Below are 72,089 nucleotides of genomic sequence, written 5' to 3'. Positions count from 1 at the left end.
TAACAGTTTCAAGAATCGTGGTTTCTATTAGTGTTAATTATATGTAACTAAAAATGTTCCAGAGGAATGATATGTTAAAAATAGATACTTTATTCTAAAAAAACATTTAACTCAATATCTATATTGAGGCCCAGCGGTTTTAGGGTTTTTAATAAGAAAATCTACTAGCTTTCATGTTTTTTTTAACTCTTTCACTATATCGCCCCCCCTCCAATTAATTTCTATGCAGAACATATAAATAATATTAGAATAGGACTTAGTACACATAGCGTCTCTCAGCATTTTGCAGATATGCACGGTAAAAATCTATTAGGACTGAAATTTTTTGGAATAGAAAAAGTTTAAATTAATTGGAGGGGGGGCGATATAGTGAAAGAGTTAAAAAAACATGAAAGCAAGTGGATTTTCTTATTAAAAACCCTAAAACCGCAGGGCCTCAATATAGATATTGAGTTAAATGTTTTTTTTAGAATAAAGTATCTATTTTTAACATATTCCTCTGGAACATTTTTAGTTGCATATAATTAACACTAATAGAAACCACGATTCTTGAAACTGTTAACCTAAAAAGACACAAAGTGTCGTTTTAATCAATAAAGTTTTATGAAAGAAAAAAAAGAGTAAAGGAAACCATGGAGGAGGAATAAAAGGGCCCCCCAGGGAAGTGAACGTCATCCTTGACAAAGTACGTATGGTATGAAACGCGTTGGTGACTGAGACAAAGTTTGCAGGCTGCTCGACTGATCTCTCCACCCCACCAGAAGCAAGATGCTGCTGACCACCGTGCAAGGAGGCACAGCACGCCAAAGCTGAAAGGGACGGAGGAGACATCGCGCACCGCACTGTTAAAGGAATACCGGAGGGACGGCAACCATAGGGTAAGCGTAGGGGCAGTGTGCTATTTCCACAAACATCTATGCTCCCGCATTCACCGGACCACCTTTAAGACATTCTACTCCATACCACTCTATCACAAAAAGAGCTATAAACAGCGAGTGTGTATAGGAGGTTTTATTTATGATTTTTAATTGAATTGTGGTTTATTTAATTTATCTATTTATTTTTGTATACACAGTACATGTTCAAGTGCTCGTTTTTAACAATAACTTATGGTACTAGAATTTAATTGAGCAGCTTATATCCTTATCTTATCTTATCTTATCTTATCTGTTAACATGATAATGAGGCTGGCTCACCCCGGCCTTGGCCCAAATTCCTACAAATAACCATTCCCATAGGGATAATGCGACAAGCAAAATTAAATGAACCAAACAAGGACTGAACCATGCGCAACTTAACGCTATCCACTCCCAAACAAAAAGCAAATTGATCAAGCAACTTAAGCACCTTCTCGCATGACAAATGACAGAAACCCACCACGGTGTCAATCTCAATGCCCAAATAAAACAGGCAAGATGAAAGGCATTCAGTCTTATCATTCACAACAGGAGCCCCCAAAACAAAGCTGAAGCAGAAAAGGGGAGGTCCGCACAAATGTCACTCCCTCCCAAACTTATAAAGAGAAAATCGTACAGATAATGCACAACATCGAATTGGCCAGTGCCCGCAGAGATACACCAGTGTAAAAATTAACTGAATTTCTCAAATTAGGCACAGGAGACCACACAACCCATAGGCAGACATTTATCCACAAAGAAACCGCCTCCTAACCAAAAACCCATATATTGCATTGCATCAGGGTGTACAGTTAACAAGCGAAAAGCAGCTTCAATATCCAGCTTAGCCAGCAAAACACCCAGACCAAAACTACTTACCAGACCCAAAGCGTTATCAAAGGACTGATAGATCACCCTGCAAGCTGACTCAGGTATAGCATCATTAACTCTACTACCATGGGGGTAGGATAAATGCTGAATGAGATTATATTTTCTCAGTGCATTTTTAAGGACCACCCCCCAAAGGAGAGACACAAAGATTCTGCAAGGGAGGAAAGGGGAACGGGCCCTCCAGCCTTCCCAGCAAAACATCAGAATCCACCTTAGCTCACAAAACATGAGGAGACTCCCAGGCAGAACATAAATTGGGGGGCACTCTAACATTAAGCAAACCATCAATAGGCAAACCAAAACCAAACTGTAAACCATTCAAAAGAACAGCAGCAGTCTCCTTGCCAGGGTAATGAGCCAGCCACTTAGAAAGATCTGGCAAAAAAATGGGTGACCTAGATTTAACTAGCACTTTTTGGACCATCGCCCCAGTCAGGCTCTGCAGATCCGGAGCTGCTACGGCAATCCCTGGCTGGGTGTTCCCCATTACAGATGCGGCAGGAGTGACGAAAATGACAGGAGGCACCACGTACACACCTTGAGTCATTGAAATCTAAACACTTCCCTTTCACCACCCCGACCCACTGATAAAGAAACCTTGTGGGGGGGCACCGCATCCAAAGGAGGCCAACACTGCTGCAAAACCTTGAGCCAAACCTCTACATCCTTAACGCTGAGAGGCATAGTACATCTACCCTCCTCTTTGCACCTGAACTGCAAATCATTCTCCTTCCATGCTGAACCCCTCGACCGGGTAAACATATCAAGCCTGATCACATTCTGAAGTTCCTCCGGCCAAGTAACTAGGTAGCAAGCCATGAAAATTAGCATACTCTTGAGCCAGGTTTTGTAACCACAGGAAATGTCCTCCCCAAATCCACCTGGCTTCCTAGCCTGAGCTAAATCGTTCTTCATGTCATCTGTGAGGGTGAAAAAAATCAACAAACTTTTCCTTGCAGATCTTTTCTTTAACACTTTTGCGCAAACCCCTAAGGACAGCTGTATTAGCGCAATACACAGAATCTGCTTCGGGTGCCTGCTCTGTAGGCCCAGATAGATCAACCTTCTTTCCCCTGCCATCAGCTTTTTTAGCTAAACAGTGCACAACCAAATTAGCAATCTTATGTGGGTGCCCAGGGGAACCAGACAAAATAAAGGTAGAAAAAGAATCAGATGAGGAAGAAGCAGACATGTCATACTCACTATCACGGTCCTGCGGACCAACCCTCCATTTGAGAATCGCTGCCCATGACTTATACAGGTTACCTCAGCACATGTGGTTAACTAAACCCGGTAACTGCTGCCAGCAAAGGGGAATTTTAGTTTTAAAACACAGGGTAAGCCTTTGCTCTTACAATTATGCACACTTCGTAAAAATAGGTAACATGAGCCTTGGGTCATAAAAACAAAGATCCAGAACTAGAATGAATGTTTAATTCAAGAATATCTTCAAAGCTTATTTACAACAAGTTACAAAGAATATAATAATGTTAAAAGGAATCACACAGTTTACTTACAATTTCCAAAACTAAAATAAAATAATAAATTGGTGAAACAAACCACTCGGTTGGATTGAATGGTTTTGGGATGAAACTGTCCCAATGGTGAAATCTGGAACATCTGTATCCTTCGATAGCCTCATGCAGAATGAACAAACTAGGGTTGGGTCACATCTTTATGCCTGCTTTCCTGGCACCCCCTCACCCCTCACCCCCCTCCCTGGGTTGATTTTAACACTTGTCAGCTCAGAGTGGATTGTCCAGCTGGCTGAAGTTTAAGGGTTTCCCGACCACCTGAGCAGGGGTTCTTTTATTATACCTTCAGCTCTCTGAAGTTTGGGAACCTAGGCTTAGGTCAATAAAAGTGCCCACTGATTAGGTGAGAAAATATACACATCTCTAGACTGACTGTCTCTCAGTATAAACAACCATTCTCTGATCCCTGATCCTAAACAGAATACAGGGCTCTTAATGGCCAGATGTCCTATAATTTACACAGACATACTTCATATATGCCATATACAATTGGACACAATTATGGCTGATGCAGGAAACAGACCTTCCTACAACCTCTGTTTCTCATCTTCAAAGGGGACTAGTCCAGAGGAGTTTTGTCACCTATCCACATACAAAGGATGCTACATACCAATTCACAAGGGAAAAATACATGTTCAAAACAATACAATATCATGTGCAGTTATGCCCATACTAATGCAAAAATCAGCTTTTCTGCTACACTCACCACACCCGGTTAAGGAACCAAACCACTGGAAGCTTGAAGAGGAGGGTCTGCTGGACTGACAACAAGGGTCACCTCGACGCTCTTAGGAACAGCAGCCGCACCAGCCACCAAGGAATCCTAAAGCATTGGAGCAGACTGCAAATCTAAGACTGGAAGAGAAATGTGAGGAGCCAAGACAGAGGCCCCCAAATAATTGGATGGGGGGTGGAAAGAGGGGGTGGGGGCAGATAGGGGAAGATGGAGCGGAAACCAAAAAAGGTGGGGGATGGAGGACAGAAGGTGCAGGAACAATGGGTGCAGGAGACACCAGAAAAGGTGTGGTAGGATGTTGAAGAAAAGATGCAGGAGGGGGGCTGAAAAAACAGCTGGAGGCTGAAAGCTGGCACTGGATCCCACTAAGGAGGTGGGACCCAAAATGGCTGCCACAGTATGGCTGCCGGGCCTGCCGCATAAGCAGAGCCATGGGACCACAGAGAGGAAAGAAGAAGGGACCCCCCAAGCTGGGAGACCCGGAGTGGGCACGAAATGTAAAAGGGGTTGGGCTAATGGATGTTGTGGTGGGAGCCAGAGATGAGACACCATCAGAACACATGGTGGCAGTTGTGCCCACTGGAGCAGCAGGAAGAGTGGCCTGGGGGGGAATGGCGGTGCAGCCATAGTTGGCTGTGCAAACTCAGCCAGGAGACTGTGGTGGGGGGGAGCGTACCTCCTAGGACATGGCATGGCAAAAGAGCATCAACAGGAGAGAAGGCAGAAACAATGAAAGGTACAGTAACAAGGACATTATAATTATCAATGGATCCCAGAAATGACAAAGAGGCTGATCACATGCACAACCACCTCTTTTATACATACCTTTCAATCACACCCACAATTCACTCATTGGTCAGTCAAACAATCAACCACCAGACCAATAAATCAGCTAATTTACCTAGTAACAAGGCTTTCAATCCAGCTAATCATCAAAAAACCCAGGACTTATCTATTCTCAAACCTATACAGTTTTTGACTAACAGTATAAAGTTACAGAGTATGTAGCAGCATTGTATACAGTTACAGAGTATGTAGCGGCATTTGTATAAAGTCACAGAGTATCTAGAGGCATTGTATAAAGTCACAGAGTATATACTGTACATTAGTGGCATTTGTATACAGTCACAAAGAATCTAGCAACATTGTATAAAGTCACAGAGTATGTAGCAGCATTGTATAAAGTCACAGAGTATGTAGCAGCATTGTATATAGTCACAGAGTATGTAGCAGCATTGTATAAAGTTACAGAGTATGTATCAGCATTGTATAAAGTCACAGAGTATGTAGCAGCATTTGTATAAAGTCGCAGAGTTTGTAGCAGCATTGTCTAAAGACACAGAATGTAGCAACAGCCTTTCTTCTAACAGATTTTACATATTTAACTTTACACAACATAAGTATAATAGTTAGCTAGATTATAACCGCCAGAGCTCCAGTAGGTAAAGAATTAGGGCTAATCCTAGGAATACTGGATAGAGACGTGCACAGGGCTGGATAAAGGCCACTTGGGCCATGGGCCTATTGTGATGAGAGGAGGAGCTGTGGTCAGTGCTCTGTGGGTGTGATCAGAGATGTGTGTAATGAATCTCCCCTGTATTTGTATAAGTCCATTAGAGTCATAATAGGGAGGGCTTCTGCCTATGTTCCCATAGAATATGACGCACTTACCAATACTTAGGATTCCACCAGGTCTTAACCTCCAGACAGTAGGGGCTTATACAAACCAGGAGTTTGCAAGGTAAAACTGGAGTGGTAGTCTAAATGTAATATAGACCACGGAGCAGCCTTCAGCTGTGGATACAAGCAAGATAGTATTTGTGATCTAAGGCTACCGGTCTAAGTAATAATATCTCAGGGTAATTACCACAGAGCAGCGTGCGCTGCAGACAACTGAATTTGATTGCATATAAACACAACTGCATAAAATAGTGGAAATCACAAAAGCCAGTAGCAGAAATAAATAAGTTGATTGTGCTGCTTTGAGAGCCGATTGTGTGGCTAAGATGTCTATGGTGCGGCTCCAAGATGGAATTAGGAGTTGGTGTATTTGAGATGTGCCTTTGTATATTGATGGTGCAGCTTGGGAACTGGCACACAAGTTGTTGTACTTGCGATGAGGCTTTATGAGCCAATGGTGTGGCTTGGGAGCTGGCACACAAGTTGATGTATTTGCGATGCAGCTTTGAGAGCCAATGGTGCAGCTTGAGAGCAGGTACACAAGTTGGTATGCTTGCGATGCGGCTTTGAGAGCTGATGGTGTGGGTTGGGAGCCAGTACACAGTTTGATGTACTTTTGATGCAGCTTTGAGAGCCAATGGTGTGACTTGAGAGCTGGTACACAAGTTGGTGTACTTTTGATGCGGCTTGAAGAGCTCATGGCAGCATGGAAGCTGCTCGTGTGGCAGAGAAGCTAATGGAGTGGCTTGGGAGATGGTGGCAGCATGGAAGCTGCTGGTGCAGCTGGAAAGCCAAAGCAGTGGCTGGTGAGCCAGTGGCAGCACAGAATCTATTTTTGTGGCTGATTAGCCAATGTAGTGGCTGGTGAGCCAGTGGCAGCATGAAAGCTGCTGGAGTGGCTTGGAAGTCAATGTAGTGGCTGGTGAGCTGGTTATAGCATGGAAGCTGCTGGTGCAGCTAGGGAGCAGACGGAGAGGCTTGGGAGCCAGTGGCAAGGCAATTCAGATGGAGAACCAGAATACAAGACCATGAGTAGGTACAGAATGCTGACCATGCAGCTGAGCCAAGAGAACCTACAGGAATGTTATAGTTTAAAGGGGGCAAAATTCCAGTGTGCACAAATAGGCAAAGGGACCAATCATGCCAAGTTGTGGGGAATACGTGACAACCTGTGGTGTCTGGATCGCCTAGCAACCGATGGTGCTGGAACAATAACATCAGTAGGAGGTATAACGCTAGCGGGAGATAAGTTGAAGAACCTCCAGAACCTGGTTTATCAGGAAAATCCCAGAAGAAAAGTTTCCTCAGTATAGGATCATGTAGAGCACCATCAGGAACCCAGGAGCGCTCCTCCGGACCATAGCCCTTCTAGTGGACCAAGAAATGCAAGCGACCCCTGGAAATCTTAGAGTCCAAGGACCTCATTCAGAGCCGGACGCTATTTGTGCTCGCTCGTTCGTTCAGAAAAAAGGGGTGGCTATTCAAATGAACCATTCGCTCTTTGCGGTCTGTTCACGCCTCTAGGTCTGAACGAGCGAGCGAAACATGCGGTCATTTTTTTTGAAAACTACGCCCCCTGGCCGCTCACATCCTATGTCATGTCCGCTATTTATTAGATTAATCGAGTACATCGACCAGCGTATGAACTGCTCACTATTCTTGTGGTTGGTTTTTCCTACCGCAATCTTGCGAGCAGTTCTGTCTATAAAATAAGCCAGTGACGTGGTCAATGACGCTGCTGTATTAATTATGCACACCCTTAAAACGCCCGTTTTGACCTTTAAGCATGGCTGCGTTCGGATCTCCACTCTCTGTTTTCAAGCACCTTCCCCTGTTACCACCCACATACGCCTCCTCCTGTCACTCAAAATAGCAGGCATTCGCTATTTAGCGAACAAACAATTTTCGGCCGCACTGACTGGTTCGCACATGCGTATTACGATCCGTACGCATGCGCAGTTGTGCAAACATTGCTCAGAACAAACGAGCGGCCGCTTACGAGCGGCTCTGAATCAGGCCCCAAGTTCTTTGCATTGATCATGGACCACAAAGGAAGCAGGCTTGTCTAGAAACTTGGGCTTAAACTTGACTGTACTGAAGACTGGTTTGAACAAATGAACAGTGGAAGGTATTGTTGATACGGAGAGACTTGGGTAATTGAAGCTTGAAAGCTACCGGATTCACCTGAGAAACTATGTGAAATGGGCCAATGAACCTCAGACCCAACTTCTCAGTAGGCTGGAAAAGCATAATGTTCTTTGTGGAGAGCCAAACCAAATGGTCCTTCTTAAACATACACCATCTCCGATGTCTGTCAGCTGATCTTTTGGAGCAGAGAGAGACTTTCCAAAGGCTTTGAACCTTGTTCTAAATATAACGGAGCCAAGAGACAGAAGGTGAAACTGATTAACTGGAGTCGAAAGAATTTGCTTTGGGATGTTGGCCCTTGACAAAGAAGAATGGAGACACTGAAGATGCTGAATGGTATGAGTTGTTAAAAGCAAACTCAGCAAGTGGCAGATGGGACACCCAGTCGTTAGGATACCTGGAGATGTAACAGCATAAATATTGCTCCAGACACTAGTTAACATGCTCAGTTTGCACATTAGATTGCAGATGGTACCCTGAAGAAAGGTTGAGGTCAATGCCCAAGGAAGCACAGAAGGCTCTCCAGAACTGTGCCAAAAATTGCATTCCTCGATCTGACACAATATCCATTGGTAAGCCGTGCAGGCAAAATATATATTGGAGGAAAAGGTTGGAGAGTTCTTTGGCAGAGGGTAGCTTAGGCAAAGGTATAAAGTCTGACATTTGCTAAAATGGTCCACCATAGTCCAGATCACAGAACATCGAGCAGATACTGGAAGATCAATGATAAAATCCATGGTGATGTGAGTCCAGGATCTCCTAGGTATGGAGAGAGGAAGTAACAGACCTGAGGTGTCTTATTTCAGGCACAGATCTCACATGCCAGGACAAACTCACGCACATCTTTGGTCAAGGAAGGCCACCAGACTGAGCAGGAGAGCAACTCTAAGGTCTTACTGATGCTCGATTAACCAAAAGCTCAACGAGTTTAAATATTCAGTAAGACTGATCTCCTGATTTTTTCTGGAACAAATAGAAGACCAGAAGGCATATCTGTAGGTGACTCTGACTAACAGGCCTGAATGAGTTGAGCCAAATTTTGGGTGATGACAGTGGAAGAAGGATTCCAGAATAATTAGTTCATCTGAACTGGAGATCTGCTGCACAGGTTCAAAGCTCCTGGAGAAAGCATCATCCTTGATGTATATCAAACCCGGACAGAAAGATGAGAAAGTTGAAATGGGTGAAAAACAATGCCCAGCGTGCTTGCCAAAAGTTCAACCTCTTTGCAGACTGAAGATAGATAAGTTATTGTGGTCGATAAGAACCGTGATCCGGTGTTTGGCCCCCTTCTAACCAGTGTCTCCAGTCCTCAAAAGCCCATTTAATCACAAGCAGATCATGATTTCCCACATCATAGTTGCGTTCTGCCAAGGTGAACTTGCGAGAGAAAAAGGCACAAAGGTGCAATTTATTATCAGCAAGATTCTTCTAAGACAGAATGGCTCCAGCTCCTACTTCAGAGGTGTCCACTTCTAGAATAAATGTAAGAACTAGATCAGGGTGCTGAAGCACTGGAGCCTGAGTAAATACGACCTTAAGGGCTATGAAGGCCTGGACCGCTTTGGATGACCAATTAGAGGTGTCCACTCCTTTTTTGGTCAATTCAAAAATGGGTGCAACAATGGTGGAGAAAGACCTAATAAACCTGCAGTAATAGTTAGAAGAACTGAGGAAGCGCTGGACTGCTTTGAGGGAAGACGGCTGGACCCATCTCATTATAGCTTCAACTTTACTCGGATCCATGGAGAATTCCTGGGAAGAGATGACATAGCCTAGGAAAAAATCTGGGTGACATCAAAATCACATTTCTCTAGCTTAGCGTAGAGGTGGTTCTCTCGCAGTTTCTGCACAACAAGGCGTACATGCTGATGATGTAGGTCCAGTGACTGGGAAAAGATGAGAATGTCATCCAGATACATGACAACAAATTTCCCCAGGACGTCACTGATGAGATCCTGGAAAACCGCCGAGCATTGGTTAGGCTGAACGGCATGACCAAGTACTCCTAATGTCCCCAGTGAGTACTGAAGACCATCTTTCACTCATCCCCACTTTTAGTTCAGATGAGGTTATATGCTCCTCATACTGTAGGTCAAACTTTGAAAAGATGTTGGCCTGGCACAGCTGGTCAAAGAGTACCGAGATGAGAGGCAGTGGATAGGAGTTCTTAATGGTGATGTTGTTCAGACCTTTATAATCAATACACAAAGGAGAAGCCAGTCTGCCCTGGAGACTTGAGGGATGGATAAATCCCTTCGCCAATGCGTCCTTGATGTAATCTCTCATCGCCTTGTCCTCTGGAATGGAAAGAGAATACAATTGGTCTTTCGGTAGTTTGGCTCCTGGCACTAAGTTAATAGCACATCGTATGACCAATGCGGAGGAGGAACATCCGCCAGTTGCTTGGAGAAGACATTGGTGAAATCTCGGTATTGGACTAGGATAGCTGGATGATATTCGGCAACCATTTTACATTTACGGTGTATGTTGTGTTTTTTTATTGTATTACTTTGGTTTCCCTGCATGCTGGTATTTGTGGTTCTCCAAATACCAGCATGCGGGGGAGGCTTGCTGGTATGTATAGTTCCACAACTCAAGACAATATTTAACCATTTATTTTACACTACACACTAACACTATCAATCCGGCACCCAATGCCCTAAGGTGCCGGGAATAGCCCTGGGCTATCAGCCTAGGCCAGGGGTGCCCTGGAGAGGGGAACCACTTTATATGAGGAGTCCCCAACTCCCCAGGGATCCCTGGCCTGGGGTGACTAGCGGTCAGGGCTGATGCTGTGGCTGGGGGGCACAGTGAAAGAGCACCCCTTTCTGTGGCATCAGTCCCCTGCTAGACAGGGTCTGGAGCTGGTTTTAAATATAGGGGTAATGTCACGCCAATTTTTATTATCTCTATATTTAAAACCAGCTTTGTCACTGCTGCCTGGTGCTGATTTTTAAATTACAGTGGAACACTACACATTTTTTTCCCAGTGATTTTAAGAACCAGGACACTGGCTGGCAGGTCCAGGGCTGGTTAGTCTTTTTTTTGGGGGGGGGCGGACATCACATAATTTTTTTTAACAATTTGAGGCAAAAAGTCAGAGGTTGGACTTTTCGCCATCATCGCTGTTGTTTCCTGGGATAAAGTATCGGGCACATGCCCGCTTATCCCCATATTCAATTTGGAACCGGCGAAAATGGGACCCGGCGGAAAAATAAGTATCATAAAAGTCCTGTCAATTTTTGGGAAATAATCTTAGCACACCCCTAAAGATGTCCTAAAATGGGGGATCAATATGGGTAGCCCTGAATAGCCCTGCTAAAGGTATTTGGGGTTTTTAAATGGTCTCAATAGGTGCTATTTTGCTTCATTGAGCAAGTGATGAAGAATACATTTTTGCTTTTTTGGGGAGGTAAATAAGTATTCCTATCAAATTTGGGGTACTTGAAAATGGGTACAAGCATAGTTCAAAGTTACTAAATATAAAGCTTTAAAGTGCACAAAAAAAATGCACCTTCAATAATAATAAATAAATAATAAATAATAAAAAAAAACATCCCCCATACTTCCAGAACCCCAGAGGCTATTTTGCTAGTTTTTGAATTTATTCCACCATTTTTTCAAAGTGATTTTTTTGGGGTGTCCTTTGTGTATTTTTTTGCGTGTTTTGATGCAGTTAGTATCAAGGGTGGTGTAAAAAGGGTTTAGGGTGGTCCCCGCAAGTTTGCACCATCTAACCACAGATAGGAACTTCATGCTTTAAAGGAATGGTGGGAACACCCAGTGAGTGGAAGAAAAGAAAATCCATAAAATTGCCAGCCACCCCGCTATACAGAAATGCTGAGGTGGTCAAAGTGGAGTTAGCAAGTTAGATGGCCACGGGGACTAATACCGAATTCTTGGAGGAAATTGGGGCCAGGAATAAATGCAATCCCCTCTGCAGAGGCCTTGCCTTTTACTGGCCTGAGTGAACAATTACTCAATGTATGTACCTTGTTTCCACAATACATACAAAGGTGATAACTGATACACACCAATTTGCATTGGCTCCTTCAGATCAGAGGATGGAGCCCAAGTGGGGAGAATGGGGCGACCTTGTGGGAAAATTTTGTTCCCATCTATGTTCTGGGAGACGTCGATCAATCCTGATGGTCTGCTTCATGGAGGTTGTCCAAGGACTCAGCAGGGGGATGTTGAACAAGGATGTCCTCGATGGCCTCAGAGAGTCCAAGCCAATATTGGCTGCATAGGGCTGGATCATTCTGACCAGAGAGTCAGTAGCCCATCTGCGGAATTCAGAGGAGTCAGTCTTCCGCTGCCTTCTGACTCTGCTTGAGGGAACACAATTTGGACTCAGCCAAGGCTGATCTATCAGGGTCATCATATAAAAGGCCATTGCCATAAAAAAGGCATTAACGGACTGCAGCGTGGCATGGGTCATGAGCAACCCAAAGGCCCAAGTTTGTGGATCCCCCTGAAGTAGGGAAATTACCAGTCCCACTCAATTCTGTCCCTGATAAGACGGGACGTAGCCTAAAGTATAACTTGCATCTTTCACGGAAGTAAAAGAACTGTCGGCGATCCCCAGACATTTGTTCCGGCAAGTTAATTTTTGGCTACCTGGGAGGAACCAAAACAGCAGGAGACCGGCCTTCTTCAACACGCAGGGAGAGTTCTTGTACCTTCTAAGTGAGGACTTGGATTTGTGCCAGAAGCACCTGGGCAGGTTTTTGCACCTGTTCAATGACTGCTCTCTAATCTTATTTTCGGCTGACTATAATGCTATGAATCCCAAAGCTCACTCCATGTGAACCCACTAGAACCCAGGCTAGTGAGGTATTCCACCACTGAGAGCAAACCGTTGTTCTCTTAGACCTATAAACGATCACTGGTACTTAGGTGGCCACCTGGTTTTAATACTTGTGGAAGTAGCAGTTTACACAGACGTACTATGGGATCCAATGGTGGGATAAAAAAAAGGAATAGGTACAGTCAGTGTTTTGGCTTGGGAGCCGATGATGTGGCTTATGAGCCAATGAAGTGACTTGGGAGTCAATGGTCTGGTTGAGAGCTTTGAGCAGAAGTTTGTGTACAAGTGGTGCAGTTTTGATAGCCAATGATACAGCTTTGGAATAGATGATGCGGCAGATGCTGGTAGCATAAATAAGTGAGTTGATTGTGTGGCTTTGAGAGCCAATACTGCGGCTAAGGTGCCGATCGTGTGGCTTTGAACTGGTAGTAGGAGTTGGTATGTTCGTGATGCAGCTTTGAGAGCCAATGGTGAGGCTTGGGAGCCAGTACACAGGTTGGTGTATTTGAGATGCAGCTTTGAAAGTGCAGCTTGAGAGCCTGTACACAAGTTGGTGTACTTGTGATGTGGCTTTGAGAGCCGATGGTGTGGCTTGGGAGCCAGTACACAGGTTGGTGTACTTGAGATGCGGCCTTGAGAGCCGGTACACAAGTTGTGTACTTGCAATGCGGCTTTGAGAGCCGATGGCAGCATGGGAGCTGCTGGTGCAGCTGGGAAGCTGATGGAGTGGCTTGGGAGACAGTGGCAGCATGGAATCTGCTGGTGCAGCTGGGAAGCTGATGCAGTGGCTGGTGAGCCAGTGGCAGCATGAAAGCTGTTGGTGCAAATGAATAGCCGATGCAGTGGCTGGTGATCTGGTGGCAGCACGGAAGCTGTTGGTGTGGCTGGAAAGCTGATGCAGTGGCTGGTGAGCTGGTCAAAGCAGGGAAGCTGCGAGTGCAGCTGGGAAGCCAATGTAGCGGCTGGTGAGCCAGTGGCAGCATGGAAGCTGCTGGTGTGGCTAGGGAGCCAACATAGAGGCTTGAGATTCAGTGGCAAGGCAATTCAGCTGGACAACCAGCATACGATACCACAAAGAGATACAGAATACTGACCATGCAGCTGAGCCGAGAGAACCTACAGGAATGCTATAGCCCATGAGGCAGCAAATGGCCAGTGTGCACAAATAGGTGGAGGGACCAATCATGCCATTTTGTGGGGAACACATGACATCCTGCAGCATCTGGATCACCTAGCAACCATTGGCGCTGGAACAACAGCATCAGTAGGAGGTAAAATGCCAGCGGGAGACAAGTCATGACCACGACTTGCAACAGTCTCCCACACCGACTTCTGAGGTATCTACCTCAACCACAAATAGTAATTCTGGATGGAGAGGAACTGGGGAAGAGAAACACTTGTTTTTAGGTTTCAAAGGCATGTATAGCTTGCATGGACCACTTGGCAGTATCAGCTCCCTTATTCACCAAAGCAGTGATTGGAGCAGTCAGTATAGAAAAAGAATAGATTTACCTCCTATAGTAATTTTCAAAGCCTAGAAACCTTTAAATGGCTTTCAGTATTTATGGCTGTACCCAGTTGTTAATGGATTGAAGTTTACTCGGATCCATAGAAAATCCCTTTGGAGTGACGACATAACCCAGGAAAGATACTTCTTTCAATTTAAATTCACATTTTTCAAGTTTGGCATACAGCTGGTGTTCATGACGTTTCAACAAGACTTGCTTGACATGACTTCTATGTTGCTCCAAATTCTGAGAGTAAATTAGAATATCATCCAGATAAGCTACCATAAATACTCCTAGAAATTCACATAGAACAACATTGATTAAGTTCTAAAAAACTGTAGGTGTTTTAGAAAGGCCAAAGGGCATGACCAAGTACTCCAAATGTCCTGATTGAGTATTAAATGTTGTTTTCCTCTCATCGCCTTCCTTAATGCGGATGAGATTGTAGGCACCTTAAAGAAGATGATTGGCTTCTCTGAGTTGGTTGAATAACACAGAGATCAGAGATACTGGATAAGTGTTCTTGACTGTGATATAGTTTAGGCCCTTAAAATCAATGCAAGGTCTTAGACTGCCATCCATTTTTATCTACAAAGAAAAACTCTGTGCCTACTTGGGAAATAGATGGTCTAGTGAACCCCTTGCTCAGATTCTCCTTTATGTACTCATCCATAGCTTTGGTCTCTGGAATGGACAGGACATACAGTCTTCTTTTTGGTAGATGAGTACCTGGCATCAATTCAATAGCACAATCTTAATTGCTGTGAGGAGGTAATATATCTTCTTTGTTGTTTGAGAACACATCTGCAAATTCTAGGTATTGAAGAGGCAGGCCTTCACACATTTGTTGTGCAACCCGAACTGGTATGGAAGGACATGTGGCAGAACACTTAGTACCCCATTGGATGATCTCTCCTGTCTCCCAGTTAATGACTGGATTGTGATCCCTCAGCCAAGGGTGTCCTAAAATGGGAGGGACCATAGGATAATGTACTAAGTAGAAGACAGGGCCTTATTCAGACCTGGACGCTAAGCTGTGATCGCTGTCTATGGGCGATTTTCACCTGTCTGTGTATGCATCGCAGTGCGTGTGCACGAACCAGTCACTGGGGTCGGGAATCATGTCCTCATAGCACAAAGAATGAGCACTACTTTGAGTGACAGTGCCGTTTGTGGGTGGTAACAGGGGAAGGTGCTTGTGAACGGGGGAGTGGTGCTGCGAATGCAGGCGAGTCTGGGTGTCAAAATGGAGTTTTATGGGTGTGCATAATTAGCATGGAAGAGTCATTGTACACATCACTAGGTTGTATTTCAGCCTGCAGCGATTACAATGCTTGTGGTGGGGTAGGGTTTACCTCAAGCGCTGTGTGAAGCTCCGATGGTTCTGATTATTCATACACCCTGGACATGACGAGTGCTAAGAAAGAAAAGTGGGCGTCTTTATACCAGCGTGCGCTCACTCTGCCGTCGGTCTCTAAGACATAGAGGGCATCCTTACACCAGACAGTGCGATCGTGGAATTTGAATACCCATCCCCTTTTGGATGCGAGCGATCATGGCTTAGCGTCCGGGTCTGAATTGCCCCCTGAGTTCTCAGTGTGCAGACAGCCAATGGCTACATGAAGTGGAGGAGTCTCAAACTTGATCTTTCCATTCAGGAGAGGATTACCATCGAGACCACACTTGGTAATTGCAGGACTAAATTCCAGACATGGTATTGTAGGGACTGCGCAAGCTCAATGTCTGAAAATTTCCTGTCGCTCCACTAGCCTCAAAAGTGGAGATATAGACAGCATGTTGCTTAAATCCTAACTGTATTTATAGAAAAATTATGGTGCTGAGTTTATAATACAGTATCAATTACTTAAATAAATCACCTATGTATACAGCTGCAACAAATCCCCTTTGAGTTTGTGTTGGCTCAAAAAAGAAAACTGACAGAAGATAAAAAATAAACTGATTCTATGCTAGTTATCAATTAACAAATAAATTATGAGATGGCAGAAATCAACCAGTCAGGACACAACTATGTAAATCAGGAGTTATTTTAATTCAATAAAATTACATACAGTACTATAACCGGCGACCAATTCATCAAAAGCAGCACTGTTTTCTTCATAGCTGCCCGCTTGACTTTGTGAATGAGAGGCACAACTCACATGCCCGGTAATCTGGAGACTATCCAGAAACATTGTATCTAATAGCTACTGATCTATTTTATACAGGGGCACATATAGAGTATCTGGGGATACATCTCTATCTTCCGTAAAACTGATGATTTTTAGCACTACTATATAAAGTGGAAACTGGACACATTTTTCAGATGCATAGCAATATTTTATTCTTTAGTGTTCTAAAATTAATTTTATTATGAAGCATAATGTTATAGTATGTCATTTTATTGAATTAAAATAACTATTTTGATAATGTACATAGTTGTGTCCTGACTTTTTTTGATTTCTTCCATCTCATAATTTATTTTTTAATTGATAACTAGCACAGAATCTGTTTATTTTTTTTTTAGAATTTTTAGAATAGACTAGACATACGCCTCCACTTCATTTAGCATCTGTTGTTTCCCAACTTGTTAGGACAGTCACGAGCATGTGGCCCTTGCCACCACAATAGAGACATAAGCCTAATGTCTGTCTCCTTTGTTTTTCTCCTGCTGGAAGTCTTTATGCTTCAAGCTACATACACTCTGCTGGTTTCTCCATTGTTACTGGAACGGCAGTCTATGGAAAAAAACTAAGGCCATTAATTTTCCATCCTATGTTCCTTGATCCATCGATCAATTTCAATGGCAAGTTCCATGAACTTGTCCAATGTCTCAGGAACTGGATATTGCACCAAACAGTCTTTAATGTCTCTGCAGTGTTGTGATCCTGACTAAATTCAAAAGCCCAGGTCTGTGGATCTCCTTGTAGCAAGGAAATAATCACTCCTACTCATTGAGTCTCAGACCCAGAGGAGTGAGGCCTCAAGCAAAAATACAGTTTGTTACTTTCTTTAAAGTTTTTAAAAAGTTTATGTCCACCAGAAAACAATCAGGAAAATGCATCTTAGGTTCATTTACCTGGAGTGGTGAAGCTGACCTAAAAATATCCTCCTAAGTTTTAACAGGTACAGTACAAACAGATCCTGCTCTACCTGAGACAAAACTTGGATCTGATTATATAACACCTGAGCTGGATTTTGTGAGGCAGGATCAATAATAAACCTACTCCAGTGGATAAGCCGGAGATAATGTAATGAATCTCCCTTGTATTAGCATAAGTCCCAGAGAGTCACTCTAGGGAGGGCTTTTGCCTACTGCCCATTGTTCCCATAGAGTACAATGCACTCACTGGTATTTAGGATGCCACCAGGTCTTAACCTAAGGACAGAAGGGGCTTACATAAACATCAGGAGTTCACAAGGTAAAACTGGAGTGGTAGTACAAAGGTAATATTAACCACCCAGTAGCATGCAGCAAGATGGACACAAGCAAGATAGAAAACATACTTATAAACAGGTAGTGTGAATATAAGTAATACTAAGTAATAATATCACAAGGTAATTACCATAGAGCCACATGCACTGTGGACAATAACAGAAAACGATTGACTATAAACACAACTACATAAAATACAATCACAAACAACAGAAATATTACAGTGAAAAGTGAAGACAAAAGAGTGAGATCTGTAGGTGCACTCTGGGAACTACTGAATATTAGGCTCTGTTACCATCTGTTTCTATTTTAATTGATGTTAAAACTTAACTTTTAATCTTCTCTATTCATGAAGGGATATATTATCCATATGGTATTTAATAACAAAATAAAATAATTATTGTTAAAATATAAGAGAATAAAAGAAATAAAGTGATAAAAATCTATAACCGCTGTGTCTTTGTCTCATTGTCTTTATTATTTTCTTATGGGAAGTAAGTACTGACCTATGTATATTTTTTGCTTAATTCACTTCACCTATTTGATTCTCAGCATTCATCATATACTTTTATTTCCCTAGAAACAATAATTATCCCACTAGGGCAGGGATGGGGAACCTCAGGCCTGGGGGCCGTATAAGGCCCTCGGTATCATTTGGTCTGGCCTCTGAGCTTATCTCTGCTAGCCTCATCTGGCATTCAGGGTACCTAGAATGGCACAATGCCGCCAGAATCTATGCAGCAGAGCTGCCTGGAGCGTCCTTAGGATGCATCAGACGGTCACACGGCTGCCCTTACAGCTCCCCGGAGCGTCCTTAGGATGCATCAGACTGTCACACGGCTGCCCTTACAGCTCCCCGGAGCGTCCTTAGGATGCATCAGACGGTCACACGGCTGCCCTTACAGCTCCCCGGAGCGTCCTTAGGATGCATCAGACGGTCACACGGCTGCCCTTACAGCTCCCCGGAACGTCCTTAGGATGCATCAGACGGTCACACGGCTGCCCTTACAGCTCCCCGGAGCATCCTTAGGATTGCTATAATCACTGGCAATTGTGGCCCTGCCCCCATGTGAGGTCACGCAGAGGGGGCGTGGTCTGCACTGGGCCCGCAAATAAAGTTATATATTTCAAAATGGCCCTCGGCAGAAAAAAAGGTTCCCCACCCCTGCAATAGGGGATCAATTATTTACTCAATATCTCGGTTACACAATGGTAATTGTATTTGGAAATGTAAACAAGGTTATCTTTAAAAGGTGTTTTCTAGACGTACTGCATTTATCTGGTAAAGCCAGGAAACACTCTATATCTCTCAGATTCCTGACATTCATCCAGTGTATGTTATAAAATATCGTTGTTGCTTTAATTCCTATATTTATCTTCATTACCATTCATTCATATACATATAATTCATATTAGTATACACATGTCATATTAGTAGACATACAAGTCATATTAGTAGACATACATGTCATATTAGTATACACATGTCATATTAGTAGACATACAAGTCATATTAGTAGACATACATATCATATTAGTATACACATGTCATTAGTAGACATACAAGTCATATTAGTATACACATGTCATATTATTAGACATACAAGTCATATTAGTATACACATGTCATATTAGTATACACATGTCATATTATTAGACATACAAGTCATATTAGTAGACATACATGTCATATTAGTAGACATACATGTCATATTAGTAGACATACATGTCATATTAGTAGACATACAAGTCATATTAGTATACACATGTCATATTAGTAGACATACAAGTCATATTAGTAGACATACATATCATATTAGTATACACAGGTCATTAGTAGACATACATGTCATATTAGTAGACATACATGTCATATTAGTAGACATACATGTCATATTAGTAGACATACAAGTCATATTAGTATACACATGTCATATTAGTAGACATACAAGTCATATTAGTAGACATACATATCATATTAGTATACACAGGTCATTAGTAGACATACAAGTCATATTAGTATACACATGTCATTAGTAGACATACAAGTCATATTAGTAGACATACATGTCATATTAGTAGACATACAAGTCATATTAGTAGACATACAAGTCATATTAGTATACACATGTCATATTATTAGACATACAAGTCATATTAGTAGACATTCAAGTCATATTAGTAGACATACTTGTCATATTAGTATACACATGTCATATTAGTAGACATACAAGTTATATTAGTATACACATATCATATTAGTAGACATACAAGTCATATTAGTATACACATGTCATATTAGTAGACATACAAGTCATATTAGTATACACATGTCATATTAGTAGACATACAAGTTATATTAGTATACACATATCATATTAGTAGACATAGAAGTCATATTAGTATACACATGTCATATTAGTAGACATACAAGTCATATTAGTATACACATGTCATATTAGTAGACATACAAGTTATATTAGTATACACATATCATATTAGTAGACATACAAGTCATATTAGTATACACATGTCATATTAGTAGACATACAAGTCATATTAGTAGACATTTAAGACAGTTTAGTATTCACAAGGGAATGATTGTTATTTTTTTTTTTTTAGGGGATGTAGTTCTAATGCTGACCATTGGCATGCTGGGTGACAAAATCCTGGCGCCGGAATCCCGAACAAGACACTGGTGCCAGAATCGCGGCAAGAGGGGAGATCCCGACAGCCGACATGCTGATGGTAATTACAGTTGGATCCCTTAGGTCTGACCCGTGGGTGGTTTAGGGATAGGCTACAGGAGTGGGAGGTTAGGGTCAGGCACCATCGGGGGGGTGTGTTAGGGGGATTAAGGTTTAGGCACTAAGAGCGGGATGTACTAAATGGAAAATGCAGTAAAAGCCAGGTTTCGTATATACAGTAGCACAGGCTAGCCGCAATGTTTCCGATGAGGAGGGTAAAGCTAGCTTTTGCTGGCATTACCCTATAGAAGCCTATGGGCTTCTACCGCATCGCGCTGGTATGAGGGATCTGATTGGATCCCTCCCAGCATGCCCTGCGGCCGTTGCATCTCTCATGTGCAGATGGACTCCCAGGTCGTAAACCCGGAAGTCCATGGCGCAGAGCAGATAGCAAAGGAGAGTTCTCATCAGAAGAGCTGTCCTTTGTGCTACTGATCGCATACATTAGTATATGTGCGATCAGTAGGGATGCGAAGCATGGTGGGATGTACTCCAGAAGGTTAGTACATCCCACAATAAGGGGGGAGGATAAGATTTAGGCACTAAGGGTTGGGGTGCGGGGTAGGGAGGGTTAGGGATAGGGGGTAAAGGAGGGAAGGTTAGGGTACTTATCTCTCCCCTGTCAGGAGTCTCAACTTCAGTTACACTGTCGGTCTTTTGACAGCTGGCATCCAGAGTGTGGGGATTTCATACCAAACCCTTGTGTAGCCATCACTGTCCATGGTGTGGGTTGAGTATCTCACTGTGTATATATGAATAATCTGGGTTCTCTCCACATCACCAGTAACAGTCCATACATATAAATATAACCCGTGATTTCTTTTCTTTTCACTCTACTATATATGTTGTGGGATTGGAAGCACCATTTCTCTTAATTTACAGACACAAAGGTTACATTTTACCCACTGATGAAAATCCCTCAAAGAATAGTATAGAAAAACAAGGGAACTCTTAGTAAAGAAAGATAGTTTTCTTCAGAGCTGTAACTAGACTTTTTGGTGCCCTGTGCCAGAGAGAGCATTGGCGCCCCCTCTCTCCCCCATTTTTTAAATAGGGACATAATAAAGTGCACCTGAGAGAGGGCCATGGCCTCATGGGGAAGGGCCAGGGAAGAGATAGGGGAGGGAGGCCAGGAGATGCTGGGGATAAATAGGGACATAATATAGTGCACCTGAGAGAGTGCCATGGCCTCATGGGGAAGAGCCAGGGAAGAGATAGGGGAGGCCAGGAGATGCTGGGGACAAATAGGGACATAATATAGTGCACCTGAGAGAGGGCCATGGCCTCATGGGGAAGGGCCAGGGAAGAGATAGGGGAGGCCAGGAGATGATGGGATTAAAAGAAGAGGAAGCTACAAGTGAGAATGATAATAAACAGGAAAAATTGACAGGTCCAAACATCGTGCCCCGCCCTGCGGTGCCCTGGTCGCACCACCCTAGTTATGGCATATATATATATATATATATATATACACAAACACATACACCTACACACACACAGTCAGGTGCATAAATATTGGGACATTGACAGAATTTTCATATTTTGGCCTCTATTCACCACCACAATGGCTTTGAAATTAAACAAACAAGATGTGCTTTAACTGCAGACTTTCAGATTTAATTTGAGGGTAATTTCATCCAAATCAGGTGAACGGTGTAGGAATTACAATGGTTTCTATATGTGCCTCCCACTTTTTAAGGGGCCAAAAGTAGTGGGACAAACTGAACAATCCTAAATCTAACTTTCACTTTTTAATACTTTGTTGCAAATCCTTTGCAGGCAATTACAGCCTGAAGTCTGGAACGCATAGACATCACCAGACGCTGGGTTTCATCCCTGGTGATGCTCTGCCAGGCCTCTACTGCAAATGTCTTCAGTTCCTGCTTGTTCTTGGGGCATTTTCCCTTCAGTTTTGTCTTCATCAAGTGAAATGCATGCTCAATCGGATTCAGGTCAGGGGATTGACTTGGCCATTGCATAACATTCCACTTTTTAGCCTTAAAAACTCTTTGGTTGCTTTTGCAGTATGCTTCGGGTCATTGTCCATCTGCACTGTGAAGCGCCGTCCAATGAGTTCTGAAGCATTTGACTGAATATGAGCATATAATATTGCCCGAAACACTTCAGAATTCATTATGCTGCTTTTGTCAGCAGTCACATCATCAATAAATACAAGGGAACCAGTTCCATTGGCAGCCATACATGCCCACGCCATGACACTACCACCACCATGCTTCACTGATGAGGTGGTATGTTTTGGATCATGAGCTGTTCCTTTCCTTCTCCATACTCTTCTCTTCCCATCACTCTGGTACAAGTTGATATTTGTCTCATCTGACCATAGGATGTTGTTCCAGAACTGTAATGGCTTTTTTAGATGTTGTTTGGCAAACTCTAATCTGGTCTTCCGGTTTTTGATGCTCACCAATGGTTAACATCTTGTGGTGAACTCTTTATATTCACTCTTGTGAAGTCTTCTCTTGATTGTTGACTTTGATACATATACACCTACCTCCGGTAGAGTGTTCTTGATTTGGCCAACTGTTGTGAAGGGGTTTTTCTTCACCAGGGAAATAATTCTTCTGTCATCCACCACAGTTATTTTCCGTGGTCTTCCTGGTCTTTTGGTGTTGCTGAGCTCTCTGGTGCGTTCTTTCCATTTAAGAATGTTCCAAACAGTTGATTTGGCCACACCTAATGTTTTTGCTATTTCTCTGATGGGTTTGTTTTGATATTTTCAGTCTAATGATGGCTTGCTTCACCGATAGTGACAGCTCTTTGGATCTCATATTGAGAGTCGACAGCAACTGATTCCAAATGCAAATGTCACACCTAGAATCAACTCCAGACCTTTTACCTGCTTAATTGATAATGAAATAACGAGGGAATAGCCCACACCTGTCCATGAAATAGCTTTTGAGTTGATAGTCCCATTACTTTTGGCCCCTTAAAAAGTTGGAGGCACATATAGAAACCGTTGTAATTCCTACACCGTTCACCTGATTTGGATGTGATTACCTTCAAATTAAATCTGAAAGTCTGCAGTTAAAGCACATCTTGTTTGTGTCATTTCAAAGCCATTGTGGTGGTGAATAGAGGCCAAAATATGAAAATTCTGTCAATGTCCCAATATTTAAGCATCTGACTGTATATACACACACACATACATACACTATCTGCATTTATTCTATGTGGAACCACCATTTCTTAAACAACAGATATATTGCAATATATATTGCAGATACAAATGCAGCTGCCAGAATGGAATTGCAGCATAACATAATGCAGAATGGAATAGCAATATACAGTATATTAACCAGCATGTGTTTTGCAGAGTATAATTGCAGCAAGAGATATGTACATATATTGCAGGATGGAATAGCAACACCAATGGCTTGCAGAGTGGATTTGCAGCACAATGAATGTTCAAGGTTTACTTGCAACAGTTACAGTACAGGTAATGCAGATCCAGGACAGGAATCAGGAATACCAAACAGCAGATACAGGACCAGGGACCGGATGGCACAACTTCCACCAGAAACTATCTCCAGCAAGGCAGAAATGGGCTGGCTGCTCTATAACAGTAGTCAGAGCCAATCCCATGTGAGCAAATGAGACCAGCCTCTGATAATTACCTCTATGAGCAGCTGAGTGCTGCATGTTCACAGAGGCTTCCCAGCTGGGAGCAATCAGCCTGGACCAAACTTCACTGTGGCTGCCTTTGCCTGTTAACCCTCACAGCTCATGTCGGAATGTGCAGCAGATATGAGCTGTCACAACGGCTCATAACACTGTGTGGGTGTGGTCCGTGCCAGGTGGGCATGTACACCCCCTGCACTATCAGCCCCTAATGTAAATGTACGCATCATTTTGCATAGAAAATAGAAGTACAAATTTACAAGAAATGATTTATTCCTGACTGCGTGACCATCTGGGCGGCTTGTCAGTATCATGCTGTCATGATGAAGGACCTATCTTTATGTGGAGGTCCGGAGTGTAGTCCCATCTGCCGTATTGTTAATCTGGCTCTGTATATGCAAATCTCTCTATTTACCTGTTCTCACATAACTTGCCCATTCAGGTGTCTAATGTTTTATTTGTTTTATTCTGTTTTATGTGTTTTGTGTCTGCCCAGCACTGTAGAACTTTGTGGTGCCTGATAAATAAATGTTAATGATGATGATGGGCCAGCCTTGTGTAACAACGTGGAGATCTCACCCAGGGGTGTCAGACAGACATACATACTGTACAACTGAGTAAGGCGATACTAGCACTTTATGGTAAGAGGCTGGCTGCAATTTACTACTGGACTTCCGGGTAATTCTGAGGAAAGAAGCATTATGGTAAAGAGGTCACGTGCCTCCATTCTGTAGCTAAGCCTAACGCCTGTCTGTGAGAGCAGCTCAGTTACAGATAATCTCAGGCTGCTCAGGGGACTCCTCGCAGCTTCTAGCTAAGCCTAATGCCTGTCTGTGAGAGCAGCTCAATTACAGATAATCTCAGGCTGCTCAGGGGACTCCACTCAGTTTCTAGCTAAGCCTAATGCCTGTCTGTGAGAGCAGCTCAGTTACAGATAATCTCAGGCTGCTCAGGGGACTCCTCTCAGTTTCTAGCTAAGCCTAACGCCTGTCTGTGAGAGCAGCTCAGTTACAGATAATCTCAGGCTGCTCAGGGGACTCCACTCAGCTTCTAGCTAAGCCTAATACCAGTCTGAGAGAGCAGCTCAGTTACAGATAATCTCAGGCTACTCAGGGGACTCCTCTCAGCTTCTAGCTAAGCCTAACGCCTGTCTGTGAGAGCAGCTCAGTTACAGATAATCTCAGGCTGCTCAGGGGACTCCACTCAGCTTCTAGCTAAGCCTAACACCTGTCTGTGAGAGCAGCTCAATTACAGATAATCACAGGCTGCTCAGGAGACTCCACTCATCTTCTAGCTAAGCCTAACGTCTGTCTGTGAGAGCAGCTCAGTTACAGATAATCTCAGGCTGCTCAGGGGACTCCACTCAGCTTCTAGCTAAGCCTAATACCTGTCTGAGAGAGCAGCTCAGTTACAGATAATCTCAGGCTACTCAGGGGACTCCTCTCAGCTTCTAGCTAAACATAACACCTGTCTGTGAGAGCAGCTCAGTTACAGATAATCTCAGGCTACTCAGGGGACTCCTCTCAGCTTCTAGCTAAACCTAATACCTGTCTGTGAGATCAGTTCAGTTACAGATAATCTCAGGCTGCTCAGGGGACTCCTCTCAGCTTCTAGCTAAGCCTAAAGCCTGTCTGTGAGTTCAGCTCAGTTACAGATAATCTCAGGCTGCTCAGGGGACTCCACTCAGTTTCTAGCTAAGCCTAATACCTGTCTGAGAGTGCAGCTCAATTACAGATAATCTCAGGCTGCTCAGGGGACTCCTCTCAGCTTCTACTTTCACCACATTATTATTAAGTGATTTTATTATAATGTCCTATATCATAAAATCACAGCAGATGCCTATTTACAGACATTTCCCTGGGCGCACTAACAATTATTTTATATCTAAGATTACTCTATACTTTTGGAGAAAAATCCATGTAAACCAGAAAGATGCTTAATATGAATGGTGTAATATTAAGTAATACATATTATATATTATAAATGTTCATTTTCCACGACATTTCCAGGGCAGCAGATAGATATACAGACGTGCAGACCGTTCACGCTTTCTTTATGTAGATATATAAATGGGGTTATTTGAACAAACTTACATTATGGGTCAATAGTATTTTTTTTAATGATGTAATATAACATTATCATTTCATTGTTGACATTTTCCTTATTCCAAAGTTAAATAAACACCGCACTCCGTCACATTTACCCATATCCATGATATGAAAGAGTGACGTGAAGACAGGACAATGATGTGGGGCATCAGGAATTCTTACTACAGACAGAAATACTTCATTACTAAGACCATACTCTGTCATTTGCCCTATTATTAAATATATAATAATGTATGTATCAACTAATAAATCAAGTGGTGTGAAACTAATTCCATAATAAGATTAATATTGTTGGAATTCCATCACATTAATTAATTCATGAAGTATTAGAGATATGTACAGTACTCCAAAGGGCAACTCCATTATCCGCAAGGATCTGCCAGCACCTCTAGTGCTACTAAGGGACATATTTATCAAAATATATTAGTTGGATGTCCCCCCAAAACTCCAGTTTTCTGGGATAGCCGCAAAAATAAAGTATCCCTCCAATGTAAGAAGGAGCCACAGCAGATTTCTCCATGTCGCCCATGGTCCCTCCATTCTGACAGCAGCCCCAGCCCCAGGTATCTTTGGGCGCTGTGCTGCCAGATTTACGAAGCTCCGGAATGTGAGGATGGCACTAGCTGTAGTAATCTTCAGGTTACACTTAGCAAAATGTATTTACAGAGGGTTCCTCCAGAACCCTCCCCAGCAACCAGGTCTGGCGACACCCTTGCTGGGTCCAGAGGTCCTGAGGGGTTCAGAAGTAAAGAGAGTTCAGGGGCACCAACAGCATCTGCTGTGGATCCGCGGCTAATAGTAAACAGACAATAAATTTATTGTCCCTTCTCATTTTACATAAAGCTCCAGCTCAATATGTCAATAAGTGGAGGTTATTTATATATATATATATACAAAAGAAAACACTCCCCTCCCATTAATGAGCTGGAGGCTAGAGCTATATGTAATTTTATATATATCTCTATCTATCTGTAGATACATATAGATGCAGGAGGGATGTGTGGGTAATGTGGAGAAGGGGTCAAGGGGGGGGCCCAGAGATATAACTGTAATGGGCTCCAAGATTTCTGTTGCCGGCCCCAACAGCAGCAGCCGCCACACATGCAGGGTAACAGACCATGCGTATACAGTAGCCCGCCGGGGGTCCCGATATGGAATCGGTATGAAATACTGGTGGCCGCATGGCTGACAAAAGCAGAGTTACTGGCAGCGGAAGCCCGGCAGTGCTGGAAATCCCGATCGTCACTAAGGTAAGTATAAACTAACCTAACCTAACCCCCTAACCCTAACCCTCCTTAGAGGTGCCTAACCCTAACCTCCCTCCCAAGTGCCTAACCCTAATCCCCCCTCTAAGTGCCTAACCCTAACCCCCCCCTTCCCCACTGCCTAAACCTAAGTCCCCCGGGGGGGTGCCTAACCCTAACCCCCCCCGGGGGTGCCTAACCCTCCCTCCCCCTAGCCTAACCCTAACCCTCCTGGGGGGTTGCCTAACCCTATGTCCCCCCCAGGTGCCCTATACCTAGCCCTCCCCCCTGCGGCGGTCTACTCGCAGCGCCCAGCATCCCTTCGATCGGGATGCCGGGCGACGGTCTCCCGGCGTCGGGGAAATGTCAGGCGTCTACATCTAGACGCCCAGCATTTCACTCTCGCTGGGATATGACAGTCGGGAAGCTGGCTGACAGTATTAAGGCAGCCGGTTTCCCGATTGTATACCCCCAATATAGTAGTGTAGTAACTGCTAATGCGATCCTGGACTACTAGCATAACACAGGGATTGGCTCCTGTCAGAGCCTCTGCGTGTGTTAAAGTATACACCTGAACGGTTTATAAATAATGACATGGAGACAGATGTGGTGTTTAAACTGATTGGCCTTTATTAATTATCAAACAATCAATAACTTCACTATGGTGGCGGCCGAAACAAACAGCAGCCATCAGAGGTCAGTGACTACCAAATCACATGACTAGAAAGACTTGCAGGACCAATTGCAAATCCATAGGTCACATGAGAACGCCTCCGTTTGGGCTGCCACCCCCCTGGCCCGCCTTCCAAACGGGGCGAGCTGTCAATCAACATCGACAGCTCGACCCCTTTGTATCGAGACCCGCTACGACCGGCGCTGTCGGTCGTAGCGGGTCTCACGCATGTGCACGATGGCGCCGTCGCCATCGTGCGCATGCTCTGTGGGGGGCCATCGGCGCTAATGACCGGGTCTGAATGACCCCCTGAGTCTCTGCATCTTTTGATATGTTGGCTCTCAGTCATCCAGATCAAGGCTCCAGCTCTTTGACTGTGGCTGTGAGAAACCTGAGCATCACAATGTGCTGACAAGAAGCAGCAGGAAGGGGACAAGGCAACAGGAAGGGGACAAGGCAGCAGGAAGGGGACACACGACAGCAGGAAGGGAACAAGGCAGCAGGAAGGGAACAAGGCAGCAGGAAGGGAACAAGAAGCTGCAGGTAGGGAACAAGACAGCAGGAAGGGGACAAGACAGCAGGAAGGGGACAAGACAGCAGGAAGGGGACAAGAAGCAGCAGGTAGGGGACAAGGCAGCAGGAAGGGGATGAAACAGCAGGAAGGGGATGAAACAGCAGGAAGAGAACACGACAGCAGGAAGGGGACAAGACAGCAGGAAGGGGACAAGGCAGCAGGAAGGGGACAAGAAGCAGCAGGAAGGGGACAAGAAGCAGCAGGAAGGGGACAAGAAGCAGCAGGTAGGGGACAAGAAGCAGCAGGTAGGGGACAAGACAGCAGGAAGGGAACACAGCAGCAGGAAGGGGACAAGGCAGCAGGAAGGGGACAAGGCAGCAGGAAAGGGACAAGAAGCAGCAGATAGGGGACAAGACAGCAGGAAGGGGACAAGGCAGCAGGAAGGTGACAAGACAGCAGGAAGGGGACAAGGCAGCAGGAAGGGGACCAGAAGCAGCAGGTAGGGGACAAGACAGCAGGTAGGGAACATGGCAGCAGGAAGGGGACAAGGCAGCAGGAAGGGGACAAGGCAGCAGGAAAGGGACAAGAAGAAGCAGATGGGGGACAAGACATCAGGAAGGGGACAAGGCAGCAGGAAGGGGACAAGACAGTAGGAAGGGGACAAGAAGCAGCAGGTAGGGGACAAGACAGCAGGAAGGGGACAAGAAGCAGCAGGAAGGGGACAAGAAGCAGCAGGTAGGGGACAAGACAGCAGGAAGGGGACTAGACAGCTGGAAGGGGACAAGACAGCAGGAAGGGGACAAGGCAGCAGGAAGGGGACAAGAAGCAGCAGGAAGGGGACAAGAAGCAGCAGGAATGGGACAAGACAGCAGGAAGGGGACAAGAAACAGCAGGAAGGGGACAAGACAGCAGGAAGGGAACACGTCAGCAGGAAGGGGACAAGAAGCAGCAGGAAGGGGACAAGGCAGCAGGAAGGGGACAAGGCAGCAGGAAGAGGACAAGACAGCAGGAAGGGGACAAGAAGCAGCATGAAGGGGACAAGGTAGCAGGAAGGGAACACGGCAGCAGGAAGGGGACAAGGCAGCAGGAAGGGGACAAGAAGCAGCAGGAAGGGGACAAGACAGCAGGAAGGGGACAAGACAGCAGGAAGGGGACAAGGCATCAGGAAGGGGACAAGACAGCAGGAAGGGGACAAGAAGCAGCAGGAAGGGGACAAGGCAACAGGAAGGGGACAAGACAGCAGGAAGGGGGCAAGGCAGCAGGAAGGGGACAAGGCAGCAGGAAGGGAACAAGAAGCAGCAGGAAGGGGACAAGGCAGCAGGAAGGGGACAAGGCAGCAGGAAGGGGACAAGACAGCAGGAAGGGGACAAGGCAGCAGAAAGGGGACAAGACAGCAGGAAGGGGACAAAACAGCAGGAAGGGGACTAGACAGCTGGAAGGGGACAAGACAGCAGGAAGGGGACAAGGCAGCAGGAAGGGGACAAGAAGCAGCAGGAAGGGGACAAGAAGCAGCAGGTAGGGGACAAGACAGCAGGAAGGGGACAAGAAACAGCAGGAAGGGGACAAGACAGCAGGAAGGGAACACGGCAGCAGGAAGGGGACAAGAAGCAGCAGGAAGGGGACAAGGCAGCAGGAAGGGAACAAGGCAGCAGGAAGGGGACAAGACAGCAGGAAGGGGACAAGAAGCAGCATGAAGGGGACAAGGCAGTAGGAAGGGAACACGGCAGCAGGAAGGGGACAAGGCAGCAGGAAGGGAACACAGCAGCAGGAAGGGGACAAGGCAGCAGGAAGGGGACAAGGCAGCAGGAAGGGGACAAGAAGCAGCAGGTAGGGGACAAGAAGCAGCAGGAAGGGGACAAGACAGCAGGAAGGTGGCAAGACAGCAGGAAGGGCACAAGACAGCAGGAATGGGACAAGGCAGCAGGAAGGGGATAAGAAGCAGCAGGAAGGGGACAAGGCAGCAGGAAGGGGACAAGGCAGCAGGAAGGGGACAAGAAGCAGCAGGAAGGGGACAAAACAGCAGGAAGGGGACAAGACAGCAGGAAGGGGACTAGACAGCTGGAAGGGGACAAGACAGCAGGAAGGGGACAAGAAGCAGCAGGAAGGGGACAAGAGGCAGCAGGAAGGGGACAAGAAGCAGCAGGTAGGGGACAAGACAGCAGGAAGGGGACAAGAAACAGCAGGAAGGGGACAAGACAGCAGGAAGGGAACATGGCAGCAGGAAGGGGACAAGAAGCAGCAGGAAGGGGACAAGGCAGCCGGAAGGGAACAAGGCAGCAGGAAGGGGACAAGACAGCAGGAAGGGGACAAGAAGCAGCATGAAGGGGACAAGGCAGCAGGAAGGGAACACGGCAGCAGGAAGGGGACAAGGCAGCAGGAAGGGAACACGGCAGCAGGAAGGGGACAAGGCAGCAGGAAGGGGACAAGAAGCAGCAGGTAGGGGACACGAAGCAGCAGGAAGGGGACAAGACAGCAGGAAGGTGGCAAGACAGCAGGAAGGGGGCAAGGCAGCAGGAAAGGGACAAGGCAGCAGGAAGGGGACAAGAAGCAGCAGGAAGGGGACAAGGCAGCAGGAAGGGGACAAGAAGCAGCAGGAAGGGGACAAAACAGCAGGAAGGGGACAAGACAGCAGGAAGGGGATAAGGCAGCAGGAAGGGGACAAGGCAGCAGGAAGTGGACAAGACAGCAGGAAGGTGACAAGGCAGCATACTTCTCCTAACCATCAATCTCCCTGTGTGTTTAAGGTGGGGGGAGGGTGTATGGGAGCAGAAACAATAAGTAATAGGCAGGGGCACTGAGAGGGGGGAGTACCCAGGCACAGGATTTCTGGAGGGGTCTGGTGGGAACCCACCCTAGTTCTGTCAGCCCCAGGAGCACCAATCACACACTTCTAGTGGCTTGGCTGCAGGGAGTACAGGGAGGCTGCAGCCATTGAGCACAGCAGCAGTCTCCTCTGCCTGCACATGATAGGAGGGGGGAGAGCAATTGCCATTGACAGAGGGACACAATGATGCCCCCCTGTGGGAAGCACGGCGTTGCTTCGCGATGCTGCAAATACTGTTTTTTTTTGTAATGAGGCATAGCCACTCCTTCTTACATTAGGCCACACCCCTTGCCAGCACCCCATCTGGCCCGGTAAGGTTCTCGGCAACACTGGTAATAGGTACCAGTAAGAGTAGCAGCCAGCGAGAGGGTTGGGGTAAGTAGGCCTATATCTTATATGTGCTGCTATTGAGCTAATGTGGAGGTAAGCATTATAAGCTTGGATAATAGTCCTATAATGAAGAATACTACATACCTCCCAACTTTTGGTCCTCACGAAGAGGGACACTTCGTGCGCCAGAGGGCGTGCACCCAAAAAGGGTGTGTGGCTTCACTCGAAGGGGCATGGCATTTTGGAAAAGCAGGAGGGGGCTTCTCAAACCCCAGATTATGTCACAATAGGGGGCGTGCCGAGCACTCTCCAAGATGCTGGGCAGCCCCCAGGCTCTCCCTACACAGGTTTACAGATGTCGTGCGCATGCACACAGCATCTGTTCACCTTCTGCACACTCATTGCTCTTCATAGCAGGGCAGCGGTAAATGCTCTCCCCAACTTCCCCCCACCGCAGGACACTGCAGACCACGGGTGGGACAGTCCCAGAAAAATGGGACTGTCCCGCTGAATGTGGGACAGTTCGGAGGTATGATACTGTCTGTGATTGCCAACTGGTTTCTCTAATGACAGTATACTCCTTACTTTAGACCATAGCTTTACTCTAGTACTGCAACTGGTCTCTCTTTCTCTGCTCCTTTATGAGAATACCACAAAATGCCAGGAACATCAAGGGATTACTGTGGTAACTGACCCCTCATATTATTATGCCAAGGACCTGATCAGAGGTGCACGCAGAGCCCATGTTTGCAGATCTGAGCGATTATTGTATACGGTGCATATGTATAACTCGCACTGCGCATGTCACACTGCGCACCAAGTTACATTACAGACGGCAGGTGCAGTGAGGACTTGGACACAGTGTGATTGTCAGGGAGCGTGTGCAGGAGGTTACGCCGGTGGTGAGATTAATGGAGACGTGTCCAGACCAGAGCCAGATTAAGACATCGGGGGGCCCGGGGCACTTACCACAGGGAGCCTAATATATATAGTGCACAGTCAAAAACACAATAGATCCAGAAAAAACGGCACTCAGAGATTCACAGTCATGTCAACAGGGAACTGTGTATTGGTCCAATTGTAAATCTCTGAGTGCCACTTTTTTCTGGACACACAAATATACTGTATATATACAGTATACACAAACACACAAATACATACTCTATATATATATATATATATATATATATAAATATATATATATTAGGGGTGTGCACCGGCCACTTTTCGTGTTTTGTGTTTTGTGTTTTGGTTTTGGATCTGGATCTTTCTTCGTGTTTTGGATCTGGATTTTTTTTGCCAAAACCACCCATCTGTGTTTTGGGTTCTGGGTTTTGTGTTTTTGGATCTGGATTTTTTTTTAAAAAAGCATAAAAACAACTAAAATCACAGAATTTGTGGGTTTTTCTGCTCCTATGCTATTATTGACCTCAATAACATAAATTTCCACTCATTTCCAATCTATTCTGAACACCTCATGCCTCACAATAGTGTTTTTATGTCCAAAAGGTTGCACCAAGGTAGTTGGATGACTATGCTAAGCGATACGAGTGGGCAGCACAAACACGTGGCCCATCTAGGAGAGACACTGCAGTGGCAGACAGGATGGCAGTTTGAAAAACTAGGCCCCAAACAGTACATAATGCAAAGAAAAAAAAGAGGTGCAAGATGGAATTGTCCTTGGACCCTCCCACCCACCCGTATGTTGTATAAACAGGACATGCACACTTTAACAAACCAATCATTTCAGCGCCAGGGTCTGCCGCACGACTGTGGTTGAAATGATTGGTCCGTTTAAACCCCACAAAACAAGCTGGCAATTAAATCTGTCCCTGCACAAACTGGCTCTACGGAGGCAAGATGTTGTCCTCATCCTCCACATCCACCGATTCCTCACCCTCTTCAGTGTTGTGTACCTCTTCATCCTCACAGAGTATTAATTTGTCCCTGCTGGAATCCACCACCACAAGTCCCTCTGTACGTTCTGGAGGCTGGTCTCCCTGGAAGAGTTGATAATTAATTTTTATGAACATCATCTTCTCCACATTTTGTGGAAGCAACCTCCTACACCTTTCGCTGACAAGGTTCCGGCTGCACTAAACACTCTTTCGGAGTACACACTGGAGGGGAGGAAACTCAGGTAAAATAGAGCCAGTTTGTACAGGGGCCTCCAAATTGCCTCTTTTTCCTGCAAATACAGGTACGGACTGTGTGACATGCCTACTTGGATTCTGTCACCGATAGAATGGTGGAGGATTACGTCAATGATGACAGTATCATATGCAGTGACAGTAGACATGTCAGGAATTGTTGCCAGGTCCTTCAGTCCTGACCAGATGTCCAAACTTGATCCTGCCTGCCCTGCATCACCGCCAGCGGGTTGCTTAGGATACCTAAGTTTTTTCCTGGCAGCCACAGTTGCTGGAGAAAATGAAGAAGGAGCTGTTGACATGTCACGTTCCGCTTCAGCTGACAGTGTTTTCACCAGCAGGTCTTTGCACCTCTGCAGGCTTGTGTCAGCCGGAAAGAGAGACACCACATAGGCTTTAAATCTAGGATCGAGCATGGTGGCCAAAATGTAGTGGTCTGAGTTCAACAGATTGACCACCCTGGAATCCTGGCAAAGCGAATGAAGGGCTTCATTCACAAGTCCTACATGCCGAGTGGAATCGCTCCGTCTTAGCTCCTCCTTCACTTTCTCCAGCTGCTTCTGCAAAAGCCTGTTGAGGGGAATGACCTGACTCAAGCTGGCAGTGTCTGAACTGACTTCACGTGTGGCAAGTTCGAAGGGCTGGAGAATCTTGCACAACATGGAAATCATTCTCCACTGCGCTTGAATCAGGTGCATACCCCCTCCTTTGCCTATGTCATAGGTGGATGTATAGGCTTGAATGGTCTTTTACTGCTCCTCCATCCTCTGAAGCATATAGAGGGTTGAGTTCCACCGCATCACAACCTCTTGCTTCAGGTGATGCTGGGGCAGGTTCAAGGTTCAAGAGTGTTTGCTGGTGCTACAGTCTTCGGCACGCAGTTGCTGAATGGCGAAAGTAGCCAGAAATTTTTCGGGCCACCCAAAGCGTCTCCTGCACGCCCCTGTTGCTTTTCAGAAAATTCTGCACAACCAAGTTTATTGTGTGAGCAAAACATGGGACGTGCTGGAATTTGCCCAGATGTAATGCCCGCACAATATTGGTGGCGTTGTCAGATATCACAAATCCCAGGAGAGTCTAAGTGGGGTAAGCCACTGGGCGTTGATTTCCCTCAGTTTCTCTAAGAGGTTGTCGGCGGTGTGCCTCTTACTGAGACCGGTGATACACAGCGTAGCCTGCCTTGGAAGAAGCTGGCGTTTCTGAGATGCTGCTACTGGTGACGCTGCTGTTGTTGCTGTGTAATGTGATACATCTACCCAGTGGGCTGTCACAGTCATATAGTCCTTAGTCTGCCCTGTTCCACTTGTCCACATGTCCGTGGTTAAGTGGACATTGGGTACAACCGCCTTTTTCAGGACACTGAGGACACTTTTTCCTGACGTTTCTGTACAGTCTCGGTATCGCCTGCCTAGTGAAGTGGAATCTAGACGGGAATTGGAACCAGGGACACACTACCTCCGCAAATTGTTTAAATTCCACTGCACTAATGGCGGATACCGGATGCACGTCTAACACCAACATAGCAGTCAAGGCCTCAGTTATATGTTTTGCTTCAGAATGACTGCTGTTGTACTTCATCCTCTTCACTAAGGACTGTTGGAGGGTCAATTGTTTAGTAAAAGTAGCGGTGTTCCTACTTCCTCTCTGGGATGATGAACGACTCCCAGCAGCAACAGCAGCAGAGGCAGCAGTAGGCGTAGCAATGCAGTATCCTCCGGAGGAATCCCGAATAGGAGAGTCAGTCATGCCAGTGACATGGCCTGCACGACTACTTCCGATCCTGACTAAGGAGGAAATTGACGAGGAGGGAGTTGACGGTGTGGTTTGCAGGTGCTTGGATACAACAGGACAAAGGGATTTAGGTGTCCCTGGACTGCTTACGGTTTAGCCAAAGTTTCTGACCTTGACAGTAACTTTTTATGAATGCACTGCAGGTGACGTATAAGGGAGGATGTTCCTAGGTGGTTAATGTTCCTACCCCTACTTATTTCACCTTTACATATGGTATATATGGCAAGACAGTTGTTGTCCGGATTTGGATAGAAATATTGCCAGACCAAAGAGGTGGAATGTTTGGTCTTCTGCCCAGGCATGACCGTGATGGGCTTTTTCATCCCACAGACAACAACTGTCTCCCCAGGAGCCTGATTTAAACAAACCACATCACCATCAGAATCCTCCTCGTCAACTTCCTCTCAGTGCCAGCTACACCAGTATCCTAATCCTGTTGTACTTCAACAGTGACATCTTCAATTTGCATATCAGCAAGTGGACTGTGGGTGCTCCTTTCAGCACTTGCAGAGGGCGTGCAAATGGTGGAAAGAGCCACCTCTTCCCATCCAGTGCTGGGAAGGTCAGGCATCGCAACCGCCACCACACTTGGACTCTCCTTGGGGATTTGTGATATCTTCTTAGAATGCACAGTTCTTCGCTGTGCTTTTGCCAGCTTAACTCATTTGATTTTTTTAGCGGGAGGAGGGCTTCCATCGTCATGTGAAGCTGAACCACTAGTCATGAACATAGGGATAGACCTTAGCCATTCCTTGCCACTCTGTGTCGTAAATGGCATATTGGCAAGTTTACGTTTCTCCTCAGATGATTTAAATGTTTTTTTTAAGGTCATTTTCCTGAACTTTGTCATGTGGGATTGTATGTGCCCTCTACTATGACATTGGGCATCAGCCTTGGCAGACGACGTTGATGGCATGTTATCGTCTATGTCATGACTAGTGGCAGCAGCATCAGCACTAGGAGGAAGTGGTTCTTGATCTTTCCCTATTTTATTTTTATCAGAGAAAGTTTGCTCCTCCATTTATGTTATATTGATATATACGTGCAGCAAAGGCACACATAAACACAGAAAATTATTTTTTATTATTGTTGGAGACTAGTGCACTTTGTGGGTTAAATCACCCTTTAAGAAATGAGCCAGCCGGCTCTTTACTTATGAGACACAAACGCACGCTTGGCGCTGCTCCTTTGTTGATGCACATGCAGCTACAGTGCACACAATTCACAAAGACAGAAAAAAAAAGAAGAATTTTTTATTTTTTGTGGCGCGCACTTTGAGGGTTATGCCATCCTTTAACAGACAGATGCACGCTTGGCGCTGCTGCTTTGAGGATGCACGTACAGTGCAGACAATTCACAAACACAGAAGAATATATTTTATTTTTGTTGGAGTGCACTTTGGGGGTTACACCACCCTTTAACAGACAGACGCACGCTTGGTGCTACTTTGTTGATGCACGTGCGGCCACATTGCACACAATTCACAAACACAGAAAATAATTTTTTATTTTGTTTGGAGTGCACTTTGGGGGTTACCGCACCCTTTAACGGACGAGCCAGCCTGCCCTTTACGTATGACACAGGTGCATGCTTAGCGCTACTTTGTTGATAACCGTGCGGCCACAGTGCACACAATTCACAAACACAGAAAATAATTTTTTATTTTGTTTGGAGTGCACTTTGGGGGTTATAGCACCCTTTAAAGGTGAAGCCAGCTGGCTCTTTACTTATGACACAGGCGCACGCTTGGCGCTACATTGTTGATGTACGTGCGGCTACTGCGCACACAATTCACAAACAAAGAAAACATTTTTTTTTCTTGCACCTGGGGGGAGCAACCCTGATGGACAGCACACCCCCTGGACAACACTACAGCACCCCTTTGGGACTGGGACACTGCACAGGGCTTTGGAGTGGACACAGCCCCTATGGACAGCTGACTGCACAACACAGTCCAGCCAGCCCCTATGGACTTTGGAGGAGTGGACACAGCCCCTATGGACAACAACAGCACAGCACAACACAGCCAGCCCCTATGGACTTTGGAGGAGTGGACACAGCCCCTATGGACAACTGCAGCACAGCACAACACAGCCAACCCCTATGGACTTTGGAGGAGTAAACACAGCCCCTATGGACAACAGCAGCACATCACAACAGTACACTGCACTACACTACACAGCCCAGCCAGCCCTAACTCCCACCCTCCCTCTTCACTGTCCACAGCCGAGTGAGAAAATTACGCCGACGCGGGTACCTTATATAGAATCCAAAACCCGCAAGACCCAGAAGGCGGGATGATGACATTTTGCCTCGATTTCAGATCCGAGTCAGGCAGGAAAAGTCGAGCCTGACTCAGATCGGCCTCGGATAGGAGGGGTTCAGATTTCAGAAATCCGAACCCGCTCACCCCTAATATATATATATATATATATCTGTATATATCTGTATTGTCTAAACTGGATTATTGAGACAAGATCAGTTTAAAATTGAAGCATGCACGATGCCATCTTGCAAATGGCAGCTAGACTCCATTTTAGAAACAAGAATCTGCAAGACGTCATTTTGTGACCAGTGTCACTTTAAATTACAACTCAGGAACTAAGAACAGATGGCAATGTTTTTGTTAATCTCCCAAGGGCAACTGAAAGAACAAGCTTCCTGAGTAAAAGTAAATAGAATAGACAATGGGTATTTTTACATACAAATTGGGAATCCCTGGATGCAGACAAAGTATAGTTGTGGCAATTGTAATATAATCCAGGCATTGATCTACACAATTTGATTTGTCTGAATCCTAAACAGGTCTTAGCCCCACACACAGACAGGATGGCCCCAACTTCACAGCTTGATTTGGTAACACAGTTCACACAAGAGTCTGGGAGAACAAAAGAGCTTTTTCCTTTGAACACAGGAAAGGTGAGGGCCTGCTGACAGAGGGCATGTGGAACTACCATGCTCAGCAATCCACACTGCTGGATGTTCACTTCATGTATGAGAAATTATGCACTTAAATCTCACTCATTAATAACTAGCGTCCTTATATCAAACCCCAAATACTCACACATTATATATTCACACATAAGGTTTAATAAGCTTTAAAGTGTATGATTTAATTTGGTTCAGTTCTTTTAAAGCTGAGAAATAAAGATATTTGATAACTACGGTATTATACATGATAAACAAGTCGTGTTTGGCCTTGTACTGATGCGTACTCTTTTTACAGAATTCCGGTACTATCGGTGTGGAGATCGCATCATGCATTCTCCAGTTATGGATCGCAGAGCCTACAAGCAACAAAATGTATATTTTAGGAACAACTGTTAGGATGCAGCATGGGGAGGCAGGAGGGAAAAGAGCCTCAGTTGTTAGAGGCTGGGCGAGTCTATTTGAACCAGCCTGTTAAATGCACTGTAACATATGCTTCTCCCCTGGGAACCAATGGCATAAGCAAGAAACTTCTCTATTGTCCTGTCTATTCTGGGGGGGTATAAACATGTGTGCTCAAAAACCGGGTCTTTAGTCTTCTTGCTGAATGCTGAATGACGACGGGTCTCTTGCTGATGCCTATCACTGGGTCCGGAAACGCGGCGTATGTATACTGTACTTGGGGGTCTGTATAATTCCTTTGCATCTAATTGTGTCTGGATCAATAGCGTGTAACTGACTGTACTTTTTACTTGAATAATACTTTGTGCTTTAGAACCACATGTTCTAAGTCTGGAGTCTCTATTTACTGTATGACTGCGTACGCAAATTAAGCGTCATCCTTAGAGGTTTATAGGTAGGATTTTAGAAGGTACAGGCAGGGGTATATAGAGGTTCATTTTAATATCACCAGATGGGGGCTCGTCGAGTGAAGTCACTTACCTACTCACACGGCACATACGTCTAGCGATATCTCAGTAAAGGGTGGAGTGGCCACATACACGGTTTTCCTGTAACCGCTTTGTGCTGAAAGATCGCTATCTATTTTTGTGTGAGCCAAGGAAGCCGACTAGAATCTAGGGACAAGAAAGGAAAAGTTTGTTTTCCTTTGTTGATAGAACCTAACGCTTAGAGGGGTGCCGCAGTATTGAGTATGCGGCTGAGACGCAATTTTGCTTACGCAGTTAAAAAGTCATTATACGGTTGTGCGGTAGTCGCATTATTGTGTATGCGGCTGGTCGCACAATAGCGTATACGCACTTCCGGTTCTGCTGCCACGTGTTTTAACAAAGCCGTTGAGGTTTACCTTTTTCAATTATTACCAATATCTGGGTTAACGTTTATTTTTCTGCGCAGGAAAAAGTGTGTAACAGTGAGTGTATTGTTGGTAGGGGTAATTTGTTTCCTACAGTTAAAGGTACCGTATGACCTTTAAGAGCTTAGTGCTAGCCGCTCGGTAAGCAGCTTACCGTTCAGTACACAGAGCAGGTGTATGATTTGTTATTTTTGTTAGGGACCGGCTCTCAGTGTGACTGCAGTGTTCAATAATAAGGTTGGGTTATATGAGCATTGTAGTTGAGCCGCACTAGGTGTGATTGTGAGCTGAGAGATAATAGGTGAGCGGGGGCATCTAGAATTTCTTCCGTAGGTAAGTGAGAGTATCTAGATTGTCTTTCGCCAGTTTAAATCTGTATTGAAAAGCGTAGGATTTTGTCTCAGAATGGGAGCCATGCAAACAGTAAAGATGTTAGACAATGATGTGCTGCTAATGGAGGCGCCGATCGGATCGGCCCGTCGTATTATGCATACTGAGTACGGTACTTATGCAATAAGGTATTGTGATGTATGGTTTAAAATGACGATGAAGAGTGTTAGACCATTTCCCAGAATTGGTAGTTTTGATAAGGATGTATTAGATAATGTCCAGGATCACATCAGTCTGATGCGCTCCCGAGAGAAAAAGGGCAAATATTTTGAATGTTTAAAATTGTGGCAGCATGAAGGGGATTCGTGGCTTAAAAATGTGCAAGCGACGCAAACTAGCGTTGCGAGCGCATTGCCAGAAAATACATCCGCGACGCTAAATTGCAATGCAGGCGAGCCGCAAAAGGCATGCATGTGTGGCAAGGTAGCGTTGTGGATAGTATTGCCAGCAGTTCACGCTCACCACCCCCACCTTATGTGGATGGAGGTGCAAGTACAGTTACCAAAAATACCCTTAAAAATGTAACAAGCTGTACCCTCTCTTAAGCAACCATAAAGAAAATGTTTATGATATGGATGATGAGACTATTGTAATGTCTTCCATTTCCCATGCTGTGCAAATGATAGATGCTGCATCACCACAATCACGGGTGGTGCTGCCATCTTCATCGGTAACAGCAAGGGAAGTGTTAACACACTCTGCACCCGTAGAGGAAGTTGTTAATACCATACGTAGCAGCAGCAGATTAAACCCCCAGCCAGGTAACCAGGTCAGAGGTAGCAACGCTTCCGGTCTGCATCCCATTCGGACGATAACTGTTCCGAATGGAAATGCAGACACAAACGGTGTAGTGCCCACGAGGGAAGTAGTAATGCATTGTCCATGGACAAGAGCAGAATTAAATTCCATCATAAATGATTTCCCCGATCCCAAAAAGGAACTAGCCAAATGTCAAAGATTTTTGAGAAATTCTGGTAGTTCACATGAGCCCACTAATAAAGATTGGCGTGTGGTGTTAAGGGCCTGTCTGCCACGCAATACCGACGTGACAAAATTTATCACGGATTGTGTATTGGATGGTGACGTTCCCTTAACAGACCAAGTAAACCAAGGTAACATTTACCGCATTGTAACTCAATTGGGTATATATTTTCCGGTAGTAGTTAACTGGAACAAAATTTTCACAATTTAGCAAAAGGAGAGTGAAACTGCAGAAGACTATTGCGACCAGGCTCTGTAGGCTATCACCCAGTACACTGGGATAGAAGATATTAAAGATAGCACTCACCACAGGGGAATGATAGTCACGGTACTCATGGACGGTCTGAAAGACGATTTGAAGATTCGGGTTCAGACCTCACAACCTGGCTGGAGGGGGACTCACAATAGATAACCTCATAGAGTCTGCCATTGAACATGATAAAAATATCACAAAGAAGAGAGAGACCCAGAGCGAAAAACTAATGGCTGTCAGTATCCAAGCTCTGGAAGGAATGACAATAACATCACAGCCAACCGACACACTTGCACCCACACACACACCTGCACCTGAACAATTACACGTCCTCACCAATCCCACACCACAGCAAACACATCCTTACCCCACATATCATACACAACCACAGGCCTCATACCAGGGGCTGGCTGGCAACTTTTAGCCTGGGGGGCAAATGCATGCAGGCGGCCCTGGCAGAGGAGTAGCGTGTAGCCAGGGTGCCCGAAGAATGTGCGTGCTACGGCGCCCCCCCCTCAAATGTTTCAGGGAGGAGGCGGGTCCATATGGGATTAATGTAAGGTAAAAATAAAGATTAACGGCAGCCCCCTGTCGTAGTGCCCATATGCAGTGCCCCCATGTGCCACAGGAGAGAACACCCCTATGCAGGCCTCCAGTAGTGCCCCCAGTAGTGATCCCCCCTATGCAGTGCCCCTTGTGCCCCCAGTAGTATGCCCCTTATATAGTGCCCCCAGTAGTGGTCCCCCCTGTGCAGGGCCCCTTGTGCCCCCAGTAGTAAGCCCCTTATATAGTGCCCCCAATAATGGTACCCCCTATGCAGTGCCCCTTATATAGTGCCCCCAGTAGCAGTCCACCCCCCATGCAGTTCCCCCAATAGTGGTAACCCTTATGCAATGCCCCTTAAATAGTGGCCCCAGTTGTAGTCTCCCCCCTGTGCAGTACCCCCAGTATTGCCCTTTATATAGAGCCCCCAGCAGTGGTCCCTCGATGCAGTGCCCCCAGTGGTAGTCCCCTCCCCCTATGTAGTGCCCCTAGTAGTAGTCCCCTCCCCCTATGCAGTGCCCCTAGTAGTAGTCCCCTCCCCTTGTAGTGCCCTTAGTAGTAGTCCCCCCTTGTAGTGCCCCCAGTAGTAGTAGTACCCCCTTGTAGTGCCCCCAGTAGTAGCCCCCCCTTGTAGTGCCCCCAGTAGTAGTAGTCCCCCCTTGTAGTGCCCCCAGTAGTAGTAGTCCCCCCCTTGTAGTGCCCCCAGTAGTAGTAGTCCCCCCCTTGTAGTGCCCCCAGTAGTAGTAGTCCCCCCCTTTGTAGTGCCCCCAGTAGTAGTAGTCCCCCCTTTGTAGTGCCCCAGTAGTAGTAGTGCCACCCTTTGTAGTGCCCCCAGTAGTAGTAGTCTCCCCCTTTGTACATGCCCCCAGTAGTAGCCCCCCCTTGTAGTGCCCCCAGTAGTAATAGTCCCCACTTGTAGTTCCCCCAGTAGTAGTAGTCCCCCCCTTGTAGTGCCCCCAGTAGTAATCCACCCCCCTCGTAGTGCCCCCAGTAGTAATCCCCCCTGGTAGTGCCCCCATAGTAATCCCCCCCTGGTAGTGCCCCCAGTAGTCCCCCCCAGTAGAGAGAGACTTAATAAAAAAAAAAAGTCACTTACCTGAAACTCCCGCTCCTGGTCCCGCCTCTAACAGCTCCTCCGGCCACTTTGCATGGGAGAGACGTCATTACTCATGACGTCTCTCCCATTACCCACGCGGGAGCAGGAAGATGGCTCCCACAGTGGGAGCAGCAGCAGCCTATGAGAGTCTGACAGACTCTCCGTGGCTGCTGATTACAGCAAACACACAGCTGCCGGCTCCGGCGGCTGTGTGTTTGTGCTGTGTAGCGCTGACCGGACTCCGTCCGGTCAGCGCTACACACGCGGTGCAGTCTGTGTCACAGTGACACAGACTGCCTGCGGCTCGTGGCCCATATGACGCTGCGGCCTGGGGGCACATGGCACTCTGCCCCCCGGCCCAGCCCGCCACTGCCTCATACTACCCACAAACTTCATACCTCCCTCAATACCCTTATCCTTCAAATCCTTACCTTCCCTATCCTTACCCATACCCACCATCTTTCCCTCTTGCTCAAATCCCACAACAATCTTTTCATCCACCCCGTTCAAAATTATGTTTTAACTGTCACCAAGTGGGACACATAAGTAAGTACTGCAAAGTGAAGAACACCACACAGGAACACGAGTTTCCCATGGGTTCATAGGTAACCCCAGTATCTTCTCCCAGGCCTTATATGACTGTTTACAATCTTTTCAACCTGCCAATGTCTCTGTTCTAATGTAAAATGTGGATGATTTATTGATGTATTTTAGGTCATGTTTAAATGATATTAAACTGTTGTGCTTTTTCTCCCACTCATAGGACACAAGGTTGCTAAGGATAAACGGCAGCCATGCCAGGCTGAGGTCGACTACTCGGAATACTATCCAACCCAGTGGCCCAGACATTATTTAGAGCAGTAGCTATTAATAACAAGATTTAATTGCAGGAATCTGTATGAAGATACTATGGGGGTCATTCAGACCCGGTCGTTAGCGCCGATGCGCTCGGACCGGGTCGATGGCCCCCCACAGAGCATGCGCACGACGGCACCGGAGTGCGCATGCGTGAGACCCGCTGCGACCGACAGCGCCAGTCGTAGCGGGTTTCAATCCAAAGGGGGCGAGCTGTCGAAGTTGATTGACAGCTCGCCCCGCTTGGAAGGCGGGCCGGGGGGGTGGCAGCCCAATTGGAGGCGTTCCCATGGGAACGCCTACCGTTTGGGGAAGGGCCCACTGACATCACTAGTGAGTTCAGTGGAGAGCTTCCGGCTCTGACAGAGCCAGAAGCTCTCCGGGGCTTACGACATGGGAGACCCTACCCTAGGGTCTCGTCGTAAGCCCCGATGGTCGCGATGGTCTCTGACCATCGCGACCATCACCGGAGTGGTCGTTAGAGCTGTGGGTGTTAACCCACAGCCTAACGACCGCAACAGAGGTGGGTGGTCATGATGCAAGCGGCCGCACAGTTTCTGAGCGACCGCTTGCATCCTCCGACTGCCTCTGAATGAGGCCCTATATCCCTAGAATTACTAAAAATGATAGGGGGACTTATTTTACAGGTGACGTTTCCAAGAACATGTGTAAGGTGATGGGTAATAACACTAAGATTATCCCAGACTGTCTTTTCCTTTATTTGCCCCCCCCAGGAGATACTGTTAAAACAGGCAGCCTCATGTGAAAATATGATAATGAGGTTACTGTGCAGGGTCTCACGACGATGAATGAGAATAACCGAAATTGAAAGTGTTATTAACTAACATGTCTAATGCAACCTGTCATGATGTCAAATCTGGAAGAATTTGTTATGATCCAAATTTTTTTTTAGCTCAGGTTGTTTGACTAATCGGTGGAAAGGTCCATATCTGATGATACAGCATCCTCAAAGGGTGGCCGAGGAAGATACGTGGGTCCATTCCACTCACTATAGGGAGGTTAACCAACCGGTGGAGATACAAGGCGGAGACAAGGCCGATAACGTGGACCTGTCGATTGCGAGCTTGTGCCGGAAGGATTAAAAAGGTTACAGTGAGATATCTGAGCTAAAGAAATGTGTAGATCAGTGCTTCCAGCAATGGAGTGGTCTGCTGTGGTCATCCTAGTTCTTTTTTCCAGAGTTTCTGTCATGATGATTTGTTTGGGGATACTCAGTGTCTGTGATGGAGGACCGATAAAGGGAATGTGAGCTGACGGCAGAGCTGATGGAGTGGATTCAGGAGGAGGAGTGCAATGCCAATCAGGGGAGTGTCTGACCAATTTTAGTATTGTAATTGTTATGTTATTTGGGAAGAATACTTCCAGAAGTTATGACCCTCACACATGATTGAAATGCTTGGTATATATAAAAACACACCATCGCCATATCTTCACACGCAATATGAACACAGAGGCAAGAGAAATATGATATCTGGGGATGTGCATAAAGCCGCTCAGTTAATTAATGAGACAACTGGCTTTCAAGTTTTAGACGGACTGGATCTCACCAGAATTGCTCGGGGTACATTAAATTTTAGATATATTCTGGAAATTGCTAAATTGATAGATAATATCGCCGAGATGTACAATGACACATTTAGGTATACAGGGAGAGAATTGCAAGCGTACAAGAAAGAACTGGTGCAACACAGGCTAGTGTTGAATTATTTAACTGCTGTTACTGGAGGATATTGCGTAATGTTAGCCACCCAATTTGGAGTAAAATGTTGCACCTATGTCACCAATGATACCAGCGACCCCAAGGAGGTGATAGACCGGAAGATGGATGAAATTCTGCAGCTAAAATGGGAATTTCGTAAGAACCACGACGCTTCAGTGTCTGAAGTAGGGGAAAGGATAGAAGGATGGGTGTCATGGCTGAACCCAGTGAAATGGTTCTCAGGTCTAGGGGAATGGGTCCAGGAAGTGATCACCAGCATAGGCAAATTCTTGATCCTTATACTAAGTGTCATCATAATAATTGGCATATGCGTCCGGTGTGTTCCTATTGTGTTGAAGTGTGGAAAATGTAAAAATAGAGTAAAACGAAAGAATGAAATTATGATAGTGGCCAGTATGAATACCGAGGTAAATACAGAACTGCTTTATAACCCTGAGCTAGGAAATACCATTTAATGTATTATATTTAGACATGCATAGAATGTATTATTGAAATGTTATTTTTAAAACACCTCAGATAATGTAAAGTCAAAATTCCCCTTTAAGACTGCTTTTATAAGACTGGTGCATCCCCACACCTTTCACATGATCTTCCAAGATCCGCGGTGTGTGTATAATAGTAGTTTTATGTCCCCACTCAGAGACACATTATTGATGGATTAAGAACCACCTTGTGCCATCCCATGATAACACTAAATAATATGTAAATGTAAGCCTAAATTAAATTCTAATAGCAGATTGTGATAGCATGTTGTTCGCTATCAAAGGGTGGACTGTCAAAACTGGATTATTGGCTGAGAAAAGATCAGTTTAAAATTGAAGCGTGCGCGACGCCATCTTGCAAATGGCAGCTAGACTCCATTTTAGAAACAAGAATCTGCAAGACGCCATTTTGTGACCAGCATCACTTTAAGTTACAACTCAGGAGCTAAGAACAGATGGCAATGTTTTTGTTAATCTACCAAGGGCAACTGGAAGAACAAGCTTCCTGAGTAAAAGTAAATAGAATAGACAATGGGTATTTTTACATAAAAATTGGGAATCCCTGGATGCAGACAAAGTATAGTTATGGCAATTGTAATATAATCCAAGCATTGATCTACACAATTGGATGTGTCTGAATCCTAAACAGGTCTTAGCCCCACAGACAGACAGGATGGCCCCAACTTCACAGCTTGAGATGATAACACAGTTTCCTTTGAACACAGGAAAGATGGGGGCCTGCTGACAGAGGGCATGTGGAACTATCTGGCTTAGCATGTCTGGGAGAACAAAAGAGCTTTTTCCTTTGAATACAGGAAAGGTGGGGGCCTGCTGACAGAGGGCATGTGGAACTATCATGATCAGCAATCCACACTGCTGGATGTTCACTTCGTGTATGAGAAATTATGCACTTAAATCTCACTCATTAATAACTAGCATCCTTATATCAAACCCCAAATACTCACACATTATATATTCACACATAAGGTTTAATAAGCTTTAAAGTGTATGATTTAAGTTGGTTCAGTTCATTTAAATGCTGAGAAATAAATATATTTGAAAACTAAGGTATTATACATGCTAAACAAGTCGTGTTTGGTCTTGTACTGATGCATACTATTTTTACAGAATTCCGGTACTATCGGTGTGGAGATCGCATCATGCATTCTCGAGTTATGGATCGCAGAGCCTACAAGCAACAAAATGTATATTTTAGGAACAACTGTTAGGATGCAGCATGGGGAGGCAGGAGGGAAAAGACCCCCAGTTGTTAGAGGCTGGGCGAGTCTATTTGAACTAGCCTGTTAAATGCACTGTAACATATGCTTCTCCCCTGGGAACCAATGGCATAAGATAGAATCTTCTCTATTGTCCTGTCTATTCTGGGGGGGGTATAAACATGTGTGCTCAAACACTGGGTCTTTAGTCTTCTTGCTGAATGCTGAATGACGATGGGGTCTCTTGCTGATGCCTATCATCAGGTCCGGAAGCGCGGCGAATGTATACTGTACTTGGGGGTCTGTATAATTCCTTTGCGTCTAATTGTGTCTGGATCAATAGCATGTAACTAACTGTACTTTTTACTTGAATAATACTTTGTGCTTTAGAACCACATGTTCTAAGTCTGGAGTCTCTATTTACTGTATGACTGCGTACGCAAATTAAGCGTCATCCTTAGAGGTTTATAGGTAGGATTTTAGAAGATACAGGCAGGGAATATAGAGGTTCATTTTAATATCAACAGTATATATCTGTATATATCCAAAGTGAGGCCGCACTCACATCGTTAATAGATTAAGCAATCACTGGGGTGTCTCCCAAATCCAATTGCGTAGATAAAGCCATAGAAACAAAAAAATGGGGCACTCACCAGGTTTCTTCATGCATATAAAAGTTGCTATTCATTACTCACATATTGTTAAAGGTGCTATAATGCTCAAACATTTTTGGACTCTGCAGAGCCCTTCATCAGGAAGCACAACCAACACAACACAGCATGTACAGACACCCAAATCACCTACAACAAGGGAAGTCTAACCCCTCTAATCATATACCCACATCACACCTGAGACATAATCAACTAGCCACACTGCCCAATCAGTGCCGACAGATGAACACTGTAAAGCTGCACTAAGCACACTGGGGAGACCCAAGTCACATCACCTATAGAGACAAACTGACAGCGTGTATCACATCCTGACTCCCGCCGTGCACTCCAGCAGAAGCGGTGGATCACGTTAATGCCTCCAAGCAGCCACCCACTTCCACGTTCCACTGGGCCGGAAGTGATGGTTGTAACCAGCTAAAAAGTTAGACAGGGAACACAAGCAGTGTGCAGGCATACATTCCAGCAAAGAATGCTGGATTGTGCTAATGCCACAAAGATAACAACAGCTTCCGCGTTCCAACAAACCGGAAATAACAAATGTAACCATCAAAGCTGTCAGCCATAGATTGATTAGACTGTTCCACATGAAATAGGGTTCAATCCAATCGATGGGGACATAAAGAGAATACACAAGTTAATCACAGCACAAGGTGCTATGGCTAGAGGTTATATGTGAATAGAGACAATACTATGTACCCAATAAAATCATATTAAAATATACATATATAAACCCATATGCTATACAGATCACCCAAAGCCAATTAACTAAATAACGACGTAGACAAAATTAACCACAAAACAAAACAAACAAATACTCAAACCTAGATAAAAATAAATACATTTACATACAGGACATGTGACAAGACGAACACACACACATACATGAAATATATATTATATGTTGAGGGTGCATAAAGGTTCAAACTTGTGATGCCAAAAAATGAATGAAAATCATTGCAGAAATAGATGTAAATAGCAGTACTCATTCAGACCGTGGGGTGCCAAGGCTCTAAGTCTAAATATCCACTTTGCTTCCAACTCCTTCAGTACCAGTACACGATCCCCTCCACGATAGGGTTAGGTATCCAATCTATGATTCTGCATGTTAGCCTGGTAACCTGGTGGCCTGCTTCTAAAAAATGTTTGCGGCAGCTGCGTATCACCACTTAGCGGGCATGTGCTGTGTATGGCATAGTCATAATAAAGCTTTGTGCAATACACCCTCCGCTCTCTGCACACCCAGGGGCATATACAATTGGGCGAGAGGCTTAGTGAGGAAAAAACCTTGTGCCCCTTGTGCCCAATTTAGGAATACCGTGGGTATGCGCGCTCCTGATACCCCCGGTATCCAATTTAAAAAATAGTGGTCGTGGGATTTTCAGCTCTGAAAACCTTGTGTCGCGTTAAAAAAAAATATTCTTTACTTACCTGCCCGAGGGTCTCTTATGGTCTCCGCAGCTCCTGGTGGCCTCCACTCTATCTTCTTACTGAGAGGGGGCTGCTGAGAGTCCCAGGGGCTCCTGGGAGGCTCCAGGGGTTGGTGGGAGGGGCAAGGTTTGCTGGGAAATGTAGTTCTCCCAGCACCCATTACAGGGGCCACACGGACACTAGGGGGACACACTGGCAGTGGGGGTCACACACACACACACTCATATACACACTTACAAACACCACACACACTGACATACTCATCCTGCTACAGAAGACGGAGCTGCAGAAGGTGAGTAATTATGGACTAATTAAGCTAATTGGAAAATTCCAATTGCTTTATTAGTCATAAGGGAGGGTGCTGCCGGGGTGCCAGAGCAAGTCCCACTGATTTTTCCTAAAATTAAAGTTTTTAGGAAAAATCTCGCTTGCTCTGGAGGTGTGTGAAAAAAAAAAACTCCCAGCGTGCACAAAAAGAAAACTCACACTAATTGAATAACAAAAAACCTGCACCTGCAGGAAAAACCTCACACATGCGGGATTTTTACTATTCTCGCACCCAATTGAATACGTCCCCGATATTCTGCAATTGGTGACGATAATTTTTAATTACGCATATTGGGGCAATAAGGAATGTCTGTAGGTTTTGCCAGAATGTATCCATGATGTATCAGTTATATATCAGTGATGTATCAGTAATGTATCAGTGATGTATCAGTAATGTATCAGTAATATATCAGTAATGTATCAGTGATATATCAGTAATGTATCAGTAATGTATCAGTAATGTATCAGTGATATATAAGTAATGTATCAGTAATATATCAGTGATGTATCAATAATGTATCAGTGATGTATCAGTGATGTATCAGTGGTGTATCAGTGATATATCAGTAATGTATCAGTGATGTATCAGTGATATATAAGTAATGTATCAGTAATATATCAGTGATGTATCAGTAATGTATCAGTGATGTATCAGTGATGTATCAGTGGTGTATCAGTGATATATCAGTAATGTATCAGTGATATATAAGTAATGTATCAGTAATATATCAGTGATGTATCAGTAATGTATCAGTGATGTATCAGTGATGTATCAGTGGTGTATCAGTGATATATCAGTAATGTATCAGTGATGTATCAGTAATGTATCAGTAATGTATCAGTGATATATAAGTAATGTATCAGTAATGTATCAATCAGTAATGTATCAATCAGTAAAGTATAAGTAATGTATCAGTAATATATCAGTAATATATCAGTAATGTATAAGTAATGTATCAGTAATATATCAGTAATGTATAAGTAATGTATCAGTAATATATCAGTAATGTATATGTAATGTATCAGTAATATATCAGTAATGTATATGTAATGTATAAGTAATGTATCAGTAATATATCAGTAATATATCAGTAATGTATATGTAATGTATCAGTAATATATCAGTAATATATCAGTAATGTATAAGTAATGTATCAGTAATATATCAGTAATATATCAGTAATGTATAAGTAATGTATCAGTAATGTATCAGTAACATATCAATCAGTAATGTATCAATCAGTAATGTATCAGTAAAGTATAAGTAATGTATAAGTAGTGTATCACTAATGTATTAATAATGTATCAGTAATGTAGAAGTAATGTATCAGTGATATATAAGTAATGTAGCAGTAATGTAGCAGTAATGTAGCAGTAATGTATCGATCAGTAAAGTATAAGTAATGTATCAGTAATATATCAGTAATGTATAAGTAATGTATCAGTAATATATCAGTAATATATAAGTAATGTATCAGTAATATATCAGTAATATATCAGTAATGTATAAGTAATGTATCAATCAGTAATGTATCAGTAAAGTATAAGTAATGTATCACTAATTTATTCATAATGTATCAGTAATGTATCAGTAATGTAGCAGTAATGTAGCAGTAATGTATCAGTGATGTAGCAGTAATGTAGCAGTGATGTAGCAGTAATATTTCAGTAATGTAGCAGTGATGTAGCAGTAATGTAGCAGTGATGTAGCAGTGATGTAGCAGTAATATTTCAGTAATGTAGCAGTAATGTAGCAGTGATGTAGCAGTAATGTAGCAGTGATATAGCAGTGATGTAGCAGTAATGTAGCAGTGATGTAGCAGTGATGTAGCAGTAATGTAGCAGTGATGTAGCAGTGATGTAGCAGTGATGTAGCAGTAATGTAGCAGTAATGTAGCAGTGATGTAGCAGTAATGTAGCAGTGATGTAGCAGTGATGTAGCAGTAATGTAGCAGTAATGTAGCAGTGATGTAGCAGTAATGTAGCAGTGATGTAGCAGTGATGTAGCAGTAATGTAGCAGTAATGTAGCAGTAATGTATAAGTAATGTAGCAGTAATGTAGCAGTAATGTAGCAGTGATGTAGCAGTGATGTAGCAGTAATGTAGCAGTAATGTAGCAGTAATATATCAGTAATACATCAGTAATGTATCAGTAATATATCAATCAGTAATGTATAAGTAAAGTATAAGTAATGTATCAATCACTAATGTATCAGTAAAGTATAAGTAATGTATCACTAATTTATTCATAATGTATCAGTAATGTAGTAGTAATGTAGCAGTAATGTATCAGTAATGTAGCAGTAATGTAGCAGTGATGTAGCAGTGATGTAGCAGTAATATTTCAGTAATGTAGCAGTGATGTAGCAGTAATGTAGCAATAATGTAGCAGTAATGTAGCAGTGATGTAGCAGTAATGTAGCAGTAATGTAGCAATAATGTAGCAGTAATGTAGCAGTAATGTAGCAGTGATGTAGCAGTGATGTAGCAGTAATGTAGCAGTGATGTAGCAGTAATGTAGCAGTGATGTAGCAGTGATGTAGCAGTAATGTAGCAGTGATGTAGCAGTGATGTAGCAGTAATGTAGCAGTGATGTAGCAGTAATGTAGCAGTAATGTAGCAGTGATGTAGCAGTAATGTAGCAGTAATGTAGCAGTAATATTTCAGTAATGTAGCAGTGATGTAGCAGTAATGTAGCAGTGATGTAGCAGTGATGTAGCAGTAATATTTCAGTAATGTAGCAGTAATGTAGCAGTGATGTAGCAGTAATGTAGCAATAATGTAGCAGTAATGTAGCAGTGATGTAGCAGTAATGTAGCAGTAATGTAGCAGTAATGTAGCAGTAATATTTCAGTAATGTAGCAGTAATGTAGCAGTAATGTAGTAGTGATGTAGCAGTGATGTAGCAGTAATGTAGCAGTAATGTAGCAGTGATGTAGCAGTGATGTAGCAGTAATGTAGCAGTAATGTAGCAGTGATGTATCAGTGATGTAGCAGTAATGTATCAGTAATGTAGCAGTAATGTAGCAGTGATGTAGCAGTGATGTAGCAGTAATGTAGCAGTGATGTAGCAGTGATGTAGCAGTAATGTAGCAGTAATGTAGCAGTGATGTAGCAGTGATGTAGCAGTAATGTAGCAGTGATGTAGCAGTAATGTAGCAGTGATGTAGCAGTGATGTAGCAGTGATGTAGCAGTAATGTAGCAGTGATGTAGCAGTGATGTAGCAGTAATGTAGCAGTAATGTAGCAGTGATGTAGCAGTGATGTAGCAGTGATGTAGCAGTGATGTAGCAGTAATGTAGCAGTGATGTAGCAGTAATGTAGCAGTAATGTAGCAGTGATGTAGCAGTGATGTAGCAGTAATGTAGCAGTAATGTAGCAGTGATGTAGCAGTAATGTAGCAGTAATGTAGCAGTGATGTAGCAGTAATGTAGCAGTAATATTTCAGTAATGTAGCAGTGATGTAGCAGTAATGTAGCAGTGATGTAGCAGTGATGTAGCAGTAATATTTCAGTAATGTAGCAGTGATGTAGCAGTAATGTAGCAGTAATATAGCAGTGATGTAGCAGTAATGAAGCAGTGATGTAGCAGTAATATTTCAGTAATGTAGCAGTAATGTAGCAGTGATGTAGCAGTAATGTAGCAGTGATGTAGCAGTGATGTAGAAGTGATCTAGCAGTAATGTAGCAGTAATATTTCAGTAATGTAGCAGTAATGTAGCAGTAATGTAGCAGTAATGTAGCAGTAATGTATGAGTAATGTCTCAGTAATGTAGCAGTGATGTAGCAGTAATGTAGCAGTAATGTAGCAGTAATGTAGTAGTAATGTATCAGTAATGTATGAGTAATGTCTCAGTAATGTAGCAGTAATGTAGCAGTGATGTAGCAGTAATGTAGCAGTAATGTATGAGTAATGTCTCAGTAATGTAGCAGTGATGTAGCAGTAATGTAGCAGTAATGTATGAGTAATGTCTCAGTAATGTAGCAGTGATGTAGCAGTGATGTAGCAGTAATGTAGCAGTAATGTAGCAGTAATGTATCAGTAATGTAGCAGTAATGTAGTAGTAATGTATCAGTAATGTATCAGTAATGTATGAGTAATGTCTCAGTAATGTAGCAGTGATGTAGCAGTAATGTAGCAGTAATGTAGCAGTGATGTAGCAGTAATGTAGCAGTAATGTAGCAGTAATGTAGTAGTAATGTATCAGTAATGTATCAGTAATGTATCAGTAATGTAGCAGTGATGTAGCAGTGATGTAGCAGTAATGTAGCAGTGATGTAGCAGTGATGTAGCAGTAATGTAGCAGTGATGTAGCAGTGATGTAGCAGTAATGTAGCAGTAATGTAGCAGTGATGTAGCAGTAATGTAGCAGTGATGTAGCAGTAATGTATGAGTAATGTCTCAGTAAGCACATCCAGGAACTATAAAAGGAGGCCATTCCTGCAATCTGTAAATATTAAAGTGATTGCAAATAACTTTAATTCCGGGATTGACCTCTGTTGCGCTACTCTACATACCTGATCACCGACCTGCGCACGTGCATGTGGAGATTACAGGTGACGGATCTGGAATCGATATATGGCGCTGGCTGCATTTCCCCCTTCTTACATCCTGGAAATCCTGAAAATAATACCCCTTTTACACCGGAGCTAAAACCCGGGTTATTGCACGGGTAACCCGTGCAGCTCCCTGGTGTAAAAGTGGAGAGGGTTGGATCGCCGGGTCGAGTGACCCGGCAATCCAACCCAGGTAAATAGCGGGGTTTAACATGGGCGTAGCCCGTGACACCCTACTGTGTGTACGGCGCACTCCTGCAGTGCCCCACAAGCCGGCCGATTGGACTGGCTTCAGTGGTGCTTGGAGGTGACGTCATCTCCAAATGTCCACTTTCATGCCGGAAAAGCCTGGTCTATGCAGACCCGACTGCGGTGTGAGCGGCGCCGACTTGGGAATATCCCGAGTCAGCGCTGGCTAAATTCCGAGTCTGATCTGGATAGGAACTTTGGGGGTCATTCAGACCCGCTCGCGAGCACAGGATGCTCGCAAGCGGGTCGATGTTCCCCCACTGCGCATGTGCACGACGGAGGGAGCTCCGTCGTGTGCATGCGCGAGACCCGGCGAGCGACGGGCTCTCCATCGCTCCGGGTCTCGCACCAAAGGGGGCGTGCTGTCGATGTTGATTGACAGCACGCCCCCTTTGGTGGGCGTGCCGGGGGCGTGCCTGCCAGATGGAGGCGTACCCATGGGAACGCCTACCGTCTGAAGCCGGCCCCACTGACATCACTAGTGATGTCAGTGGGAGTGATTTTGGCTCTGATAGAGCCAAAATCACTCCTGGGCTTGCGGCAGCGAGACCCTACCACACGGTCTCCGTCGCAAGCCTGATGGTCGCGATGGTCAAGACCATCACGACCATCATCATGGACGCTCGCATATGCTGTGGGTGGTCACCCACAGCTATGCGAGTGGCCAGGAGGCCACTCCATTTTCATGGAGGAGGGCACTGATTCAGAGTGAGCGCTCTGGTCAGAGCATTCGGCTCTGAATCAGGCCCCTTGTTCTAACTCTGGGTCAGACCCGGAATTTTGATGGAAAAGGGGTATTAGTGGGTTTCCCCTGAAAATGGATTTCCTGTAACACTTATTTGATAAATATGCTCTAATAAGAGCTAATAATAGCCCTTTCACCTGTGTATGGAATGCGCCCATGAACTGCAGTGTAGGAGGAAAATACATTTGTTACCCAAATATTTATTTTTGGGGGCTGTTATCTTTTACAGATTTTACCGTTTGTTCAGCACAGATAAAGCTACAACCGGCTGTACTCTGCCCTCTGTAGGTAAAGGTTAATCTTTATTTCTGTTCAAACCCATCATTTCAGCATATTTTCCCTTTGACAAAAAGATAAGTTCACTATGGAAACAACACGTCTGTCAGAGGACGTAGGTCCAATAACAGCAGCAGTAACATGAAGAGACAGATGACGAGGCTGGGGGTCAGGATAAGTGCTCGTCTGTGACCATCGCGTACCACCAATCCCGGTTGCTCTCCATCACTAAAGGGGTTTTTAAAATAAGTAAAAATGTTATAAACCAAATTTGTAAGAGGAGAAAAGCCTTAAAATATACTCATTTTATAGTAAATAATTAAAATAAAAAACAGGATATAGGGCCTCATTCACTATATATCGCAATGCTGCATACGCACGCAGTTCAAAAGCGATAGCAAGCCAAACCACTGTGATCAAATGCAAACTCAGCACTATATAAGGACGCCCACTTTACATGCGTTATACGTAGAAGAATAGAGAAAAAATCGGTACAATCGAGTACCATCGCAGCCTCACGCACACTTGCACAAGCCCCGACCAATACTCAGAAATTGTTAACAGCCATGCACGTTATGTGTCCTCAGGCTGCGTATGACTACGCAGTAGATCATTTATGCACGCCCCTGCAACAGCATTGAGTTGCACTGGCACACCTGCGTTTCCCCGATCAACGCCCCCATCACCACCCACAAATGGCACTTCCTGTCATTCACTCTGCAATGGGTCTGCGTAGTCTCTGCAATCGCAGTCAGGATCGCAGCGGCAGGTTTGCACATGCGCAGAAGGCAACAATTGACCGATTGCATACGTCTTAGCAACTGTGGTCCTTGCTGAATCAGGCCCAAAGATTGTTACAACAATATGACAAAAGGTGTTTTTACAAGTGGACATTTTATAGTTAAACTAAATGAAATAACTGAAATGTCTTATGTAGCGGTGTGCACCGGCCACTTTTCCTGTTTTGTGTTTTGGTTTTGGATCTGGATCTTTCTTCATGTTTTGGATCTGGATTGGTTTTGCCAAAACCACCCTTCCGTGTTTTGGGTTCTAGGTTTTGTGTTTTGGATCTGTATTTTTTTTAAAAAAAGCATAAAAACAGCTAAAATCACAGAATTTGTGGCTTTTTCTGCTCCTATGCTATTATTAACCTCATTAACCTTAATTTCCACTCATTTCCAGTCTATACTGAACACCTCACAATAGTGTTTTTATGTCCAAAAGGTTGCACCGAGGTAGCTGGATGGCTATGCTAAGAGATACGAGTGGGCGGCACAAACACGTCGCCAATCTAGGAGTGACACTGCAGTGGCAGACAGGATGGCAGTTTGAAAAACTAGGCCCCAAACAGTACATAATGCAGAGAAAAAAAAAGAGGTGCAAGATGGAATTGTCCTTGGGCCCTCCCACCCACCCTTATGTTGTATAAACAGGACATGCACACTTTAACAAACCAATCATTTCAGCGCCAGGGTCTGCCACACGACTGTGGCTGAAATTATTGGTTCATTTGGGCCCCCACAAAACAAGCAATTAATCTGTCCCTGCACTAACTGGCTCTACGGAGGCTAGATGTCGTCCTCATCCTCCTCATCCACCGATTCCTCACCCTCTTCAGTGTCGTGTACATCCTCATCCTCACAGAGTATTAATTCATCCCCGCTGGAATCCACCACCATGGGTCCCTCTGTATGTTCTGGAGGCTGGTCTCCCTGGAAGAGTTGATAATTCATTTTTATGAACATCATCTTCTCCACATTTTGTGGAAGCCACCTCCTACACCTTTTGCTGACAAGGGCCCTCATTCAGAGCCGTACGCTCTGAGCAGAGCGCACGCTCTGAATGAGGGCCGGGCTCCATTTTCATGGAGCGTCCTCCTGGACGCTCGTATAGCTGTGGGTCACCACCCACAGGCTATACGAGCGTGCTTTGTGATGGCCGCGATGGTCGAGACCATCGCGACCATCGAATTTGCGAGCCGGAGCCTGCGGTTGAGGTTTTCAACTGCAAGCTCCGGAGTGATTTTGGCTCTATCAGAGCCAAAATCACTCCCACTGACATCACTAGTGATGTCAGTGGGCCGGCTTCTGACGGGAGGCGTTCCCGTGGGAACGCCCCCGTCAGGGAGGCACGCCCCCGGCACGCCCACCAAAGGGGGCGTGCTGTCAATCAACATTGACAGCACGCCCCCTTTGATCGGACACAACGAGCGAAGGAATTTCCTTCGCTCGTCGCGTCTGGCGCATGCGCACGACGGAGCTCCCTCCGTCGTGCGCATGCTCAGTGCATAACATCGACCCACTTGCGAGCGGACAGCCGCTCACGAGTGGGTCTGAATCAGGCCCAAGGTTCCCAGCTGCACTAAACACTCTTTCGGAGTACACACTGGAGGGGGGCAACTCAGGTAAAATAGAGCCAGTTTGTACAGGGGCCTCCAAATTGCCTCTTTTTCATGCCAGTACAGATACAGACTGTCTGACATGCCTACTTGGATGCTGTCACCGATGTAATCCTCCACCATTCTGTCAGTGGTGACAGTATCATATGCAGTGACAGTAGACATGTCAGAAATTGTTGCCAGGTCCTTCAGTCCGGACCAGATGTCCAAACGTGGTCGTGCCTGCCCTGCATCACCGCCAGCGGGTGGCTTAGGATACCTAAGTTGTTTCCTGGTAGCCCCAGTTGCGGGAGAAAATGAAGAAGGAGCTGTTGACGTGTCACGTTCCGCTTCAGCTAACAGTGTTTTCACCAGCAGGTCTTTGCACCTTTGCAGGCTTGTGTCGGCCAGAAAGAGAGACACCACATAGGCTTTAAACCTAGGATCGAGCATGGTGGCCAAAATATAGTGGTCTGATTTCAACAGATTGACCACCCTGGAGTCCTGGCAAAGCGAATGAAGGGCTTCATCCACAAGTCCCACATGTCGAGCGGAATCGCTACGTCTTAGCTCCTCCTTCACTTTCTCCAGCTGCTTCTGCAAAAGCCTGATGAGGGGAATGACCTGACTCAAGCTGGCAGTGTCTTAACTGACTTCACATTTGTCAAGTTCGAAGGGCTGGAGAACCTTGCACAACACAGAAATCATTCTCCACTGTGCTTGAGTCAGGTGCATACCACCTCCTTTGCCTATGTCATAGGTGGATGTATAGGCTTGAATGGCCTTTTGGTGCTCCTCCATCCTCTGAAGCATATAGAGGGTTGAGTTCCATCGCGTCGCAGCCTATTGCTTCAGGTGATGGCGGGGCAGGTTCAAGAGTGTTTGCTGGCGCTCCAGTTTTCGGCACGCAGTCGCTGAATGGCGAAAGCGGCCAGAAATTTTTTGGGCAACCCAAAGCGTCTCCTGCATGCCCCTGTCACTTTTCAAAAAATTTATTGTGAGCAATACATGGGATGTGCTGGAATTTGCCCAGATGTAATGCCCACACAATATTGGTGGCACTGTCAGATATCACAAATCCCCAGGAGAGTACACAGCTTAGCCTGCCTTGGAACGTGCTGGCGTTTCTCAGATGCTGCTACTGGTGACGCTGCTGTTGTTGCTGCATAAGGTGATACATCTACTCAGTGGGCTGTCACAGTCATATAGTCCTTAGTCTGCCCTGTTCCACTTGTCCACATGTCCGTGTTTAAGTGGACATTGGGTACAACCACATTTTTCAGGACACTGAGGACACTTTTTCTGACGTTTCTGTACAGTCTCGGTATCGCCTGCCTAGTGAAGTGGAATCTAGATGTGATTTGAGCCTGGGGACACACTACCTCCACAAATTGTCTAAATCCCACTGCACTAATGGTGGATACTGGATGCACATCTAACACCAACATAGCAGTCAAGGCCTCAGTTATACATTTTGGTTCAGGATGACTGCTGTTGTACTTCATCCTCCTCGCTAAGGACTGTTGGAGGGTCAATTGTTTAGTAAAAGTAGTGGTGTTCCTACTTCCTCTCTGGGATGATGAACGACTCCCAGCAGCAGCAACAGCAGCAGCAGTGGGCGTAGCAATGCAGGATCCTCTGGAGTAATCCCGGATAGGAGAGTCAGTCATGCCAGTGACATAGCCTGCAGGACTACTTCCAATCCTGACTAAGGAGGAAATTGACGAGGAGGGAGTTGATGGTGTGGTTTGCAGGCGCTTGGATACAACAGGACGAAGGGATTGAGGTGTCCCTGGACTGCTTACGGCCTTAGCCAAAGTTTCTGAACTTGACAGTAACTTTTTATGAATGCGCTGCAGTTGACTTATAAGGGAGGATGTTCCTAGGTGGTTAATGTCCCTACCCCTACTTATTTCACCTTTACGTATGGTACATATGGCAAGACAGTTTTGGACAGAAATATTGCCAGGCCAAAGAGGTGGAATGTTTGGTCTTCTGCCCAGGCATGACCGTGATGGGCTTTTTCATCCCACGGACAACAACTGTCTCCCACAGAGCCTGAGTTAAACAAACCACATCACCATCAGAATCCTCCTCGCCAACTTCCTCTCAGCGCCAGCTACACCAGTATCCTCATCCTGTTGTACTTCAACAGTGACATCTTCAATTTGCATATCAGCAAGTGGACTGTGGGTGCTCCTTTCAGCACTTGCAGAGGGCGTGCAAATGGTGGAAAAAGCCACCTCTTCCCGTCCAGTGCTGGGAAGGTCAAGCATTGAAACCGCCACCACAACCACACTTGGACTCTCCTTGGGGATTTGTGATATCTTCTTAAAATGCACAGTTCTTCGCTGTGCTTTTGCCAGCTTAACTCATTTGATTTTTGTAGCAGGAGGAGGGCTTCCATTGTCATGTGAAGCTGAACCACTAGTCATGAACATAGGGAAAGACCTTAGCTGTTCCTTGCCACTCCATGTCATAAATGGCATATTGGCAAGTTTACGTTTCTCCTCAGATGATTTAAATGTTTTTTTAAGGTCATTTTCCTGAACTTTGTCATTTGGGATTGTATATGCCCTCTACATTGGGCATCGGCCTTGGCAGACGACGTTGATGGCATGTTATCGTCTATGTCATGACTAGTGGCAGCAGCTTCAGCACTAGGAGGAAGTGGTTCTTGATCTTTCCCTATTTAAGTTTGGTCCTCCATTTATGTTATATTGATATATACGTGCGGCTAAGGCGCACACAAACACAGAAAATATTTTTTTATTTTTGTTGGAGACTAGTGCACTTTGTGGGTTACACCACCTGTTAAGAAGTGAGCCAGCCAGCTCTGTACTTATGGGACACAGGCGCACGCTTGGCCTTGGTCCTTTGTTGATGCACGTGCAGCCACAGTGCACATAATTCACAAAGACAGAAAAAAAAGATTTTTTAATTTTTTGTGGAGCACACTTTGAGGGTTACACCACCCTTTAACAGACAGATGCACGCTTGGCGCTGCTGCTTTGAGGATGCACGTACAGTGCACACAATTCACAAACACAGAAGAAAATGTTATATTTTTGTTGGAATGCACTTTGGGGGTTACACCACCCTTTAACAGACAGACGCACACTTGGCGCTGCTGCTTTGAGGATGCACGTACAGTGCAGACAATTCACATTCACAGAAGAAAATGTTTTATTTTTGTTTGGAGTGCTCTTTGGGGGGTTACACCACCCTTTAACGGTGAAGCCAGCCGGCCCTTTACTTATGGGACACAGGCGCACGCTTGACGCTACTTTGTTGATGCACATGCGGCTAATGTGCATACAATTCACAAACACAGAAAATTATTTTTTTTTTTTTTGGTGTGCACTTTGGGGGAGCACCCCTGATGCACAGATCACCCCCTGGACAACACTACAGAACCCCTCTAGGACTACAGCCTTTATGGAACACTGCACAACACAGTCCAGCCAGCCCCTATAGACTTTGGAATGGGCACAGCCCCTATGGACAACTGACTGCACAGCCCAGCCAGCCCCTATGACAGCAGCACAACACAGCCCAGCCAGCCCCTATGGACAACAGCAGCACAATACAGCCCAGCCAGCCCCTTTGGACAACAGCAGCACAACACAGCCCAGTCAGCCCCTATGGACTGAGTGGTCACAGCCCCTATGGACAACAGCAGCACAACATAGCCCAGCCAGCCCTAGCTCCCACCCCCCCTCTTCACTGTCCACAGCCGGAGTGAGAAATGGCGCAGACACGGGGACCTTTTATAGAATCCAAAAGCCGCGAGATCCGGAAGGCGGGATGATGACGTTTTACCTCGATTTCAGATCCGAGTCAGGCGGGAAAAGTCTTATGTATGAAATTGTAACTGCACAGAAATCTTCAATCTGGTGATTACAATATGATACAATTACAGACTTTTTTTTTATGGATTTACAAACTTACATTAGCCAAGAGTTAGATATACTCTTCATGGTCCATATGTCCTGAACGATTTGGGACCAATATACTCCTTCAAATATACCTCTGGTTTCTAAGGGGCCTATTCATCATTACTAAAAACTCGATGGAGGTAATTAAGTGTAGAAAGTGCATGGAGTTCTACCTAATTCCCGGAGGAAGTCATCATTCCTCCTCCCTATAATTATCTATTCTGAAAAACTGTCATTTTTGTGATGACAGCTTTTTGAGAAATAGATAGTTATTCCTGTCTATACCTACATTACCGCAGCTGTAATCAGTGCTGTGCACGCAGTGTTATATCTGTAAAAGCAGTGCATGTGCACCACTGCCTACAGCTGTGGTTATTCTGTCCCCCCCCACCCGCCCTATCCCCCACCTACCTGCCCTCTGCAGCCACCTCCGGCTCCTGTGCTGACACCGTGTTCTCCTGGATGAACACAGTCAAGTTTAGAAGAAAAACCTTTTTTTTTTCTAAACTTTGCTGTGTTCTGCCGGAGAACACGTTGTCAGAGCAGCCACCGGAGCTGGAGGAGGGACCAGGGAGCGCTGGAGGGAGCCGGCAGAGGACCTGCCCAGCTGACAGCAGGTAAGTGTAACACGCTGTATGCCACCTGACAGTGGCATATAGTAACACCATCAAATTCCGAATATACATAGTTTTCGGAATTTGGTGAATAGCCTAATTTCTACATCCCCATACTAATGTACCCATACTAATGTACTAATGTACCCATACTAATGTACTAATGTACCCATACTAATGTACTAATGTACCCATACTAATGTACTAATGTACCCATACTAATGTACTAATCTAAGGGGAGTGTGGAAGTTAACGCAGGTGGACTTAACCAGGAGAAATCAGTGATATTTCCTGTGTTAAGGGTTTTCATGGATACTAAAATAACGGTAATTAAGGAAAAGGTCCTTAAAACCATTACTTTAGTGTTGATGATCAGGAACCTCCAGTAATCAGAGACGCTGGGACGTGGCCTGGAGGCTTAGCCATATTTTTGCAAATATATGCAACTGAGATCTATGAATTATCTACCAACATGTAGTTTCTGAGAGCTGGGGGATTACTTTTTGTTGTTTCTTGTATAGAATAACCCCTCCTTTACATGCACCTGAGAGTTATTACTGAAGCGATTAAGCAGCTACCAACATGTACTGTAGGTTAGATAGATACACTGACACTGTGCTGGGAGAGAGAGACTCATAGGTTAGACAGATATACTGACACTGTGCTGGGAGTCATACTCATAGTTTAGACAGATACACTGACACTGTGCTGGGAGATAGACTCATAGGAAAGACAGATACACTGACACTGTGCTGGGAGACAGACTCATAGGAAAGACAGATATACTGACACTGTGCTGGGAGACAGACTTATAGGAAAGATAGATACACTGACACTGTGCTGGGAGACAGACTTATAGGAAAGACAGATACACTGACACTGTGCTGGGAGACAGACTTATAGGAAAGACAGATACACTGACACTATGCTGGGAGATAGACTTATAGGAAAGACAGATATACTGACACTGTGCTGGGAGACAGACTTATAGGAAAGACAGATACACTGACACTGTGCTGGGAGACAGACTTATAGGAAAGACAAATACACTGACTGTGCTGGGAGACAGACTTATAGGAAAGACAGATACACTGACACTGTGCTGGGAGAGAGTCTCATAGGAAAGACAGATACACTGACACTGTGCTGGGAGAGAGTCTCATAGGAAAGACAGATACACTGACACTGTGCTGGGAGAGAGTCTCATAGGAAAGACAGATACACTGACACTGTGCTGGGAGAGAGTCTCATAGGAAAGACAGATACACTGACACTGTGCTGGGAGAGAGTCTCATAGGAAAGACAGATACACTGACACTGTGCTGGGAGAGAGTCTCACAGGTTAGTTAGACAGAGACACTGACATTTTGCTGGGAGACAGACTCATAAGTTAGTTATACAGATATACTGACACTGTGCTGGGAGAAAGACTCATAGGAAAGACAGATACACTGACACTGTGCTGGGAGACAGACTCATAGGATAGACAGATACACTGACATTGTGCTGGGAGACAGACTCATAGGAAAGACAGATACACTGTGTTGATATTAAAATTGAACCTCTATATACTGGTGCCTGTACCTTCTAAAATCCTACCTATAAACCTCTAAGGATGATGCTAATTTGCGTACGCAGTCATACCATAAATAAAGACTTAGACGTGGAATCTGTGGTTCCAAAGCACAAGTGTTATTCAGGTAGAAGTTCAGACAGTTACACGCAATTGATCAAGACACAATTTAGGCGCAAAATGAAAATTATACAGACCCAAGTACAGTATACATACGCAGGCGCTTCCGGACCCGGAGATAGGCATCAGCAAGAGACCCCTAGTCATACAGCGTTCAGCACGAAGACTGAGAACCAGCGTTCGTGCACACATATTTATACCCCCCCAGAATAAACAGGACAATAGGGAAGTTTGTTGCTGGTGTCATTGGTTCCCAGGGGAGAAGCATCTGTTACTGCACATTTAGCAGGCTAGTTCAAATAGACTCTCCCTTCCTCTAACAGCTGAGGATCTTCCTTTTCACGCCTCCTGCAACATCCTAACAGCTGTTCCTAAAATATACATTTTGTTGCTTGTAGGCTCTGTGATCCATAACTCGAGAATGCATGATGCGATCTCCCCACCGATAACACTGGAATACTGTAAAAAGAGTACGCATCAGTACAACTCCAAACACGACTTGTTTAGCATGTATAATACCTTAGTTATCAAATATCTTTATTTCTCAGCATTTAAACTAACTGAACCAACTTAAATCATACACTTTAAAGCTTATTAAACCTTATGTGTGAATATGTAATGTGTGAGTATTCAGGGTTTGATATAAAGATGTATTAATGTGTGTATGAAGATGGGTGCACTTTAGCAGTGTGACATGCTAAGCCAGATAGTTCCACATGCCCTCTGTCAGCAGGCCCCCATCTTTCCTGTGTTCAAAGGAAACTGTGTTATTATCTCAAGCTGTGAAGTTGGGGCCATCCTGTCTGTCTGTGGGGCTAAGACCTGTTTAGGATTCAAACAAATCCAATTGTGTAGATCAATGCCTGGATTATATTACAATTGCCACAACTATACTTTGTCTGCATCCAGGGATTCCCAATTTTTATGTAAAAATACCCATTGTCAATTCTATTTACTTTTACTCAGGAAGCTTGTTCTTCCAGTTGCCCTTGGTAGATTAACAAAAAACATTGTCATCTGTTCTTAGCTCCTGAGTTGTAACTTAAAGTGACACTGGTCACAAAATGGCGTCTTGCAGATTCTTGTTTCTAAAATGGAGTCTAGCTGCCATTCGCAAGATGGCGTCATGCTTCAATTTTAAACTTATCTTGTCTCAGCCAATATTCCAGTTTTGACAACTGACAATGTGCTGGTAGACAGACTCATAGGAAAGACAGATACACTCACTGACACTGTGCTGGGAGACAGACTCATAGGTTAGACAGATATACTGACATTGTGCTGTGAGATAGACTCATAGGTTAGTTAGACAGATACACTGACACTGTGCTGTGAGACAGACTCATAGGTTAGTTAGAGAGAGACACTGACATTTTGCTGGGAGACAGACTCATAGATTAGTTAGACAGATACACTGACTTGTCTCAGCCAATAATCCAGCTTCAACAGACCACCCTTTGATAGTAAACAACATGCTATCACAGTCTGATTTTAGAATTTAATTTAGGCTTACATTTACATATTATTTAGTGTTATTATGGGATGGAACAAGGTGGTTCTTAATCCATCAATAATGTGTCTCTGAGTGGGGACCTAAAACTACTATTATACGCACACCGCGGATCTTGGAAGATCATGTGAAAGGTGTGGGGATGCACCAGTCTTATAAAAGCAGTTTCAATAATACAATTTTTATGCATGGCTAAATATAATACATTAAATGATGGTATTTCCTAGCTCAGGGTTGTAATGCAGTTCTGTATTTACCTCGGTATTCATACTGGCCACTATCAGAATTTCATTCTTTCGTTTTACTCTGTTTTTAAATTTTCCACACTTCAACACAATAGGAACACACCGGACGCATATGCCAATTATTTTGATGACAATCAGTATCAGGATTAAGAATTTGCCGATGCTGGCGATCACTTCCTGGACCCATTCCCCTAGACCTCAGAACCATTTCACTGGGTTAAGCCATGACACCCATCCTTCTATCTTTTCCCCTACTTCAGACACTGAAGCGTCGTGGTTCTTACGAAATTCCCATTTTAGCTGCAGAATTTCATCCATCTTCCGGTCTATCACCTCCTTGGGGTCGCTGGTATCATTGGTGACATAGGTGCAACATTTTACTCCAAATTGGGTGGCCAATGTTACGCAATACCCTCCAGTAACAGCAGTTAAATAATTTAACACTAGCCTGTGTTGCACCAGTTCTTTCTTGTACTCTTGCAATTCTCTTCCTGTATACCTGAATGTGTCATAGTACATCTCGGTTATATTATCTATCAATTTGGCAAGTTCCTGGATATATCTAAAATTTAATGTACCCCGAGCGATCCTGGGGGGGTCCAATGTGACCAGAACTTGAAAGCCAGTTGTCTCACTGATTAACTGAGTGGCTTTATGTATATCACCAGGTACCATATTTCTTTTGCCTCTGTGTTCATATTGTGTGTGAAGATATGGTGGCGGTGTGTTTTTATGTATACCCAGCATTTCAACATGTGTGAGGGTCATAACTTCTGGGACTACTCTTCCAGGTAACACAAACCTTTGGAACTCGGGGAGAGCCATTTATACGCTTTTCTTCCACAGATGAAATATACATTATCAGGGAGAACATAAGGAATGGTATGCATCATTATCATTAAGCACATTTCCCTTGCAAACAATTCTATTTCTGGTTCTTCCATCTGGTACATGCAAGTTTCTGGCTGTATTATTTTAGCACAATAACCATTTGGCACCTTACCAATAATTTCTTTGGTGGAACTCAATGTATACCGATACCTAAAATGTTTCCCACCAGACTTAATGGAGCGCAGCAGATCATGGTTTATGGACTCAGTATAAGCTCTTTGTGAGAAGATCATCGTCTGATTATTCCCCGTCACTTCCCAATTCCCGGGTTTATTGGGGTTGGTTATGTTTAGACACAAAAGTGATCTATCTACTTGGAATTGATGGAGTTTGAAATGAGGTGGTTTGGATGAGAGGAATTTTCCATCCAATGTTTTCCCTTTTTGCAATTCTAAAATTTCAGTGATATTCTGCGGGAATGGCACCAACCCTACGTTATGCTATCCCTGGGGCACATGTGAACACACCCAGCAATCAGTTTGATTTAACACTTTGCCTACCATGCTATGATAATCCTCTAGAGGATACCCACCCCAGTACGGATTATATTTAGGTTGGCATCGTTGGATACAGTTCTCATCAACTAGGAACCCACAAAGCTCACAAATACAGGAATCTTCAGACGATAACCCTCCACACCTTCCCTGAGTATCCGGAATGACAGCTCTTTTAACAATAACAGTACTAAGATTGGAAAGACACTCCCCTGACTGGCATTGCACTCCTCCTGATTCCACTCCATCAGCACTGCCATCAGCTCCCGTTTCCTCAATCGGTCTCCCATCACAGACACTGGATATCCCCGGACTGACCAGGATGGTGAACACTCTAAAAGAGAATATGAAAATGAACACAGCAGGCCCGTCCATTGTCACAACAAGACCTGCAAATTTCTCTCAGTTCAGGTATCTTACTACAACCTTTTCAATCCTCCCGGATCAAGCTCGCGAGCGACAGGTCCACGCTATCAGCTTTGTCTCCGACTTGTTTCTCCACCAGTTGATTGACCTTTTTGCAGTGAGTGGAATGGACCCAGGTATCTCTCTCGGCCACCTTCAAAGATGTAGTACTCGTCAGCAGCACCTGGTATGGACCTTCCCACCGATCAGTCAAACAATCTGAACGCAAGAAATTTCTGATCATTACATATTCTCCTGGTTCAACATCATGACAGTTCATTTCAGGCATATCATTAGACAACAATTTCAGTTTCTGCTGCTGTTGCTTTAACTGCTTATTGATATAAAATACTTCACAGTTACCTCGTTGTTACCCTTTAGATATTCCTGTGGACTTATAATCAAATGAGGTTGTCTACCGAACAATATTTCAAATGGGGATAGATTCAGAGTTGGTCTAGAAGTGGTCCTTATGCTATGTAGGACCAAAGGTAACGCTTTTGGCCATCCTAGTCCAGTCTCTGCCATGATTTTACTTAGCTTATTTTTAATAGTCCCGTTCATCCTCTCTACCTTTGCACTGGCTTGCAGTCGTTAGGGGGTGTGAAGTTGGCTATTAATACCCATCAGCTTACACATATTTTGAAAAACATCACCTGTGAAATGGGTACCCCTATCACTCTCGATGATTTTAGGGATACCGTACCTGCATACAAATTCCTGAACTATTTTCTTGGCAGTAAACGCAGCAGTATTAGTGGCCACTGGGTAGGCCTCAACCCAGTTAGAAAATACGTCTGTGCACACTAATACATACTTAAGGTTCCTGCTGGGTGGTAATTGGATTAAATCAATTTGTATCACCTGGAAAGGTCCATCAGTCGGTGGAATGTGGGACGTTTCGGTAGGGATCACTTTCCCTATGTTCTTTCTCAAGCAGATAAGACAGGACATTGCTATCTTCTCTGCTTGTAAAGAAAAACCTGGTGCACACCCGTATGCCCTCAACAACTTGCACATACCCTGTTTACCCAGATGAGTCAGACCGTGTGCTGCCTTAGCCAGGCTGGGGTAATATGCCTTGGGGGCTACTGGCTTACCATGTCCATCCCTCCAGAGCCCAGAGGACTCTTGCCCACATCCCTTGGACTTCCAAATGGATTTTTCCTGAATTGAACACAAATTTTGCATCTCAATTAATTTCAGCATATCAATAGTTTGGAATGACATAATTGTTTCAGTTGGAGAAAACATTTTTAACCCTGCTGCCCATTTTGCATCTTCCTCAGCTCTGTTGTTGCCCAGTGACACCGGGTCATCCTCAAATGTGTGGGCTTTGCATTTAATTACTGCCACTGCTTTGGGCAGTTGGATTGCTTCTAAAAGATGTTTTATGTGTTGGGAATGTGCAACTGGTGTGCCTGCTGCTGTCATAAAATTTCTCAGACGCCATAGAGCCCCAAAATTGTGCACCACCCCGAACGCATACCTCGAGTCAGTGTAAATGTTAGCAGATTTGCCTGCTGCCAGTTCACATTCTCTAGTCAGTGCTACTAACTCTGCCACCTGGGCTGAGTGAGGAGGACCAAGAGGTTTAGCTTCTATGATGTCTGTGTCATTTACAACAGCATAACCTGTACATAATTCACCTGTGTCTGTTTGTCTATGACAACTCCCATCCGTATAAAAAGTTACATCCACATTCTCTAAAGGTGTGTTATGTATGTCAGGTCTAGCTGTAAAGGTCTGATTCAGATATGTCATACAATCATGCGTATCATTATGTCTGCCGAACTCACCTCCCGCCAGCAACTCCTCTCCTTCCACCCTTTGTAGATCATGTTCTACATATGGTAGGTATGTTGCTGGATTCAGCGTACTGCAACGTTTAACAGTAATATTTGCAGGAGCGATTAGAGCTAGTTCCCATTTGGTGAACCTAGCAGAGGAGACGTGTCTGGTTTGAGCAGAGTTCAACAGAGCAGATACAGCATGGGGAGTGTAGACAATCATATCATGGCCCAATACTACGTCCTCACTTTTACTCACCAATAGAGCGGTAGCTGCTACACTTCTCAAACAGGTGGGGAGTGATCTTGGTACTGTGTCCAATTGGGCACTGTAGTATGCTACTGGCCTACTGGCATCACCATGTTTTTGTGTAAGGACACCTGCAGCACAACCATCGGCTTCTGTACAATACAAATCAAAAGGTTTTTCATAATCAGGTATTCCCAATTCAGGAGCTCTTGTCAGACTATCCATAAGATTAAGGAAAGCCTGTTCTGATTCCTCTGTGTGTATGACACGATCGGGCTTTGAGGAAGAGAATAATTCCTGTAAAGGTAAGGCCAAGATAGAAAAACCTGGTATCCACATTCTACAATATCCACACATTCCCAAGAAGGTACGAATTTGCTGTTGATTCTGCGGCAGTGTCACATTTTGTATGGCCTGGATTCTATCTGTTGTAAGGTGTCGTAACCCCTGGGTTAGGCAGTGTCCCAAATATTTTACTCTGGATTGGCACGGCTGTAGTTTGTCCTTAGCCACCTTGTATCCTGTTTGTGAGAGATGAAGTAACAAAAGTTTAGTATCATTCAAACATGACATAAACGATTCAGAACATAGCAATAAATCGTCCACATATTGAATTATAACAGATCCATTGGCAGGTTGAAAAGATTTTAAACAGTCGTGCAATGCCTGGGAGAAGATACTGGGGCTGTCTATGAAACCTTGGAGTAATCGTGTCCATGTGTATTGTAAACCTCTGTATGTAAAGGCGAATAGATACTGACAGTCAGGATGGAGAAGCACAGAGAAGAAAGCTGAACAGAGGTCAATGACAGTGAAATTGGTTGCATTTGGTGGGATTTGCATCAAAATGACAGCTGGATTCGGCACTACGGGGAATTGGCTCTCTACTGCCTTATTAACACCTCTAAGGTCTTGTACCAGCCTATAATCCCTCCCACCACTCTTCTTCACTGGAAAGATGGGACTGTTGGTTACACTAGCTGTACGAACTAAAATTCCCTGTTGCAATAATCGCTCAATTATTGGAAAAACCCCTAATTCTACTTCCTGTTTTAGTGGGTACTGGGGAATTTTTGGAGCTTGCCTTCCGCTTTTTAAATTTACCATTACTGGGCTTACGTTTGCCATTAATCCAGTGTCCTGTCCATCTTTAGTCCAAAGGGAATCTGGAATTAGGGACAACATTTCTACCTGTGATGGAGTTTCATTTAAAACTGTAGAGTGATACATTATCCTTTGAGGAGTGTCTAACATATTCCGCACCTTGTATACCATTCTCTCTGGGATATCTAAAAATACACCATCGGGGGTGCAATATATAACACATCCCATCTTACATAACAAGTCTCTGCCCAGTAGGTTAGTAGGAGCCACAGCAGCCAGGAGAAAAGAATGCCTCATATGCAACAGCCCAATAGTAACCTCTGTGGACTTTGTTAAAGGATAATGTTCCACTTTACCTGTTACACCCATTGTTGGTACTGTCTCGTTGGTCACCTTCAAATTAATGGGAGATTTTATCACCGACCTGGTCGCCCCTGTGTCTACAAGAAAAGGATATTCAGTACCAGCTACATCAACCATCATGACCGGTTCTTCCCTAGTACTTCCCGTTAACCTGACCATCTGTAGACTACAGGTATGACCTGATCCCTAGCGTTGGCTACCATTCTCCAATAAAGTATTTACGGCTACAATTGGAGCTGGTGCTTGCTGAACATTTGCTAGCCTCTGTGCATATCCCTTTTGGGGATATCTAGGTCTTCCCTGATGTGGGATCCCTACTCCTTTTACTGTACAAGTTTCTACTTAAGTGTCCTGTTTGTTTACAGTTAAAACATGTTCGTATTTCGGGTGAAGACATGTGGTGTTGTGAGGTTTGCGCAGAGGGTAAAGGTGGTGGATATTGGTAAGGATAGGGAGGGTAAGGGTATTGTGAGGGATAAGAAGTTGGTGGATAGCCTGGGACCTGTGGTTGCATAGAGTTAGTGGGATAGAGTTGTGTTTGTTGTTGAGTGGGGTTAGTGAGAGCATATACTTGTTCAGAAGTGAGTGTGTGTGAAAGTGCAAGTGTGTCTGTTGGCTGTGATGTTACCGTCACTCCCTCCAGAGCTTGTATACTGACAGCCATTCGTTTTTCACTCTGGGCTTCTCTCTTTTTGGAGATGT

This window comes from Taudactylus pleione, unplaced genomic scaffold (genome assembly GCF_031769625.1).
Source record: "Taudactylus pleione unplaced genomic scaffold, aTauple2 ptg001874l, whole genome shotgun sequence".
NCBI lineage: Eukaryota > Metazoa > Chordata > Amphibia > Anura > Myobatrachidae > Taudactylus > Taudactylus pleione.
This window is presented reverse-complemented; position numbering follows the sequence as displayed.